At 43.7% G+C, this 64295-nt stretch overlaps 1 protein-coding gene across 2 annotated transcripts; it reads right to left on the bottom strand.

Moving 5' to 3' along the window:
- Nucleotides 1-1137: 1137 nt before the first annotated feature.
- Nucleotides 1138-54458, bottom strand: TMC7 (transmembrane channel like 7). Of its 2 annotated transcripts, XM_065920308.1 has the most exons (16): nt 54201-54458; nt 37619-37862; nt 36625-36773; nt 33532-33699; nt 30062-30144; nt 23987-24132; nt 20531-20678; nt 19115-19288; nt 17565-17722; nt 15248-15365; nt 14845-14942; nt 12994-13180; nt 10743-10873; nt 6637-6792; nt 3999-4077; nt 1138-3173 (listed from the first exon to the last, which is right to left on the bottom strand). In XM_065920308.1, exons 1-16 carry the CDS (start codon nt 54265-54267, stop codon nt 3099-3101), a joined length of 2181 nt encoding a protein of 726 aa, XP_065776380.1. In that variant the 5' UTR covers nt 54268-54458; the 3' UTR covers nt 1138-3098. The 2 variants fall into 2 exon arrangements, with proteins under 2 accessions (XP_065776380.1, XP_065776379.1); XM_065920307.1 differs by lacking the exon at nt 1138-3173 and having other exon boundaries at nt 3776-4077.
- Between the last annotated feature and the right edge of the window lie 9837 nt (nt 54459-64295).

Below are 64295 nucleotides of genomic sequence, written 5' to 3' on the forward strand. Positions count from 1 at the left end.
GGGATCTTCCCAACCCAGGTATCGAACCCTGGTCTACCGCACTGCAAATAGATTCTTTACTGACTGGGCCACCAGGGAAGCCCTCTCCAATCCTTACTCAAGTGAGTATCTGCAATCAGACATGTAGCTGCAGAAATTTACTTTGCTAACTTAAAGAGTTAATACAAATTAAAGACTTGTGTAACTGGATTCTTCTCTGCTGGGATGAGAATATTTTGTGATTGCAAGGAATTGCAAGGCTGTCTTGATAAAGAACAAGAACCTGAAGCCGGGGTGGGGGGTTGGAAGGGAGGTTTTAAGGTGGGGGGATATATGTATACTTATGGCTGATTCATGTTGTTGTGAATGTTTTAAAATGTTTTAAAAGGTGGATTCACCTGCACAACAGTGTAAAGCAACTATCCTCCAATTAAAAATTTTAAAAGAAAATAATAATATCAAACTCTTAATAAATAAATACATTATATGTAAAAAAAAAAAGAACCTGAAGCCGAATGGGGTAGAACAGAGAAAAGAGAAATGTTTGCATGGACTTTCAAAATTCCAACTCCCAGTGTTTATAATGAGGTGCTGTGGGGTCAGGGAGGGGGCAGTGAATGAGAACTAAGTATCCAGCACTGGTAAATGACTGTGAAAGTATACACTGACATAATGGAAGAATGCGATATACTCATAAAAAAGAATGGGCAGCTACTCTTCAAGATATTATTAAGGAGGAATAAAGGAGAAGCTCAGAAATAAATAAATATCACGCATACAACTACAGATACATATCTGCTTGAATATATATTATTTAATTTTCTGGGAGAATAAAATTCCTCTGGGAGGTGGGATAGGGAATGCTTGAAATAACTATGTCTTTTAAGTTTAAAACACATCCACACACATCCCTTGTTGGCTTAAAAGAGAGTCTTAAAAGCACACATTTGATGACTTTCTAAAATTAAATATTTCTTTCTTCTCTCTGATTCTAGGCAAAGGCAAAGAGTAACCTTACAAACTGTTAGAGTTTTCTATGGTCACTAGATTGCTGACAAGACCCCTCCAAGAATTCAAATACACACAATCACATTTTAAAACCTTCAAGATACAGTTTAATCAGTAGTTTTAATGCACATTTGTTAGAGAGAGCTGCACTTTAACAATTATACAGACATCTCCTGCAGTTATTAAAATTTTCAAAATATATAAAAACATTCAAGTAAGAAGTATGCAAATTAGCAGCATTTATCTAAGATGAATATATTAGCATGTTTCAGTATAATAACAGGAAAAGAAAACAGAGCTTCCAACACACACACACACACACACACACACACACACAAACAATACTTGACTGTTCTCAGAAGCATGCTGAAGGCACGAATGAGCTACATATAAATTCTTTAGGCAAAAATGCCAACAATTTAGAATTTTTTAAGTGAGGATGGAATGAACTTTCATTTGTTCAAAATTGCATACTAGTTATTAGACTTAAATATTCATACACCTTAAAAAGGTATGAAAAGCTTGAAAAGCTCATCAGTTTCATAGTTTTTAAAAATACCCTGTGTTAATACTAACTATAGAAGAGCAAAAAAAAAAAAGTCTGGCAAAGGGACAAGTAGATAGACCTGTGTTAACTATGGTGAGCTTGCTTTATTTCTAAGAGCAAGGAGTCAATCATTTGGAGTAAGAGGAGAGTCCTGGGGGTGGGAAATAGTCTTCATAGCAGCAGCTTTTTAAAAGCTGCACCCACCTTTAAATGCCAGGCTCTCCCAAGGAAAGGTTTAACGAGCCAGTGAAAGGAAGGAAAACAAGAGAAGGAGGGCACAGACAGTCCATTACAAAACGACAGTACTTTGGAAAAGATTCTGAAGGTATTACAATGAAAACTGATTAAACTATAATCAAGGCTTATGTGAAAAGGTTTAAAGCTATCAATTTCAGGTAAGATTATGCTGAGGTATTTATTGCATAAGGTTTTTATGGTAACAGGAGTCTTAAGAGATATCTACACGTTTTGTAAAATGAAATTAAAATTTTTAAGCATGAGAAAAACTAGAGCCCTTAAAACTATGTATACGTACATTTAGAAGCTCCAGCATTCGGTCCAGTTGGGTGCACCGCCAAAGGCTGGCCTGATGCGGCAGCCCACATGCCTGCAAACACTCAGACACTCAACAGCCCCTTCCAGCCTGGCTCTGAACCATGAAGTGCCCTTCAGAGACTTCAGTGCTGGAAGGGACGTGGCCTTTGGAAGAGTGAGACACATTCTGCCTCTTAATCTTGATGGCACAGGGCCCTCTGCCAAGTCTCCAAACCCAGGACTAGAAGGGGATGGAAGGTTGTGAATATCCAGGCCCTTAAAGCAACTTCCCCTGAGTAACAAAGCTGTAGCTACATGCCCAGGAAGCTATGAAATCCAGGCTGCCAAGCTGCGACTGCTCCCCCCATCACGGGCTCAATCCAAGGCCCTCGGGGCCTGCCTTATTCACACGGCAGGAAGGGCTTTTCTCTGCCATACAGGATTACTCATATTACATACTACCATGTAGCTGAAATTACATAACTCTCCTCCATCTATTTCAAACATCCAGATTGCAGGGTTTCTGCATTTTAAGTCTACAGAACCATTCACAAGAGTCACTGCTTCTTAAGGGAACAGCTCTCAGCCTAAATCTCCAGAACATGGTTCAAAAGAACGAACCCAGGCTCATGGACAGATGACCTCCACAGTTAACTTTAAAAGACGATACAAGTAAGCTTGTAAAAACATGAGTGGTCTCTCCTCACTTTTGGTTGGAAAGCTTCAGTGGCTCTCCTCAGTTTTGGTTGCAAAGCCTCAAAGTCAGTGTTTTGGTCAAGTCGCCCCTGAGCTGCTGGGTTACAGGCAAAAGACGTGGTTTTCAACCCACTTTTCTAAGCTTCTAATGCCCTAAACAGGGACCTGGTAATGTAAACACCGCCACTGGAGCTGCACATATGGAGCCACTTTCAGGAAAGGCCCAAACTCCAGAAAAATATATTTTAAAATTTCTGCTAAAATCCCCGACGGATATTGTAGGCTGGCAGGTCACCAGGCCAGCCTGTGAGCCACAGGCGGCAGCATCTCCCCGTCAGTCTAGTCGGTTCCTCAGATCCCTCTGGGCTTCTGTGAGTTTCTGGATTAGATAACGCTTGTCACGACTTTCCTAAAAACAGAGACAGGTTCAACAGCACAGTCAATATATTTGGGAACAAATATTATTTCAACCCAAGAAATTACCTATCAGATTCGAGGCCGAGGATCCAAACTACTGGACCTCCAATGACCTCCAAACTGTCTCTTTCACTCTTGTCCCCCGGACCCCCAGCAGCCCCCGGTCCACAAAGCAGCCTTGTAAAAATGTTCTTCTAAAAATGAACATCAGTCTTGGACAACACCCTCCAGTGGCTTCTTATCACACTCGGAATTAAACCCAGACTTCTCACTAGCGCCCTCAGGCGGTGCTGTGACTCAAGCTCGCCTTGCCTTTCCCATCATCTTGCACCCTCCGTGCAGCCTGCCCTTCCTCCTGGGCCAGACCTCGCTGTTGTCTCTGCCTGTTACTCTCATCCCAAGACCTCCCATAACTGGCTCCTTCTCATCATTCAAGTCTCGGCTCTACCATCACTTCCGGCTGAGATGGCTGCTATCTCAGCAGCCGATGGTCCACCAGGCCCCTCTAACTAGCTCGTCTGTACCATCTTTAGAGCAGTTATTGCAGTCGGAATGTATCTTTTTCCTTTAGCCACTGAGCAGTCCTGTCTCCCTTCTTCCCCTCTGCATCCCAGCACAGTATGAGGATGCACATGCTGAAGGCACAGATGACTCAGGACCTAAATGGAGCTGCAGGAGGCTGGGCCTGAAGGCAGAGTTCTGGGGTAGTGGTGATGGAAGTGTCCCGCTCTCTCTTCCTGGGAGAAGCTCCCCATTCCTTTCCGTGTCCTGCCATAGATGTCCCCAGCCCTGACCCCCGGGACCGGAGCTTTCTTACCAGGTTCAGCTGCTCTCGGAGCTGGACGACCACCCGCTTGTGCGCTCCGGCTAGGGCGATGAAGTAAAACATAATCAGGCTGCAATGTAAGACGAGAGGTCACTAGGGAATTTGTACCATCTAAAGACCACTGGAAAACGACCCAATACACTTGGCCTGGAACAGTTTTACTTTTGTTCAAACAGAAGAAAAAAAGAAAACCCTCATCTCTCCCAAGCAGAGAGCATCAGAAATGGCCAGAAAGGTTTTATTTGGCAGTGGCAGCAAAGACTGATTCCTGCCTTGCTTTCTAAGTTAATACTAACGCTCTTGAATCTCCGCTGGCACACACGTGAGAGGGGAGAGAGGAGGAGATGGGACAGAAGCTCAGCTCAACACAGAATAAAGTGACTGTGGACGATCACTGTGGAGCCTCTCTGGCCTCAGCCCCCTCATCTGTAAAATGGGGGTAACAGAGTAAAACCCAGTGATAACAAGCCTAACATAATACAATTCTGAATCAAAGCAACCGGCAATTGCTCCTATTTTCTGTGCAGCCCCAGACCTCAGTTGTGGGTGGTTGAAGTTATTATCTTTGAGAAGATGGACAAGTGAAGTGAAGGGCAAGTGCCCAGGAAAACAGCAGGCATCCACGAAGAGGAGGTGGCTGCCTGTTCAATCTCCCCAGAGAAGGCTGAGGAAATGAGGGCCACTGGAATCAGGGATGTCAGTCTTCTCTTCTGCAAATCTCCAGGGCCAAGGTCAAGAGTGACGCCCAAAGATGTGGAAGCCAGGTCAGGTAACCACCACACAGCTGGAGTGAACCAACAACGATGGAGCCGCTGAGTCCAGGATCCACGGAATTCCAGACTAATGGGCTACAACTCCCACATCATCTTATTAATATCAAAGATATCTTACCTTTAACAAGTAAATTTTTTTAACCTTTTTCTTGCATCATGGTGGGATTTTACTGTAGTAATATCTACATCATAGGATAACTGATGACTGCAGGAGTTAGTACAGGTAAGCTACAATCAACTCAGTGATTTGTGGTAGTTTTATAGTTTCCAGGAACACTAAACCAGTGAATTCTGAAACAATGGTCCCAAAGGAAATACAGAGTAGGTTCCTTTGCGCCTCTGGTCACAACATTTTTGTCAGCTGATCAATACTTTCTTTTATGTTTCTTGAAAAATAAAGTTATTAATACATAATAACTGTTTCTATTTAAATACACTTTATTTAATATCACTGAACTCACAGCCAACAGCCCATGATGTGTGCCCAAATGAAGCTTAGCTAACAAGCACAGTATCTGCATAAAACACATCCCAGCCTTAGTGCACTTAGAAAACCCTAGACAACACTTCATGTCTGCATGAACAGCGAAATCACCCACCACCAAAAGCACAAAATGCCAGAAACATGGCACTATAAACAGATCATAAAAATTTAGGATACTTAGTTACAGTCTGAGCTATGGTTTGAATACTGTGCTCTCCCAAGTTCATATAAGTCCTACTCCCAAGGTGATGGTATTAGAAAGTAGGTCTGTGGGAGGTGATTAGATCATGAGGATGTAGCCTTCACAAATGGGATTAGTGCCCCTATTAAAGAGATGTCAGAGAGTTCCCTAGCCCCTTCTGCCATTACAGAATATAAGAAGTCTGTGAGCTGGAAGAGGATCTTCACCTGACCATGTTGGCATCTTGATCCCAGACTTCCAGGCTCCAGAACCATGAGAAATAATATTTAGTGACCCAGACTGTGATATTCCACTACAGCAGTGGAATAATAAATGCACTGAGACACTGTATGTCAAAGCAACTCATTTTTTGTTACTCAACACATGTCCAAAAATAACCACAAAAAAGCATCACTAGTATTGATTTTTTGGTTACAAAAATATTTTCGCTAGTAAGCATATTTACAATACAGAAAAAATATGGCATTTATGAATAATGAGAACAGACAGTAATTAGAACAAAGGCCTAGTACAAAGTAAGCCCTCAACACACATTTGTGATTAGAATTACTTCAACATGCAAAATGAATCACTGCACAAAAGCCCTCATCACCTCTGCACCCAACCCTTGTCATTTACTGAGCCTTCTTCACTAAAGGCCAGGTCCTCTGCTAAACACTTCACACGTGTAACCATGTGTCCTTCTTCTCACAGCCCTACAAGGTATGTGCCATTTTTATTCCCATTTTCCAGGGGAGGAAATCAAGACTCAGAGAGGATATGTGATGACCTGAGGCCACACGGCTTGTAAATGGTAGAGCCAGGGTTCAAGGGCATGCTCCCACACTGGTACTCTTCTCTCAGACCAGTTATCAATTCCTTTTCTGAAAAGCAACTAATTTTGTGATACTAATAATATGCAGTATAGCTAATATTATGCAGTGTTTACTGGGTTATATTTTATAAGTCAGCCATCTGGCTAAGTGCCTTATATTTGGGATCTCCCTGAACCTGTTCAACAATATTCTGAAAGAATTACTATTATTACAGCATTTTAGAGATTAGGTAAAGTACAGCTCAGAGAGGTTCAGTATCATACCAAGTGTCTCAGGTGAGCTCCATTTCCCAGCGGAGAGCAGCCCACCAGTCTCAGTGGAAAATACTCGCGGAGCCGAGGTGGTTCTCACTTACCAGATAATCATGAAAAAAGGCACCGCGAAGGCTTCCGAAGTGATGCCATAAACCAGCGTCTGCAGCGAGTTGGGGAAGGTGCTCACTGTCTTGGGGACCACCTCCCAGGTGGTGTTGAAGTTGGTGAACGGCCCACAGGCTTTGGAGGAAGGGATGCTGCCAGGACACAAAGCATGGGGCTCAGGGCCAGGCCTGCAGCACAGGCCGAGCACCCCTCCTCTGCACACCCACAAAGCTTCACCAACAGTGACCCACGAGGAACTGCCTGACCTCATGGGCCTTCTGGAATATTCCAGTCAAAAATGCTTACCCTGAAGTCTTAAGTCCCAAGACTTGCTTTCCAGTTTACAAGAAATTGAGGACAGAAGGTCGAATTAAAAAATAGAGTTACCATATATGATTCTCCAATCTTACTCTTGGGCATATATCCAGAGAAAACTCTAATTTGAAGAGATACATGCACCCCAATGTTCATTGCATGGAAGCAAATTAAGTATCCATCAATAGATGAACAAATAGGAAGATGTGGTACACACACACACTGCAATATTACTCAGCCAGAAAAAAGAATGAAATAATACCATTTGCTGCAAATGGATGGACCTAAAGATTATCACATTAAGTGAAGAAAGCCAGACAGAGAAATGGTATTTGTAATCTAAAAAAAAAAGAATGAAATGAACTTTTTTACAAAACAGAAATAGATCCAGAGACATAGAAAACAAATTTACGGTTACCAAAGAAGATGACGAGTGGGTAGGGATAAATTAGAAGTTTGGGATTAACATATACATACTGCTGCTGCTGCTACGTCACTTCTGTCGTGTCTGACTCCGTGTGACCCCATAGACGGCAGCCCACCAGGCTCCGCCGTCCCTGGGATTCTCCAGGCAAGAACACTGGAGTGGGTTGCCATTTCCTTCTGCAGTGCATGAAAGTGAAAAGTGAAAGTGAAGTCGCTCAGTCGTGTCCGACTCTTCTCGACCCCAAGGACTGCAGCCCACCAGGCTCCTCTGCCCATGGGATTTTCCAGGCAAGAGTACGGGAGTGGGGTGCCATCGCCTGCTCCGATATACATACCACTTACATATAAAACAGATAATCAACAAGGACCTACTGCACAGCACAGAGAACTATACTCAGTATTTTATAATAACCTATAAAGGAAAAGAATCTGAAAAAATATATATTTATATAACAAAATCACTTTGCTATACACCTGAAACTAACACAACACCTAAAATCAACTATACTTCAGTTAAAAAAAAAAGAACCTATTACTCGAAGATAGATACTCTGGTGATATTGTAGAACAGCAATACATTGAGCACCAGAAGTTAAAAAAAAAACACGAAAGATCAAGTTAAATGACACTGTGAGAAAACAGCTCTAGAATGTGGGGAGACCACTCTTCAGCCTATTAATTTAGAGGTGAGGAGACTGGCCTCGACTTTTTGAAGAATTAAAGGTTAAGAAAGACTAAGGAAACATGGTAAGCAAAAGTAATGAGTGAAACCTGAAAAAGATCCTCATTTAAAAAATAAAGCTCTAAGAGACTATTTGGGGACAAGTGGAGAAAGCTGGGAAAGGCAGGAATATGGTATTGGCATTCATTTTCTTAGGTGTGATGATGCTATTGTGGATATATAGGAAGAATGTCCTTACTTTTAGGAAGTGAAGGTTTAGGTATTTAGGAATGAAATGTTATGATGCCTACAACCATGGTGTGATTCATCATCACACACATAAAAGGTATGCAGAGAGAGAGAAGACAAATATAGTAGGATGCAACAACTGGGACATCCAGGTAAAGGGTATATAAGTTGTCATTGTTGCTATTTTTTTCAACTTTTCTATAGATTTGAAAATTTTAAAAATAAAATTACAATGGGAAAAAATTAAGACTTACAAGAATTGCCTATAGTCACACCACGAAGTTCTGTGTAGGAAATTTTCTACTGCAGCCCTATTTTAGGGAAAAAAATAAATTCCTGGAAACAACCTAAATGTTGTTTAAGAAAATGGATGAGCAATTTATGATCCAGTCATACAATGGAATAAAGAACCACTGAGAGGGACACACACATGTGTAGATATGACTGTCTTAGACAGAAACTAAGTAGTAGGAAACAGAACTGGAGGATGAATTTCTACCACACACTCGTCTATACTTTTCCAATTCTGTGCCATGGGAATGCATTTCTTATTTTAAAAATTCAAAGTAAATATTTTAAAAGAACAAGAGTTCTGCCTGTGCTGACCTGGAAAAGGACATAATATAAAAGTGAAAAAAATTAAGTTGCCAAAACAGTATTACTCCATATGCATTAAAAAATAGCTTTTTCATAATAAATCTCTTTAATTTATACTCTTTTCTGTACTACTTGAATTTTTCAATGTATAACATACTACCATTACAATAAACATACATAGACTTTGGTCACCTGATGCAAAGAACTAACTCATTAGAAAAGACCCTGATGCTGGGAAAGACTGAAGACAGGAGGAGAAGGGGATGACAGAGGATGAGATGGTTGGGTGGCATCACCAACTCAATGGACATGAGTCTGAGCAAGCTCCAGGAGTTGGTGATGGACAGGGAGGCTTGGGGTGTTGCAGTCCATGGGGTCACAAAGAGTTGGAAATGACTGAGTGACTGAACTGAACTGAACTGACACAGACTCAAATTAGTTTAAAAAATAATAAAACCTGAGAGAGGAATTCAAAGTTCTAGGCTTTTCAGTTAAAGATGAAGAAATGTGGCGCAGTGGTAAAGAATCCACCTGCCAATGCAGGAGGTGCAAGAGACATGGGTTCGATCCCTGGGTTGGGAAGATCCCCTGGAGTAGGAAATGGCAACCCGCTCCAGTATAAGAAAAAAAGAAATGAAGAAATGGAACAAAATAAGATAAATAAAATAAAGAAATGGAATTCCATGAGACTAAGTCAAGGGGTGGTAAACTACAGCCCACAGACCAAATCTGGTCTACAGTCTATTTTTTATAAAGTTTTACTGGATCATAGTCTTGCCTGCTGGCTTATATACATAGATGAAACATAGGCTGCATAGGTTGCAACATCAGTTCAGTTCAGTTCAGTCGCTCAGTCATGTCCGACTCTTTGTGACCCCATGAATTGCAGCACGCCAGGCCTCCCTGTCCATCACCAGCTCCCGGAGTTGACTCAAACTCATGCCCATTGAGTCGGTGATGTCACCCAGCCATCTCATCCTCTGTCGTCCCCTCCTCCTCCTGCCCCCAATCTCTCTCAGCATCAGGGTCTTTTCCAATGAGTCGACTCTTCGCATGAGGTGGCCAAAGTACTGGAGTTTCAGCTTCAGCATCAGTCCTTCCAGTGAATGTTTAGGACTGATTTCTTTAGCATTGACTGGTTGGATCTCTCTACAGTCCAAGGGACTCTCGAGAGTCTTCTCCAACACCACAGTTCAAAAGCATCAATTTTTCGGTGCTCAGCTTTCTTCACAGTCCAACTCTCACATCCACATAGATGATATATAATCACTTGAACTGAACAAGTGCTATCGAAACCATATAGCTTGTAAAGGCTAAGTTGTTTACTCTCTTTCCAGCATCTGGTATAAATGGTTATAACAGAAGAAGTGGCATCACTGGGTCTGGAACCCTCAATTTCTCATCCTCAGGTTTGAGCATTTCCCCTCTTTCCAAATTCCACACTAGATGACACACTCCCTTATTCCATGTCCGAGTTGTCTTTATACCCCCAGCACCTAGCACAGTGCCTGGAACATAGAAGACACTCCAAGTCTTCTCAGTGACCATGCATTATCTTTACAATCAGAAGCAAACAATCCCAAAGGCGACCAGAAGAGGGGTCCTAGGAAAAGGGACTGGGTGGAACAGACCCAAACAACACTCTCAAAACCAATGGGAAACCTGCAAGTCCAAGTTCAGAAGTGAACCAAGACATTTCAGCATCCAGAGGGTGATGCCAAAACAAAGGTGGACCTGACAGCCACGAGCGACTTACTGACCTCTGCTGGTGCCAATAAAGAATGCAAAGAAGGCTTTAACACAAAAGACGGACAAGTCAAGCAGGGAATGTTCTAGAAAGAAAGTCATATTTACCGTGCCATGCTGATTGTCAGAGGTATAATTGCCAAGCACAGTCCAATCAGCAACACCAACAGGAAGAAGAAATTAGAATTGGATGCTCTGAACTGCCTCGGAGAGGGTCTGCAGGTATAAAGAAGACTTATCTAAGGAGAGAAAGGAAGAAAGAGGAAAAATAAAGAGCACTGCTTCTCTGAGGATAAATGAGCACGGCCATGCATTACAGTGGGAATATAAATTGGTTATAACCTTTCTAGAGGGTAGTCAGCAATATAGACCAAAATGAAAAAAATGGCCAAAACACATGTATACGGTATTTACTGCTACAGTTGTTGATAACAGGGAATACCTGAAAACAACCAAAGCAGCTATCAATGTAGTTCCTTAAAGGTTAAAGTGATCCATACGATGGAAAACCACCTAGCCCTTAGAAAAAACAAGAGCTTTACATCGTATATGGCACTGTCAAATGAAAAACCAGGATGTCAAAACTTTGTACTGTGTGATCTCAATTTTTTAAAATGTATTTTTAAACATTTTACTGTAAATTTCTTTTTTCAGCTTTACTGAGGTATAATTGACAAATAAAATTGTAAGGTAGAGTATACAACGTGATATATTTACAGTATACAACATGAAGATTTGAAAGGATTCAAAAAGTATTCTCCTTAGAGGATTAAATATATATATACCAGAATAGGACATACTTTGCTTGCATTTTTACATGCACACGGATTTTTCCTATATATTAAGCTTTACTGAATTTGTTCCAATACTGTTCCTGTTTTTATGGTTTTGGTTTTTTTGGCCATGAGGTATGTGGGATTTCAGGCTCTCTGACCAGGGACTGAAACAGCACCCTCTGCACTGGACCCCCAGGGCTTAAGTTCCTTTCCTATATATTAAAAATAAATATTTCCAATGAGGGAAAGACTTGAAGGGGAGATCAGGTGGGGAGGGGGAGAGAAAGAGGCATATACTTCCTCCTGAGTATTGCAGAAAGCTACAGTCTCAGGTGCATCGAGCTCCTGTGACCGCAGCAGTCAGACCATCTTGTGAGCCGAGGGACCCTGGCGTCTGGTCAGGGTGTCTGGGGGCAGCTGGCTAGTCAAGCTGGGGTATCAGAACTCAGTCCAGTGCCTGCGACCCATTCTATTACCCACATGCTGTCTTTATTGAGCTACACGCTGGGAAGCCACTGCCTAACTGATATTTTCTGGAAGAAGAAAAAGTTCCCACGAGCTTTCTGGCATCCATTTCTCCTGTGGTGACTTCAGCCAACTGAAGTTTTCAAATGAAAGCACTGGAACATTCTTCAAAGGCCAAAATGGCCGGGAAGAAAGTATGACCCAATGAAAAAGGCCCTGCCTACTGGATTAAGAGCATAGGCTCTGGAGTGAGGTAAACTTGGGTTCACATCTCAGGAGTCACTGATAAGCTAGGTGATTTTGGATCAGTTACTTAACCTCTCTGAACTTCAGCTTCCTAATTTATAAAATATGGATTACTAGCAGTACCTAAAGTATTACATGATCATCTATATAGTGTTCAGCAGAGTGGGAGGACACAGTATTATTATCACCTGTTAGTACTGTTGTTCTTATTAATAATACTATTATTACTTCCATTTTTTAATCCCCAGGGCCTGGTATATTAGGTGCTCAATTATGTTGGGCTTATTAACAGAGGGTAACTCTAGAAGAAGGGATAGAATACATACCTTCACTGTTTAAATGTTTAACAGTGAGCATATATTGCATCTATAATTTTTAAAAGTTTGATTAAAAAGCTAAAATAAATTAGTCATCTGTAGGGCTATTTCACCCACTGAGCCCTTAGTTCAGGTACAACGTCTACGATCTGTGAACTGTTTGAGGAGCTACACAAATAATTGAGAACTGAAAATAAATGCACCAGCTCCAAAAGCCAAGCAGAAAATTACAAAATTTTAATTAATAAACCTTTTCTTAAATATCATCAAAATGAACCACTGTCAACTTACTGATCAGTTGCAACTCAACTCTTAGCTACATACAAAAAACATTTAAACCAGAGAAGCAATGCCATTCTTCAACTCTCAAAATGATAAAAATGTGAAAATCCATTCAAAGTTTTTTTCCAGAATAAAAAAATATATATCAAATAAGGGATGTGATTTTGATACATCTGATGGGATCTGGGTGGGTTCCAGTTATGCGTGTGCTGAATGACCTGCAAGATCAAGAATGGTCCAGGTTATCGACCCCTCAACCCCACCTCTCCTTACCTCTTTCACGTAAAAGATGATAATGAACTTCAATGTTGCAATTGCAGGAAGAAGGGGTGAGAAAAAGGCTCCAATCCAACAAATGGTTTGCCCGTAAACGATCCCCAGAACATTATCAGGGATGGCAAACTCCTGCTCTCCCCAGCACTGAAAAAGCTTCCAGGAGGAACAGTAGGTCACCAGGATCCTGCAAATGAACAGGACAGCTTACCGCCTGGACTACCAGCGTCCGCCAAGGCAGAGAATCACACCCACACAATTAGGGCTGTCTCCATGCATACTTCTCATGCAAAGTGTGAGTCATATGTCTAGAAGATGCAAAGTACAGTGAACTCTGGAGTCATTAAGACTAGGGTCCAAGTCTCAGATCTATAGTCTACCAGTCAAGTAACATTAGACAAGGCTCATTTTTCTCATCTCAAATGTAGGGGGATTATAACACAGCCTACTGCGCTGCCCTGTACTGACAGTAAATGACCAGGGCAATCTCTGTGTGCTGGCGGTCCACTCAATTCAAGAAGTACAGCGCTACTGATCATCCACACAGATAATGGCTTATGAGGGACCTATCACCCTGCATGCCACTCCTGGAATTCTGGAAGCTTCCTACAGAAATCCTAGGACCAGAGGCCTGAGATACGTACACACAGCTATTCACTGTAGCATTACCACATATTAGCAAAAATGCTGGGTAACCACCTAAGCGCCCATCAGCAGGGACTTCATCATCAAATGAGAAGCCACGTGTGCAGGGAACTATCACACAGTCTTTAAAACATACGTGTCCTGACATGTAGTCATGGTGTCTTGCTTGTGTGGGGGAAAAAGCAAGCTGTGGACCCATGTAGACGTAACATGATCCCATTTGTGGGCAAGAAGAGGACACTTCCAGCAAGACTGTGTGTTTATTTACATATGTATTTATGCAAATATGCTCTTTTCTTTTTAAGGATGGCTGGATCTACCCCCAGGTGTTAACAACACCTCCGAGAAGTGGGGTGGGTCTGGGGAATTAGGGGTAAGGTTACAAGAGGGCGTTCACTACTCTCAGAATTTCTGTATTTATTTAAATACTAAAAAATTGTAATATAAACATTCACATCATATTTGTGTACGTTTTTTAAAAGGACAGTTTCTTTTTTAATGTTTACTTTTACAGGTTTATTGAACTTCTGGCATAAGCCAGGAGACTTTGTACATGTGAGTAAAAAAGAATTTGTACATGTGATTAAGTGAACAGTTTCACTTAAGGCTCAAAAAGATGCTGAGAAAAAAAAATGTTTTTTAATGACAGCATGGTAATGATAATCCTGATGGTGATAGTTAATGTTTTGTTGAGTTTTGTGGCACGGAGTGTTCTTAGTACTTTTATCTGCATTTTGTCATTTACTCTTCACCAAAGGGGTATGAGGGGGGTACTGCCACTATTCCCATTTCACAGGTAGGAAAACAGGCACAGAGCTTCAGTAACTTGCCCAAGGTCACGTGATGAGGAAACGGGCAGTGCTGGGCTTGAACACAGATTAGGAAATGCACTGTCCTCTGCAGCCTGGAGGGCCTCCACAACAGGGCCCGTGGCTGTGACCTGGCAAGAAGTCACCCGAGGGCATCCCCCGGAAAGCAGCATCATTTCTGCTCTTTGTGCTGCCTTTCAACGGGGTGCATAATGGACCCGGGGGTGATGGCCTGGAGCTGTCTCAAAGGCACCAGTGGGTGTCAAGTGGTTTCCAGGATGTGGTTTCCAGGATGTGGAATCATCCAGCACTCTGTGAAGAGCAGCTGTGATGGGAGCCTGTTGGGGGGGGGGGGTGATGGGTGGGGGGAGATAAGAGGGGTGCCCCTCACACTTACTTTCTAGGAAAATCCACAAAAAGTGTCACAGCCAGGATGATGATGAGGTCAAAGATCATCAGCTTGTACATTTCCTGCCCAACCTGGGTCTCCCAGCACTGAAACCAAGAGAGAAATGAGCCTGACTTGGAGCAGAAAAAGCCAGGTTCTACCAAGGTCACTTCCAGCCCCCCGATCCTGTGCCTCTGAAGGCCACCAGCCAACACTCCTCTGAGCTCCAGCACAGACTTGGGTTTTCAAGCCCTTAGGAGTTCCTGGTGTGACAGACTCAGCTACAGAGCAAGAAAGAGGATCATCTGGGATTCACACCCTTGGCTCCATGGGCTGTTCTCTCGATCTTAATGCTACTGCCCCCCCCCCCCAAATGACCCACCTCGTAGGACGCCCTTCCCCCCAGCCTCACCGGGTAGAGTTTCTGGTTGTAGCCACAGAGCTCACACAAGTAGTTGTCACAGGATGTAATCTTGGAGCCCAGGGTGAACACCAGCACACAGATGGTAGCCAGCCGCATGAACACACACCTGCAGGGAAGAGGGGAGGCGGGGAGCACGGGATGAGAAGGGCTCGGGCCGAGCTGGCCCCTCGGAACAGAGCTGGGTGCAGGGAAGTTGCCTTTCTTAATAGCAAACCCACAAATGGGCACTGAGTTTCAGTTTCGGATGATGAGCAAGTTCTGGAAATGACAGTAGTGATGGTGGCACAATGCTGAGTATGTACTTTGCGCCAGTGAATTGCACACTCAAAAGTGGCTAAATTTCATGTTATATATATTTTATCATGTTAAATATATTTTCATGTTTATATATTTTGTATACATTTTTTTTTAAATGCAAAAAAAAACCAGGTCAGAAAGCTGGGAAGTCCTGAGTCCATGGTGATGTAGCCAAGCTCAGAACAACTCCTGAAAAGAATTAATTGAAGTTTCTAAGTATCAGCTTTGAGAGATGGCTTAGGATATATTGAGAAGTGGGAAAAAAAATACATTGCAGAGTCTCAGGTAGAAACAATCCTATTTTTTTTTTTAAACAATCCTATTTTTAAAAGAAAACCAAATGTGTGAATGTTGGCATGAACAACAGGAACCGTGTAGATAAGGGCTGCTGGGGGCAAGTGGATTCAAGACAGGAGGCAGAAGGCTTGTTTTCTTTAAAGATGGTTGATCTACTGTTTGGTTTGTACTTTTTAAAAATTAAATGAATTAGAAATATTAAAAAGTGTGTTGGTTGGGGAGCAAACCTATACTATCCACCTGATATTCTGTCCTCCTGGGAGATGTGAGTACCCAGCATTGCCAGGGAGGCTTCCATAACTCAAAACTGACTTGAAATCTAATTAATAAGTCTGAATCCACAGTCATTATGACGAGTGGATATAGAAAAACAAAAGACACACACAGCAACAATGATCTAAACCCAAAATAAAGAACATTATATAAGACAAATGCCCCAGCTTCTCTGACAAACCAATGGCATAACACAAGGGGAGGAGGACTTTTGAAAGGACAAAACAGATTTATGAAACATTAACAATCCAACACAGCAGGTGGCTTTTCTCTGGATCTTGATTTGAACAAACCAAGACAAGCCAATCATAGAAAGCCCTCTGCAGCTCCATCAGCGACCTGACAACTCTATGAGGCATGATGATGGCTACGTTTAAAAAGAAAAGGCCTTGTCACTTTAGAGATACACTGAAGCTTTTACAGGTGAAACATGTTGCCTGAGATTTGCTTAAAATATTCCAGCCGAGTGGGGGAACCGCATGAAAGAACAGCAAAATGTTGGTAAATAGTTGAAACTAAGTGATGGACACATGTAGGGGGTCATGATACTGTCCTATTTGAAAATTTCCAAAATAAAACTTTTTTTAAAGATGCAAAAACTATCTGAGGCACTTGAGAAGCAGAAAGAAAATGTTCCTGTTTCACACAGTCCCCACCTGGCCCTCCTTAACTCATGTGTGTCAACTCCCTGGGTCCAGCTTTACCCTTGGCATTTATTTATTTATCTTTTAATGAAACTGAATATTTTTTAGTATGAGAAGAGATATTACAACAAATTATAAAAAGGCAACAGTAGCACACACAGTTGGTGTCTGGGCCACATTTTTCTCAGCATTCACTCCAGCAAAGGTCTCAGGTTCCTACTCGAAGTTTCTAGTGTAACTCTCTTCCCAAGGCCCAAGCGATGGGGCTGTGGGATGGAACTTGTGGGGGAGTTAATGCCCTTGGGACTCAGCCACCCTTAGGCAGGGGAGAGTGAACATTTGTTGAAGAACAAACACTCTCCTAAGTAGGAAAACTCTAAGATATTTTCCATGCAAACTTCCTGAGCTATCCCGCAGAAGGGAGCCCCTGTTACAACTTCCCAAACAGCATACCCTTTATTAGCTGTCTTCCCTTCTATCTCTCACTTCCTCACTCTCCTGCTGGTATACACGTCTTTCTAACATCTTCAGAGCGAAATTCCTCCAAGGGCCCACCCTATGCCCTCAGCTGTCATTGTGCTAATGCATGAACCAAAAATACACTGCAGCTGAGTAGATGCTTAAGCCAAAGAGATTTCTCTGCATGTGAAAACTCAGATTCACTTGTGGAGACTATCTGAAGGCTGAAGAGGATTTTTGACCCAGCAGGGAAAGGTACCACAAATGATTAGCAATGTCTGCTGTGGGCAGGGGAGGTGACAAGTGGTGACCTGTTTGGCATGCCTAGGCATTACCTAAGGATTGTCAGCCGGATCTCAAAGCCTGGGGAATAATCCTCATAGTGGATGATCTTGGCAAAGATTATTGGGGTGATAAAATTGGCCAGTGTGATCACAATAGAAGGCAGGTACAGAATCAAGAGGTTCTCTCCAAAAACCATCTTGTCAATTTCCTATGAAGATAACAAAACTGGTCAGGAGTATAATAAATTGCATCACAAATGAATTGACCTTAAGAGAACACAACTATAGATGTGTCAAATCATTATGCTCAACACCTTAAACTTACACAGTGTTGAATGTTAATTAGATCTCATTAAACTGTAAGGGGGAAAATCACCCAAACACATTTAGCAAATGAAACAAAACATTTTTTCATTCAACATGGCACCTAAAACTAAGCCATCTTCTTCCTTGGGTGTTCAAACAAAGGAACAGACATCTAGTACCATACTGAATGAAAAACAAGTCTACTGGATTTATTAAGGTGAAAAATTTAAAAACCCATGCATTCTAGATCAATGGGTAATTTATAGCATTTTCAAGGCTGTAATTTTATTTTTATCCCAGATACCCACACATGTCACCAAAATTCTATTATTATGAAAGGAGAGAGTGGCTGCTGCTGCATCGCTTCAGTCGTGTCTGACTCTGCGCGACCCCATAGATGCCAGCCCACCAGGCTCCCCCGTCCCTGGGATTCTCCAGGCAAGAACACTGGAGTGGGTTGCCATTTCCTTCTCCAATGCATGAAAGTGAAAAGTGAAAGTGAAGTTGCTCAGTCGTGTCCGACTCTTCGCGACCCCATGGACTGCAGCCTACCAGGCTCCTCCATCCATGGGATTTTCCAGGCAAGAGGACTGGAGTGGGGTGCCACTGCCTTCTCCCGGAGAGAGTGGCTATGCCAGGTCAATTAATACTACAGCCTTGAAAATGCTGTAAATTACCCATTGATGCAGAATCTATCTCCCTAGGTAAATGGCTATCTATCTGACTAAATTTTGGCCAAAGGGACATAAGTAGAAGTTTTAAGTGCAACCTCCACGTGCTGCCCCCCACCTCCTTCACTTCCTCCCCACTGGCTGGAATGTGAACATGGTGGGTTACCGTATGCCATATGGGAGAAGGCCACATCCTAAGGAAGGCAGAGCTACAAGATGGAAGGAACCCGGGCCCCTGATGGCTGATTTCATGAAGCAGAGTCACTAGACCAACTAGGATTTTCAAAACCACTGTTATTTTAGGTAAACTGAGGCCCCTTTACCTACTTACTAAAGTAGTACAGTTGGGGCTTAAATCAGGGCAGTCCAGCCTAGACTTGAATACTGTTAATTCCAGGAGGAGTAGGTACCCCAAACACTCTATTTTGGATGCTTTTTTTCCCTACTGAAAATAAAAAAGTTGGTCAGTCTGATTTTAGGTTTTTTGTCATATCAGCCATATCAGTTTATTCCCATATGTAAAACAGAATGATGATAGTATCTCCCTTGCAGGTTTGCAATACACTTAGCATACGTAAGGCCCAACCGGAGTAAAAGCTAAACTGACTTTCATGAAGCACTTACTTTTTTCATGTGTTCTTGAGAGAATATAGTCGCTTTGTAGATTGCATAAAAGCATGCTGCTAAAACAGCCAGCACAATACAGTTCAAAAATAGTCTCAAAGAGTAAATTCGTATCGTTTCTTCCGAGGTCCTTTCTGCTATTTTTTGCCGTATTCTTTCCTCCTCCAGATCTGCCTGAGAACCAAAGAAAACCCATTTGTGAGCACTGGGATGAAGGGATATTTAGGGGTGGAAATTGTGACTCATCATCATACCCTCCCTCTCGATCCTTACAGTTTCCTTAAATACTCATCTCCCCCAGGATACCCTCTCAGACCAAGCCCAACCAGTTTCCAAGTCTACTAATAGCCTAAGTGAAGGCAGAACCTCCTATTTAAGACTGCAGTTAGACTTTGCAATATATGTGAAAACTGAACTATAACCCATTCAGGACATTAGCTAATGTAGTAATTATGTAGTAAGCATTGTGGGGCTTCTCTGGTAGCTCAGATGTTAAAGAATTCACCTGCAATGCAGGAGACCTCGGTTCAACTCCTGGGTCAGGAGGATCCCCTAGAGGAGCGCGTGGCAACTCACTCCAGTATTCTTGTCTGGAATATCCCCATGGACAGAGAAGCCTGGCGGGCTACAGGTCATGGGGTCACAAAGAATCAGACACAACTGAACGACTAAACAGCACAGCAGGCTTTATTTCTTTAAACAAACAATACACCTGATTTGATTCCTTCTATCTCATGTTGTAAATCTTTTGATATCACCTATCTCTCCTCCTTTTTGGGCAGGTTTGATAAAGATGGTATCTGTTACTCCTTTTATCCTGATTAATTTGGAAATTCTGCATTTTCATATTCTCCACATTCATCTTATCATCATAGCATTCTTAGTTCTATTTGTCCTGTTTTATGTTCTATTTCTCCTGGTTTATGACAGGTTGTCATCAAGCAGAAAAATAACAGTACAAACCAACGAGGACCTACTGTATAACACATGGAACACTACTCAGTATTCTGTGATCATCTATATTAGAAAAGAATCTAAAAGAGAATGAACATATATACATGTAATAACTGAATCACATTGCTGTACATCTGAAACTAACACAACTTTGTAAAGCAACTATACTCCCACAACATTTAAAAAAAAAAGAATCAGTTTTCTTCAACTAGGATTAAAATAAGTTTCCTAAAAAAAAAAAAAACAGTTCAAGGTGGTAGATGAGAAGGGAAGATACCATCTCTTTTCCCAGCTCCAGTTCACCAGTTTTAAGCTTGGAGCTAAAGTGATCAACCTCAGGAAGTGGTTCTTCAAAAAGCTCTTGAAAACTACCCAGGGGAAGGTAGGACAGCCTGGCCCCCACTAGCTCCTCTGCAGGCTGCAGCCTCAGCTCCCACTGAGAGAAACCCAAGCAGCACTCACCCGGAGCTCATAGCGCAGGCTGCTGTGCTTCAGGTCCGCCATGCTGCAGTTGGTGATACAGAAGTCCCAGCCTGCAAAGATCTTGTTGCAGTAACTCTGGAAATGCTCCTCACTCCGGATCAGGTTGATTTTGAACCCTTCCACTGACCTGACCCCAAAACATGATTATCCATTTTATAAGAACAACAAGACACAGGCCTGTGGATTGGCTTCGTCTCAAATTAAAAGGATATACACTTGACTGCATCTTCCACTGATTTTGACATGCATGGCCCAGCTTTGGACCATTCTAAATATGTAGCAGACAACCAGGTATCTCATTGTTGAAAATTGGTCCCTTTATCCATTCAATGACCTTTTTCCACAGCTGGAATGTAATCCGAACTCAACACACCCTAGAGTCCTACATCATCCTGCATGGTACCATCTTTCCTCCCAGAGAGCCACTCTGCTGTAATGACAATAGCTTTTTTTCTTTTCCATAAACACCCAAACCTCTCCTGCAGCCTCAGGGCCTTTGCACTTGCAGTTCTCTCTGCCCTCCCCTCTTCCCATGGCTGCCTTCTTCTTATCCCCTGGGGTTTCACTCAAGTATCCCTTCCTTCCATAGATTCCCCTGCTATGCCATCTAAAGCTGTGGTTTCCTACTTCAAGTCAGTCTCTTTACTTTCCCTGACAGCAATAACCTAATCTACAATCATGTTATTTAATGTGTTCACTGTTTGTAAGTCCTTATCCTGACTAAAATTTAAATTCCTTGATGACAAGTATCCTGGCTGTCTTGCTACCTCTATATCCAGAAGACCTGGATATAAATATAGCCACTATCCATCTGATGAATAAATACATGAGTAAATGACTTAAACAGTAAAATAACCAAATATTTAGTGAGCACCTGCTTAAGTCAGACACAACTCTGTTGCATAAGTTCATAATCAATACTCATTCAAATGCTTTTCTGGAAAACATACTCTGGCACTTGAATAGCAATAAAAACATCAAACACCACACACTCTGTAGACACACACTCTGTAGACAAACCAGGGTATTTTTAGGATTTGCTACTGAACTGTGAACATAAATAGAAATGGAAGGAATTATAGCAATCAGTCATTCTGCCAAAGGTTCATAGCAAGGCATCTATGTCAGAACCAGCTGGGCTACTTTTCCAAAATGTAGACTCCCAGGTGATTCCATATCCTGAGATTTTTAATTTAGTAGGTCTCATGAGGGAGGGGGGTGCGTCCAGAAATATGCTATTTATAAAGCTCCATGGTGATCCTGAGGTCCCACTCCAACTGAATGGTCTGATTTAGACCAAACCTACATTTTACAGATGAGAAAACTAAGATCTAGAGAAGGGAAAAGTTATTTCCTAGGTCCAGAGGGCTAGAGGCAGAACTGGGGCTAGTTCAGTGGTAATGATGATGGTGATAATGATTTTAAGGCCCAGTGCTAAGTCCTTTACCTGCCCTGTTTCAGTTAATCCTCCCAACAACCGTTCTAGGTGTGTACATTTCACAGATGAAGAAAATGAGGTCCAAAAAAAATAAATAAATAAATAAAATAAAAATAAATAAAAAAAAAAAAAGAAAAGAAAATGAGGTCCAAAGAGGTGGAGTGACATTTGAACCTTGGTCTCTGGACCCCCAAATCCACCCTCTTTGCTACCCTATAGCACTTCCTCCTCCTTGGGGAGGCCGCTCCCCCTTACATCACAGGCACCCTCTCTGCAGGCTTTACCATGAAACAATCAAGGCCGTTAGGTGAAAGAGCTCAATCAAGACCCGCAGGTGGATTCACTGTTCAGCTAATAAAGCTTCTTCTTCAGGGCCCCTTCCAAGGCCCTGGAAGTGCCTCAAGCAATGTGTTCATGAGGTCTTGTTTTTATTTTTTATAATATGCAAAAGATATTTCCATGCCCTTTGTCTTACAGAGGTCCCCTCCATACTGTCTACACAGAAGGTCCATAAAACTTGGATCTGCCCCTACCATGAGCACAAACAGCCAAGTCAGAGTCCCAGTCAACCAACATCTCTTTACCAGGCATCTTTCTGCCCTCAAGATGAGCAGAATGACTGCTCCTTCTCGTCAATACGCTATCTGTCTGGTGGGGAATAGACACACATCACTTCACTTTCATCTCATAGATTCTGACTCAAGACACAAGTGCCTAGCTGGGCTCTGGCGTTCTCCCTGTGGTGGTGAACCCTGGTCTCCATGGAGGACAAACTAAGCCTATAACACCCTGGTCTCTTTTACATCTATAATAAGGAGCTTCACGGCCCCATGGCTTATAGCACTGCCTGGCTCTTATAGGGACAATGAAGTGGGTAAGAGAGGTGTTCATCCAAGCTTCCCACTTGGGTGGGAGACAGTAAGCTGTCCCATCAGGAATGTGTGGTTCTCCTTCCACTCATAGTACAAGTGCTGGGAAGTGGCTGCCAGCCAAGAACAACATTTCTCAGCCTCCCCTGCAGTGAGCTGTGGTCATGTGACTAAGCTATACTGATGGAGTGTGAGTGAAGTCCATCACTCTCAGGCTGAGCCCAGAAACACCTTCCGTGTAATTCTCCTCCAAGGTCGTTTTCCCTTCCAGCCCTCAAGAGGAACAGCAAAGCCACACATGCAGATGATGGCTAAGCTTCAGCCTGAGCTCTGGCAGGACTGAGAAGGAGTCTTCTACACTAACCTGTGCCCACTAAGAACTTTATGTGAAGAAGTTCACATATAACTTTCATCGTGTTGGGCCACTGTACTTTTGGGGACAGTTGTTTGTTAAAGTAACTTAAAATAATTAATAGTCCTCATTTTTTCTTGGAATTGACATCTCCCACTAAAATATCTGTCCACCATGGGAAATGCCACATTCTCATATGACCCTAACCCACTGGCCACAACTGAAGGGTCAGGATTGGGTTCCTGAATGAAGCAGAGCCATTGAGTTCCTTCAAAGGATTTCTGAGCTTGTGACCCTGGGACTCCATACAAGGAAGCTGCCACCAGCAGAATCAGAGATGCAGGAGCCCGTGCTTTGGGTTGTTTTGAATCCATTCTTACATCCTTGTCCTTCCTGTAATCTGGAGTTTCCTCTCTTCCTTGGTTCTCTCAGCCACTCAATTCCCCTATATCCCAGTTAGTCAGAGTTGGGATTCTGCCACTTGCAACCCAATAGAGACCTGTTAGCATACACACCAGATCAAAGATAATGCTGGGGGAATGTGTTCAATAGTGATTGACTGAAAACTCCAAGCCGCTACTCCAGGTCCCAAATGCTGCCTCCATTTCCTCCAGGTCTCCATAGTCTCCAGCACACTCACAAATCTTTTTTCCATAAAGCCCACCCTTGGATTCTTCTCATCCTTTGGGCAATGGCTCCCAGAGTCCACAGACCCCCAAGAGACTCCAACCATCAAGAGTAATTCAAAGAGAACACAATGACAAGATAAACTGTACCTTTTCACTATCCAAACAAGGCTCAGAGCCAGGTAGGCAATTGTGCTTAACAGATAAGCCAGGGGCAGATCATAGATGAAATTCTGGAATTTCACCCCATCAATGGTGTAATGTCCATAAAAGAGGTAGGTATCCTCCAGGAAACCCTGAAATAAAGCCAAGGGCAGGAGGTCAGACTGGCGAACCGACTGCAGGAAGCCAGGAAACCGGTCTCCACCTCAAGGAATTCACATTCCAGTGTCATGGTTCATCCCTGAATTCCCAGAGACTGGAAAAATTCCAGATCTGCAGCAACACGGATACAACTAGAGATTATCAAACTAAGTGAAGTCAGAAAGTCAAATACTATATGATATCACTTATATGTGGGAGTCTAAAATATGACACAAATAGAAACAGAATCATGAATACAGAGAACAAATTGGTAGTCAAAGATGAGGATACTGGGAGTCAGCATATGTAAGCTTTTATATAAATAATGGATAAACAAGCTCTGTGCTGTACAGTAGGAGTATATTGTAAAAAAAAAATAATGTACTGGACTTCCCTGGTGGTCCAGTTCTTAAGACTCCACACTTTCAACACAGGAGGCATGGGTTCAATCCCTGGTCAGGGAACTAAGATCTCACAAGCCATACAATGTGATAAAAAAGATATATATACACATATAAACAAATATACATATACCTGAATCACTTTGCTGCACAGCAGTAATTAACAACATTGTAAATCAACTAATATTTCAATTTTTAAAAGTTAATTAAAAAATTTAGACCAATTAAAAAAAATTCCAGAGATATATAGATGCTCAATTAGGGTTTGGGAAATAAAGCACAGATAAAGTCTGAGGTTTAAAAATACATAGGGGTACAATCTAAAAATGAAATTAAGGAAACAATCCCATATGCAATAACAGCAAAAATAACAACATACTTAGGAACAGATTTAACAAATCAAGTATAAATCTTATATTCTTTTTTTTCAAATCTTATATTCTTAAAACCATAAAATATTGTTTTTAAAAATTAAACAAGAACTAAGTAAATGGGAAAACATCCCCTGTTCACGGATCATGAGATCCATGGCAACACTCCCCAAACTGGTCTACAGAATCAACACATCGCTATCAGAATCCCAGCTGGCTTCTATGAGAAACTGCTAAGATAATCCTAAAATTCATATAGAATTGCAAGGGTCTCAGAATAGCCAAAATACTCTTGAATAAGAAGAAGTTTTAAGACTAACATATCCCAATTTCAAAACTTACAAGAAAACAACACTAACCAAAACAACGTGATACTAGAGTAAGAATAGATGTATAGGTAAATGGAATAGAATTGAGTCCAAAAATGAAACCCATACACCCATGGTCAACTGATTTTTGAAAAGGGGAGAAAAGAAACAGTGCTGAGACAACTGGACGTGCACGCATGCTCGGTTGCTCGGTCGTGTCCAACTCTTTGTGATCTACCAGGTTCCTCTCTGGATAGCCACAGGCAAAAAATAAAATAAAGCTGAGCCCCTACCTTACCCTATATATAAATTTTAACCTGAAATAGACCAAAGGCCGAAATGTAAAACTAAAGCTATAAAACTCTTAGAAGAGGATAGAGAGTTAAATCCACATGACTTTGAATCTGGCAATGGATTATTAGATTTGACACCAAAAGCACAAGCAATAACAGAAAAAAGAAACTGGACTTCATAAAAAATAAAACTTTTATGCTTCTAAGGACACTCTCAAGAAAGTGAGAAGACAATCCAGAGAAGGGGAGAAAATATTTATAAATCATATACATGATAAAGAATTTGTATCTGTAATATTTGGAGAAGGAAATGGCAACCTACTCCAGTATTCTTGCCTGGAAAATTCTATGGACAGAGGAGCCTGGAGGGCTACAGTCCATGGGGTCGCAAAGAATCGGCCATGATTGAGGGAGCATAGCACATCTAGAATATTGAAAAAAACCTCTTATAACTCAACAATAAAAACAGAGATAATCCAACTAAAACTAAAAAGAGAATCCCAACAGACATTTAGTCTAAGAAGATACACAAAAGACCAATCAGCACAGGAAAAGATGATCAACATTATTCATTAGAGAAATGCAAATCAAACCACAAAGAAATTCCACCGCACACAAACTAGGGTGACGATAATCAAAAGGCCAGGTAACAGCGAGTGCTGGCAAGGATGTCGTAGACACATCAGAAGACTTATTCAGTGCTAGTGAGGATGTAAAGCATATAGCCACTGTGGAAAAGTTTGGCAGTCCCTCAAAAAGTTAAACATCTGAGCCAGTGATTTCCACTCCTCAAAGAAGTGAAAAGATATGTCCACACAAAATCTCAAACATGGATATTTTTAGCATCATTATTCATAATAGACAAAAGGTGAAAACCACCCAAATGTCCATCATGACCGTATAAACAAAATGTAGTATTTCCACACAACGTAATCTTACTTGGCCACAGCAAGGAATCACAGACTGACAGATGCTCCAACATGCATGAACCTTAAAAATTTGCTAAGAAGCTAGAGACAAAAGATCTTGTGTTATATGATTCCACTTATAGGAAATGTCATGACTAAGCATTTCATACAGACAGAAAGTAGATTAACGGTTGCTTAGCATTGATTAGCAGAATTGGTAGGTGATAACGGGTACAGGTTTCTTTCTGAGGTGATAAAAATATTCTAAAACTGATTGTGGTAATTGCTGCGTAACTCTATGAATATACTAAAACTACTGAATTGTATGCTTTAAATGGGTGAATTGTATGATATGTGACTTGTACCTCAATAAAGCTATTATCAGAGAAAAATAAAACATAACAACGCCCCCCTCCAAGCCCAAAGGAACCCTATGTGAAAATACAGCAGAGAAAAGTCCATGACTCTTACGGTGGGAATAAATGAGCTCACCTCAGACTCCTCCTTGAATAGCAAGGACAGAACATTCTAGGCGAGTGAAGAAGGCAACATACAGAGAACAGAAATAGTATACGTAGCAACTAGATGTTCACTGCAGTATTGTTTAGAAAGGGGACAATGGAAATAATCAACGTTCATCGAGTTTGGGGACTGGCTAGATCATGAAAAATCCATATTGTAGAATATTAAGAAGCTCATAAAAGTGCCTAAGAAAGGTCAAGAAAGCGATGAACCATGATGTGAAGGGATTGGTAGTCTCTGGGAAGAAGTGATTTTATTTTTCACTCATTAAGTCTTATATTTCTCATGAAAACCATGTATTTTTATATTGAATAGCTAAGTAAATTTTTAATAGGAAAATAAAAGATGTAGAAACACAAGACTCCATCTTTTCTTTTAACTCTGGGGCACAAAGGCCATAAAAACTTGCCCAACTACACAAACCCTGTCTTTATTGCCCCGGGTCATTATCAGGGCTGTCATCAATCAAGTAACATAACAGGACAAAGGTCCACTGGGCCCGGAAAAGAACTTCTCTGGTGTGATCACGAGCTTGGCTCAACTGTTTTCAGCAAAGACAAGCCACTTCTTAATCTCTGTGGCCAGCTCCCTCCTGGGCCTATTTAAATTTAAATTTACATGTGACATGATAAAGGTTATTAGCTAAAACTACTGTAGTCATCATATTATAATATATAAGTGTATCATGAGGTTGTACATCCTCAAATGTATACACTATATGTCAATCAGATCTCAATTAAAAAAAAACACACACACAAAAGATAGAAGAATGCTACTTACTAGCTATGTTGAAAACTGTGTTTTTTTAGTGACTAAATGTGACATGCATACTCTACATTAGTGAAGATTTTAAAAACACAGGACAAAAGATGGTTGTCAAAGTGCTACATGCTCAATATGTTCAGAATACTTTTAGTTTAGTCAATGCATGGGAGGTCCATTCTGTAATGTGTGCAGAAAAGTTTTTAAAAGCCAGTGTAAGAGAAGTTTGTAAGACTGCTACAGCCTTGCAACACACATGAAGAAATGAATCCTGGTATCTCCATGAGTGGACGTGACAGTCATTTTGTAATACATACAGAAATGTTCAAAAACACGTGTAAGAAATATGTTAAAGTAGCATTTGTTTACTACATAGAAAATCCTGTAGTGTGAGTGCATGGTCTGCTCATTCCATAAACATGAACAGAAGTGTTTAAAAACATAGGAAAACTACGTGTAAGTCTGCTACTTGCTTGCATAGATGAGAACAGTGACATTACAGGGAATGTGCATGATGGCCATTCTGTAATGTGTGCAGAATGCTTTTTAAAACACCTATTGAAAACAAATAAATTGAAATTGAAACAAACAATAAAATTAAATTAAAATTCAATTTCTTGGTCACAGTAGCCACGAAACTCAAGTACTTAAGAGTTCGTGGCTCTCGAATTTCACAGCACAGATTCAGAACATTCTCATCACTACAGAAACCTCATTCTTTGGAGCAGGGCTATTTTTTTTATCATGTGCAATTTACTGAACATTTATGATCAAGTGCATCTAAGTCTCCTATAAAATCTTTTCTGTAATGAAGATGATCATGGTGCGTGGAGCTCCACAAGGAGAAACGTCTTGTGGGATATGACCAAATGAGATGGGGCTAACCGCAGTTCTGGGATGTGACCTCACCAGCATTTATCTCAGGTGAGTCACTGACTTGCCTCTCTCTTTGTAGAGTTTGTGAGCTTCAGTTTTCCAATTTGCATGGTGGACATTTTAACACCCACCTGACAATTCCTCTCAGTTGTTTTAAGGAGAACATGAAAGCAGAGATGTAAGAACCACTTTTTCGAAACAACGCAGTGGGCAAATTCGAAGCTTTCTATTTGTCAATTCGGAAATGTTTGATGACATGGCATTTTAATCTCAGTAACTTTCCTAAAGATATTTTAACATAGTTGTGTTTTCCATGGGGTCACAAAATGAGTCAGACACGACTTAGTGACTAAACAACAATTTTTAAAAACAGGTAAAGGAGTGGTTCTCAATCTGGGGCAATTCTGTCCCCCAGGAAATATCTGGCAACGTCTGGAGACATGCTTGGTTGTCACAGTTGTGGGGCTGCTACTGGCACGAGTGGAGGGAAGGCAGGATGCTATAAATGTCCCAGAGGGCATAGGACAGGCCTGTGATACAGGAGTATCAGGTCCAAGGTGGAGAAACCCTAATATAGAAGGCAGAGACAGCCACTTTTCATGGGCACTCTTACCTGCTGAAAAAAGTGGGATTAAAAAAATGAAAGCACACACAAAAAATCATTTTTTGGAGTAAAGAATAAAAAAAAAAGAAAACCTTTGGAAATATCATAGGAAGGATGACATTAATTCCATTTCAGAGCATCAGAGTTAACATGGGATTAATAGCCTTTCAGGGCTTCCCTAGTAGTTCAGATGGTAAAGAATCTGCCTGCTATGCAGGAGACCTGGATTTGATCCCCGGATTGGGAAGATTCCCTGGAGGAGGGCATGGCAACCCACTCCAGGATTCTTGCCTGGAGAATCCCATGGACAGAGGAGCCTGGTGGGCTACAGTGCATGGGGTCACAAAGAGTCAGACACAACTGAGTGACTAAGCACACAGCACAATAGTCTTTTAAGAGATTTCATGGAACATAGGTGTGTGCACAGTTGTGTGTGTGTGTGCATGTATGGGTGTTGTGTATGTGTGCACCACACATGCTTGTGTGTCTAATTTCTGGGGAGAAGAGTCATAGCTTTCATCCAGGTCATCTAGGACTACAAAATGTTAAGGTTTTTCAATGTTAGAGAAGTTAAATAGCTTCTATCTGGGTTTATATTCACTGAAGCTTCTGTCTATGGGGGACCTCAGATTTTGTCACAGGTCAATAAGAAGGTGGCAGGCATTAGGCAAAAGGCAAGGGCTGAAAGTGACAAGGCACTTTTCCTGTGTATCTAAGCAGGGGTGGATGAACATCATCCTTGCCGACAAGGTCACTGCAAATACTGTTTTTATAACCAGTACTTGTGTCAACACTCATGTTTGACTCTCAACTGCAGACATTCAGGAACCTATTTCAGTACTGCGGATCCAAATCCAGAATTATGTTAAATACTTACAGTGCCAGAAAGTAAGTCTATGATATAACTGTAAAAGTAAATGAGTCCAGAACTACTTATTGGATACACCGTGCATTGAATATCTGTAAAAAACAAAAACAAGAACATCAGTGGAAACAGCTTCAGTCTGTAGAGCCTCATCGTAATTTGTGTATCTATGCATGTATATGTACTCATGTACAGTTATGTATGGCTGTGCTTATGAATCTATTTGCAACCCAAACCCCAGTGCACCACGTACAGTACCATTTTCCCCTTTCACTATTCTAAGTTATCTAGGGATACACATTTTTCTATACATTTTGTATAAGGGTCTACTACAGTACAAGTTTTCTGACTATATTGGTATTTTGTTTTGGAGTTCATGTTTGCACATGTTTTAGAAGATGTGGCTGATGTAATTATTATTGCATTTTAAGCATATCCAATTTTAAAAGATCTCTGCATGTGTGTAAATTAACAAGCAGTTTCACTCTTAAAAAACACATATTTACCTATGCAAAACTGATCAAGAAATTTTTTGAACACCAATTTCAGTGACGTTATGTTGTGCTTGATCAACTAATTCACTTGCTTTGTCTCAGTCAGCTATTGCTGTGTAATAAGTAGCCCCAAGTCTCAATGACTTAACCTCCAAACATTTATTTTCTCCTTCATAGTCTGCAGTTGGAGAACATGCAGCTCATTCAGGATAAGCCAGAAGGGATACCAGGCTCCCAGTTAGGCAGAGGTCTTCTCTGTATGACTCCACTCAGGGGACAGACTGGAGATGCAAAGGCTCTCTGGGGGATGCTCTCCTCATGACCCTTCTTATAAGGCAGGTCAACCACATAAAGCCATTTCAAGCTAAAATTCCACTGGACAAAACAAGTCACATAGCCAAGTGCAATATCAACGGGGTCAGAAAGTATTCTCAGCCCACAGTGGGAGGCTCTGCAAGTCACAATTACAGGGAAATGACAAACTGGGGGAAATAATCCAATCTACTACCCCTTCTCTGGGCCTCAGTTTCCCCTTTGTTAAAATAAGAGAATTGAACCAGTTTCTCCAAGGCCAGTCCCAGCTTTTCTATTTTATAATTCTAACGTGAATGTTTACTTATTCATTCAACAAACGTTTCTTAGTCACCAGGCATCAGGCAGATGTTGGAGATAAACTGATAAGTAAGTAGTATGTTACTGCCTTTGAAAAGCTTACCATCTAGTGGTAGAAAAGACAAGGTGGAGTCAGGTATATGTAAGGTGCTCAAATGGTTTATGAACACAGCGCTAGAGGTAAAGAGGAGGGAGATAGTCACTCTGTCTGGGAGCAGAGTCAGGAAGGTGGAATGAGATGGCTGCTTCTCTGCTCGTCACCCTGTCCTCAAGCCTAGACATCAGCAAACTATGGCCCTAGGGCCAAATTTGGCCAGCTGCCTCTTTTCGTCAGTAGCGCATTATCAGAACACAGTCAAGCTCAATCAGGACATGCGTCCATGCTCACTTTTGTACCATCACGGCAGCACTGAATAGTTAACAGAGACCGTATGGCCTACCAAGCCTAAAATCCTGACTATCTGGCCCTTCCCAGAAGTGTGCCCACCAGTCACGCCAGGCTTCTCATGTCTCCAATACGCTGAGTTATCCTCATCTCTGAACCTTTGCAGATGCTGTTCATCTGCATGAAGATGCTTCCCCAAGTTCTCCAATGGCAGCCTTCTCCTTGTCCTGCTGGGCTCACCTGTCTTCACAGAGGGCTCAGGGGACCGCTGAGCACCAGTGTCCTGGTGTCCGACCTCTCAGCACCTTCCCCTCCCCACAGGCAAATTCGTCCTTCATACACCTCTTCATGCGATCCCTTCCTAACCCCCATCCTTTGCTAGAGGACACTACCATGGACTCAGGTGTGGTAGCTGCTGCCAGGACCTGACTCAGAGGCTGGCACACAGCAGGTACTCAATAAACACTTGCTGAAAGCATGAAAAAGGGAAGGAAGGTAAGGAAAGGAAGAGAGGGACTTCTGATCCTTTCCTGAAGGGACAAAGTCTAGTAGGTAAGTTAAGGAAAAAAAAAAGCATGCATGGGAGGAGGATGTAGTCAAAGGAGATAATGAGAAAGCAGAGACTCATGGCGTCCACGCTCAGAGTCCAGCTCCATTTCCTCCAAGAGGGTGGCCTCCCTCTGCCCAAGGCTCTGCTCACAGCTAACGGGACCATTGAACAGGCAGTGGTGCCCAGTGAGACAGAATGGTCTTCAGTTCTTCTAGAAAGAAATAATACCAAAAAAAAAAAAAAAAGGCTGCCATTTATTGAGCACTTTCCATGGACAAAGCACTGTATTATCTTACTTAATACTCATTTAAAAATTATGAGTATTGCTTAAATAATTACTTATACTTAAAAATTTTTCCATATTAAATAATATACTTTATATTATTGTTTTTAATTATTTACAATCTAAATAGTAAACATTTTTTAATGACCCAAGTATTAAATAGTGTAGTATTATCTGAATAATGAAACAACTGCCTCACTATTTATATTATCACTTTCTACAAATAAGGAAAATGAGGCTCAGACAGTCTAACCAACTAGCGGAGCTGGCCCTTGAAACTGAACCCAGGGTCTTCCCACAGCAGCAGGTGATATTTATCTGTGAAATGCACATATAGGAAATGAGAATTCAGCATCAGCATCGGGTATACAGTAGGCACTCAAAGAGTCAAGATTTCCATGTTATTCTCGTTTGATTTTTTAAGTGTAATAGAATTAAAACAAAAACAAATGTGATGAAGAGGACTGCTGAGGGCCACAGAAGTGACTATAGAGGGAGTTCTTCTGGGGAAGGAGTCATGTGATAGAAGCAAAAAATGTTGAGCATTCAGTAAGAAAACACAGGCCCGTCACTGCCAAAGAGTCTGGCAAATCACTAGTGTTTAATGAATGCCAGCCTGAGCATCACCATTATGGGAAATAAAAGCCTTGATATAAAAGCCTGAAATAAAGTCACTGGAGTAGATTGTATTCTGTTTACAATCTACTGTTTATTCCACTTTCTACCCCTCACTGCTTCTCCCAAACGCCCTGCTGAATCCAGGAGTGGCGAGTGACTGGCACTGGCTAATAAGATGCGGTAAAAAGGACGCGTGTCATCTCCAGCAGAAGCATTAGGAGCCAGCACATGATTGCCACAGCTCTTTTTTCTCTGGACATCGTGACTGTCAGTGGTCCAAAGAGAGGCTGCTCCATCAGCTTGGGCTCCAGAGAGAAGATGTGGAACAAAGGCACCACCAAACAATGGTGGACACATAGTGTGAATAAGAAAGAAACTTTGTGGTTATTAGACACTGTGCTATGGGGTCATCTGTTTCTGCAAACAGCCTAGTCGATCCTAATACAGTCACCCAAGACTTAGATTATAAAGACCGCTAGAGCAAGAAGGTACACGATGAAAAGAACACTCGTCATGGCAAGCCAGGCCTCTTCCACTCACCCACGTCTTTAGATGGAATGAGAATAAAGCTGCTGTTGGTGATCTTGTATCTGGTGAGCAAGACTGGGAGCAAAACCACCATAAAGATGATCAGAAATATCACCAAATTCAGCAACACCAGAAATCGTAAGAAGGAGAAGTAGGACTGAATCCCAGTGCCGAATTTCCCTGGAAAAAAGAAATTCAGAAATCACTGACCAGGAGTATTGACCCAGTAACCACTGCAGGTTCACTTAGCCACGGAGGACTGAACTGAGATTGGAGGATCTTGGTGGGGGAAGGAAGAATCACTCTATTTTCTCCATTGTTGGCTTCAAAGCTCTATTTTCTAGTGATTTAAACTTTCACATGTAAATCTGCAATTAATTATAAATTAATAATTTGAAATGGTGTGAAGGAGGGGTCAATATTTACATTTTCTCATAGGAATATCTAACTCAGCATCATTTATTGAAAAGGTGACCTTTTCCTTAGTGAACTGCAAGAGTACGTTTGTAATTGACTATATACTTATGAAGGCTTCCCAAGTGTCTCAGTGATAAAGAATCCACCTGTCAAGCAGATGACATGGGTTTGATCCCTGGGTCAGGAAGATCCCCTGGAGAAGGAAATAGCAACCCACTCCAGTATTCCTGCCTGGGAAATCCATTGACAGAGGAGCCTGGTGGGTTACAGTAATGCGGTTGCTAAAGAGTCAGACATGAATTAATGACTAAACAACAACAAATATATTCATGGACCTATTTCTAAATTCTCTCTTCTGTTCAGTTGGTCTGTTTGTCTATCCTAGGGCCAACACCAGACTGCCTCATCACTGCAGACTTAAAATAATATTTGATATATGGTGCTCTAAGTCTTAAAGCTCTCTTCTTCCTCAGGCATCCTTGGTTCTCTGCATTTCTATATAAATATTAAAATCAGCATATTTGTTTTCACACATACACACATACATATGTGTGCAAAATGTGCTGGGATTCTGACTGAGATTACATGGAATATATAGGTCAGTTTGAGAACAAGTGACATCTTTATAATATTGAACCTTTGAGCCATGAACCTATATATATATGGGTTAATTTCTCTCAACAACATTTTATAGTTTTCTGTGCACAATCATTTCACACAGTTCTTTAGATGTATTCCTAGGTATAATGATACTATTGTGTAACTTATTTTTTAAATGTGTGTTGCTGGTATATAGGGAAGTCCTGGTGGCCCAGTGGTAAAGAATCCACCTGTAATGCAGGAGATGCAGGTTCTATCCTTGGGTTGGGAAGATCCTCTGGAGGAGGAGACAGCAACCCACTCCAGTATTCTTGCCTGGAGAATCCCATGGACAGAGGAGCCTGGTGGGCTACAGTCCATGGGGTCACGAAGAGTGGGACATGACTCAGTGACCAAGCACACATGCTGGTATATAGAAATACAATTAGTTTTATATACGCTGTTACAACTAGCAACGTTGCTAAATTCACATCAGTGCTAATAATGTGTCTTTAGTTTTCTACAAATAAATTATGTCATCTGGAAAAAAAAAAAAGACACCTTAATTCTCCCTTTCTGGTCATTGTGCCTTTTTTCTTTTTTCCCCAATCATTGTACACTGGCTAGGACTTCCGAGATGATGATGAATAGAATCTGTGATAATTAGCAGCCTGTTCCTCATTCTCAATCTTAAGAGAAAAGCTTTCAATATTTCACCATTCATAGTTCAGCTGGTAAAGAATCCACCCGCAATGTAGGAGACCCTGGTTCAATTCCTGGGTCAGGAAGATCCTCTGGCAAACGGATAGGCTACCCATTCCAGTATTCTTGGACTTTCCTTGTGGCTCAGCTGGTAAAGAATCCACCTGCAGTGCGGGAGACCTGGGTTCGATCCCTGGATTGGGAAGATCCCCTGGAGAAGGGAAAGGCTACCCACTCCAGTATTCTGGCCTGAAGAATTCTATGGACTGTATAGTCCATGGGGTTGCAAAGAGTCGGACATGACTGAGCAACTTTCATGTTCACTTCATTTCACCATTATATATGATGAACATCTCCTGAAAGGTGGCCTCTTAACAGGACAGGAAGCTGGGCATGGTGGCTAAAATCTTGGGCTCTGAAGCTTCATTGCCTGGGCTCAAATTCTGGGTTTGCTTTATCTTAGAGAATGAACTAGGGCAAGTATTTTAACCTGAGACATACAAATGATAAATGCCAACAGTACTTTTTAATTAAGGTATATACATTATTTTTTAGATACAGTGCTATTGTACCATAACAGACTACAGTATAGTGTAGTCACAACTTTTCTATGCACTGGGAAACCGACAAATTGTGTGACTCACTTTATCATGACATTCACTTTATCGAGGTCGTCTGGAACCAAACCCACAGTATCTCCTAGGTCTGCTCAGTCGTGTCCGATTCTTTGTGACCCCATGGACTGGAGCCCACCAGGTTTCTCTGTCCATGGGATTCTCCAGGCAAGAATGCTGGAGTGTGTTGCCATTTCCTTCTCCAGGGATCTTCCTGACCCAGGGATCAAACCTGGGTCTCCTGCACTGCAGGCAGATTCTTCACCAACTTAGTTACTGGCAAAGCCTGGTCTGTCTGTACCTCATCCCAATTCTCACCATTATGTGGAAGTAAGGGGGTTCAGGGCCATGGCTGCCTCTGCAGTCGGATAAGTCCTATTGAACCCCGCTTGCAGTAATACTCTTAAATGCACAAAATACAAACGGTTATTTGTCCATATGATATCACAATATTACAAACTAAATTGGGGACAGATTAATACATGAATATCTTCATTAGTATTCAAAAACGAGACCTAGCGGCAGATGCAATCACTGCTGTAATTTCAAAGTCATGATGAGCACACGTGCTATTCCGGGACAACTACAACATGTGGAAGGGACGGGAAGACAACTTGTGATTTTCCCGGTGATGAAGACACAGGCTCTATTAACCCTAACTGTGGTGCGCTGCTCGCATACACCATGGAAGGAAAGACGTCATTTCAGCTGGAGGTGGGTGAGAACAAAGCTGTACTTTCTCCCAGGGCAGGAGACTTCTGCAGAGGAGCATGGGCAGCGTGGGGTGCGGTACCTTCTATGCTGCGAATGTCCTCCCGCCACAGCTCCAGGTGGGTCGTCATCTCTCGAGCCTTCTCTATGAACCTCTTCCAAGACTTGCTGCTATACCGTTTCCACTGGTCCCATTCAGACAGGTACTTCATTTGGGTTTCCTGAATGTCCCTGCATTAATAAACAAGCATGACAGTGGCAGGGTCCCCAACCTCATCACCAGATAAAGCCCCAGCCGAGAGGATGTGGAAAACCTGGAGCCCTCATACACTGCTGGTGGGAATGCAGAACAGTGTGACCAGAAGGCAAAAGTTTGGCAGTTCCTCAAAAAGTTAAACAAAGAATTGCCATATGACCCAGCAATTCCACTTCCAGGTAGATAACCCAGAAAAACTGAAAACAGGTCTCAAACAAAAACTTGTACATAAATACTCAGTGCAGCACTAATCACAGTAGCCAAAAGATGCTAACAACCCACATCTCTATGAAAGGAAAAATGAACAAACAAACTGATATAGCCACACAATAGAATATTATTCAGCCATAAAAAGGAAGTACCGATACATGCTACAACTTCGATGAACCTTAAAAGCATGCAGCTAAGTGAAAGAAGTCAGACACAAAAGGTCATGTATTCCACTTACATGAAATATCCAGAATGGCAAATCTACAGAGATAGAGAGTAGAATAATGGTTGGCAGGGGCCAGGGGTTAGGGGGAACAGAGTGACTGCAGAAAGCAATGCGGCTTTGGAGGTTGTAGAGCCATAAGACAGAAAGAGCCCGGGTCTCTGAGTGACTGCAAAGTCCCTCCCTTGACCTCAGCCCAGGACTTTCATGTGAGCAAGAAATACATTTCTAATACACTGAGATTTTATGTGTGTGTCACAGCAGCTTAGCTTATCCCAAGTAATAAACTTAATTATGTGAACTCATCAGGAAATGCATCCTATGCCTAAAAAGCCCCTTTCTTCCAAAACATACATCATATGCCCTTCAGATGGCTACTGGACAAACCTTAGTCTCCGCTTCTCAGAAATGTTCAGTGCATATTTTCGAATGGATTGGTTATCAAGGTCTTCAGTGATTTCTCCGTCCAACTGGAAATTGTAAGAGTCTGTTGGCCTCAGCAAAGTGCCATTTTGCTTGTCCCAGGAAAGGATGGTTGTCCTCTTACGAGCAATGGACCGGTAACTTGGCAATTCTTGAAGGAAATTCACAGGTGGAGAAGAAAAGCAACTGGAGTCCAAAGAGAGGCTCTCTGGGTAAGAAAGAAGAAAACCATCATTCACCCCAGTGAACCTGGGAGCCAAAAACCAAAACTTACATAGGACACTCGGATCTCATAGACCCTAACTAAACCTCACAGACAGTCAGGAGCACTGACCAAAGGACTTCTTAATTATTTTATTTACCAGGATGGTACTCAAGCTCAGGACAATAAGATCATCTGCAAAAGGGTTCACTTTAAGCAAACGTGATTGCAAACACGCTTTACGTTACATGATATTTGCATTCTAGTGTTTGGTTGCAGCCACTTGCTAAGTGTGAGGTTTGGAGTAATCCAACCTGCTTTTCATTTGTCAAATGGGATGCATAGTGATAACAACATCATCGTCAACAGCAACAACAATAATAATAGGGTGTATGGAGCATTTCCTATGCACCAGGCATTGTGTTAAAGAGATTCACGCACACTCAGGGGATGTGGGCTAGCCTTATGATCTGCCTGGACCAACAGAACGCAACAGAAGTGATGCTGTGCCAGTTCCAAGTCCAGCCTCAGGAGGCTGCTCTCTGGACCAGCTGCTGCTTTGTGAACAAGCCAGAGCTAACCTGCTGGAGGAGGAGACCAGGCAGAGAGGGGATGATTGCCTCAGGCCAGCCTACAGCCTACAGTTGCTCAACTGACCAAGGATCCCTCACACGTAGGGAGGCAGGTACTATTATCATCCCCATCTTACAGATGAGAAAATAAAGTCACTCATGCTTCCCCCAACCCCTTGCTTAAGCCCTCAAAGCCCTGCACGATCTGACTCCTGCCTGCCTGTCCAGCTCCTTAGGCCCTCTGCCCTCCAAACTATATTTCTTAGGATCCTGCATATACTAAAATGGGCCTGATCCCTCCTCCTCAGGCCCTTTTCACAATGCTGTTCCCTCTGCCTGGATGGAATCTGCTCCACCTCTTAGCTCCTACTTGAAAGTCTCTTCCTCGAGGAAACCACCCCTGCCTCACTGTACTACTACTGTTACATATTTTCCCATACACAGTAAGCCCTTGACAGCACTTACCACAATCTATAACCTTATATTTCTATGGCTATGTGAGCACGTCCATCTTGCCCCATGGACTCTTAAGTTCTTGGAGGGCAGGGACTGTGAGGATTTCCTCACCATTGCAACCCAGGACCCAGCATAGTAGTTCAATAAAATACTTGGCTCAGAGTAGTTCACAAACACTCACTGATGGATGGATGAGAGGATGACATCTGTGCTTTGTCTGTGCTTAGAAAGCGTGTTGGTGGGGAGGGGGGCTGCAAACAGAGCCAGGTCTGCCTACTCAAGACTCTCTGTTCACGCCGCTCCATCAAGCCACGGCTGGAGGCCAAGATTCGCTGCGCCCTGTATAGCAGTCCACGGAGTGAGAGCTTTCCTTTTGGAGGTGAGGAAGGAATGCCACCATCAGGGTGGATTTCATGCCTGATCTGATCCTAACTGGGGAAGACCATCCTGCATGGAGACAGGACACAGAAAGAGGAGGTAGGAGGATGCTGTAAGAATAAGCAATTCCCCCGACAGGCAGCAAAGCTTCCTTGGATTTGAATCCAGGCTCTGTCAATTACCAGCTGCGTCTCTGGGAAAGTTACTTAAAACTCTCTGAGCTTCAGATGCCTCACCTCAAAAATGAACTCATTCACCAAGTATACCTATCATGCATCAGATGTGGAGCCAGGGATACCGAAGTGAACACGGTAAACATCTGACTCACACAGCACTTATGTCCTAAGGAGGGGGCAGAGCAAGATCAGACAACACACATGCAATAAATGAGCCAGCTCACTCACTCAGTCGTGTCTGACTCTTTGCAACCCCGTGGACTGTAGCCCGCCAGGCCCCTCTGTCCATGGGATTTCCCAGGCAAGAATACTGGAGTGGGTAGTCATTTCCTCCTCCAGGGGATCTTCCTGACTCAGGGATGGAACCCGCATCTCTTGTGCTTCCTACATTGGCAGGCGGGTTCTTTACCACTAGTGCCAGCTGGGAAGCCCATGCCAGGAAGTAATGAGTGTTAAAAAAAAAAAAAAAAAAAGAGGCAGGTAAGGGCACAGAGGTAACAGGCAGGGTACATTGTTTTTGATAAGATGGAGTCAGGTACGGCTTCTCTACTAAGGCAGCATTTAAGCTGAGGCTAAATGGAGGGGTGGTATGTGTACCCTGTGGATACTGGGTGAAGGGAATTCTGAGAGAGGGAATCAAGTGCAAAGGCCCTGCGGCAAGGGTGTGCGCGGTGTGTTTGAAGAAGAGGACAGAGGCCTGGGTGGCTGGGGAAGAGTGAATGAATGGGAGCGTCACAGGATCTCTTGTTGGTGGCCCCCAAAGAGCCACACCAGCCCTCTGGGGTCCCCTCCCCTTGAACCTGGGCTGGATCTGTGACTTGCTTTCACCAAAAGCTACAACAGAGGTGACACTCTGTCAGTTCCAGACTCAAGCCTGAAAAGACCTGGAAGCTTCTACCTTTCCCTGCTGGCTCAGATGGTAAAGAATCTGCCTGCAATGCAGGAGACTCTGTTCGATCCTTGGATCAGGAAGATCCCCTGGAGAAGGGGATGGCTCCCCACTCCAGTGTTCTTGCCTGGAGAATCCCAAGGACAGAGGAGCCTGGTGGGCTATAGACCATGGGGTCACAAAGAGCTGGCCGTGACTGAGCGGCTAACATTTTCACGTGTGCTGTTGGGAGCCTGGGGCTGCTGAGTGAGAAGTTCACCTGTGCTGCGGTCACAACCACGTGGAGAGAAAGAAGCCACAAGCCTCCAAGGAGGACGACCAAGGCACTGGGTGACAGCAAGAACCAAGGTCCTGGCTTATGAACCCCGTGAGCCGGGGTCCCCAGCCCTCCGGGTCATCCCCGCCATGGGCAGGAAAAGGCCACTGGATGCTCAGACCCAGCAGACATGACACACAGCTGAGCAAACTGTCTCCTCTGTAGCCTGTTCAGTTCCGGATGCACAGGATCAGCAGAAACATTACAGTGGCTTAAGCTATCACGTGTGGAGCAATCTATTAAGCAACAATAGCGAGGCTGGGACAGAAAGAGTAGAAAGCAGGGGTCAGAGGTGGCCGGGCCAGACTAGGTCAGACTCCGTGGGCTGAGCTATGACCTTTCGATGTGGCAGATGGGCAGTCACCCAGGGTTCTGGGCCAAAGCATGTTGTGATCTGACCACATTTCAAAGGGGCACTCTGTAGGCTTCGGGGCTAAGGACGAGACCCATCACAGGCGCGCCAGGCTATGAGAATCAAAGGCGATAGATAGACAGATAGAATCACTGAGCACAGTCCAGCACGCAGCAGGCTCCGTAAATGTACTTATAGATAACAGGGCCCTGGGAGGGGGGGACCGGCCAAGGCCTTGATCCAAGCTGGAGTCTGATGGGGCAGAGCTGCAGTCGTCACCTCTCTGATGGGCATGTTCACACAGTAGAGCCGCTGACTCACTGATGACGACACACAGACACGTGTCTGGAGCCCTGCCAGCCGCCAAGGATAAGCCTGCGCATCCCACTCAACCTTTCACTCCCAGGCCCCCGCACTCCCTGAGGGTATGACAGACTTCCATAAACTTCCATTGGTAATGTGATCCCTAAGCAAACATGAGGGGCGGGGTGGGAGTGGGCTGAAGGCTATGGAGTCCAAGCCCAGCTGGAGGCTGCCTCTCCCTCTGGCCAGCAACAAAGGGCCGTTATTAACCAGAACAGAGGCCTTTGCATCTGGAGGGGCATATTCACTGAATATTCAGTGATCACGAGGTCAGGGACCCAGGGCTGGAGCTGGAAGCTGGCACCCCAGGGGAGACAAAGACCATCTCTAGATCACTTGTTTCTCCACTCAGGAACGGGGGATATAATACCATGATCTCATCAACGTGATCATGAGGACAAATTGGCCAGCAGTGTAAATAATACTGGCTCGGAATATTTGCACTATTTGAAGTATACAATATGCATCACCACACTCAATTCTCTGAGCTACTCTTTGAACAGAACGGTCCCATTTTACAGATGAAGAAACTGAGGCTCAGAAGGCTCAGTGTTTTGCCACACACACAGCTAGAAGTGCTGAAACTAGGAACCTATCGCGTGGCAAAGCTATAGGGTTTACTACAATTTGAAAATACTTCATAGACACTACAATGTCATACAAATTAACTATTGGATTATTCTTGCATCCACACCGCAGGAAGGATACGTCCTGTCCACATTTCCCAACAACAGTCTCTTGTGGAAAATTCTATTTTCAAAACAGCCAGCGGTTCCCTGGTGGTCCTCAGAGTAGGACTCCAAGCTTCTACTGCAGGGGCACAGGTTTGACCCCTGGATAGGGAACTAAGATCCCACATGCCACAATGTGACCCTCCCCTTCAAAAAAGTCCAAAATGGCCATCATTGACGAGGAATGCTTTTTTCTTTTCAGACATCCCTGGAAGTTCTCCATCTTCAAGTGAAAAAAAAAATTTCACAATCTTTGGACACAGGCATCATTTTTATAGCTGATCTACCCCCAATCCTGTGCATCTAGGACCACACACCTTCTACAGCATGATGTCACTGAATTTCTCATGCTAGCCTGGGGGAGGTACCCTGGCTTTCAACAGGGAACCTGAGGCCCAGAGAGATGGCAGCTTGCCCAAGGCTCTGATGCCAAGACAGACTCCTGGTCCTACCGCTTCTTAGAAAGGCAGGTGGCATCACCTCTCCAAGCCTTGGTTTTCTCATCCTGGGAGGACAAGAATGTCTCATTAATGTCAGATGTTCTCTTGAGCTGATCGTTTAAGCCTGTGCTGTGTGGGCTCCTTGATGACCATTTGCCTGGGAGGCGGGGGCATGTCTCAGATACTGGGGTGCTCCCATCTAGGAAGGTCTAGAATCTGTTGGCCACTGGAGCCAGATTTCAGCATGTAGGTGGGTTACTTAGGTGAAAGGATGGCCAGATAATTACAGGAGATACGGAGGCAGGGGCAGGTATAACAATGCTGTCCTTCCAGGTTAAGAACGAAGTTAGTCTCTCTGAAGCTTAGAGCAGTGTCGTACTCACAGAAAGCCCTGCATCTGAAGAATGAATGAGTGGGCAGAGGCAGGCACATCTAGAGAGCATCTTAAGGTCCCAACTTCCCTGCCAGCTCTTTCCACAGGACACCAACTCCTACCAAAGGGCACCAACCTTCCCAGAACGTGGGCACAGGCCAAATGGCACTAGTCCACCACCACCTCCCTCACGAGCTCGCCAAAAACCTAGCCCGACTGGATGGGCGCCGGCTTCCCTTCAGGGTTTTTCTCCCCTCCCACGGAATCATGGGAACTCTGGGGGAGAAGGGACCTTCTGGGTTACCTGGTCCAGGCAACCCGTCAGTTGCCATGGGAATCAGTTCTGTTTGATACCTTGTATGGGGACCCTCTCTGGGTGGGACCCTGGGATGGGGCCCGGGGCTCTGGAGACAATGAAGATTTGCAGACTTGCTTCCTGCCTTGAAGAGCGTTCCCTCCCTCCTCCAACCAGCACGTGTCTCCTCAGTGCCCAGCCTACTGCATCCCTGTCATTATCCCATCCTCCTCCCGAAGGGTTTACCTGCATACTCTCTGACCCTTTCCCTCCACCATTAGACTGTGACCTCCACGAGGAAAGGGACCTCATCTCTCTCCTTCACCACTGAGTCCACAGGTTCTAGCACAAAGCCTGCCTCATAGCAGATGCTTAATAAAAATCTGCTAAATTAATGAACGCAAGCATCAATTGTGAATAAATGAATTTGGTGCTGAGGATACACGCAACACTGGCTGACCCACAGGCAGATCAAAGTAAATATTTAGCACACCACCAACACAGGGGCACCAAAATTGAGAAAAAGATCTAAGGAATTTAAGCATTTAATATTATTTTCTTTAGAGATGATTTTTTTTTCACAACTGAAAAAGCTAGCAAAAAGTATTGAGATGTTGACCACACACCACCGGCTGCTGCTGTTTAGTCACTAAGTTGTGTCTGACTCTGCAATGCCGTGGACTGTGTAACCCGCCCGGCTCCTCTGTCCATGAGATTTCCCAGGCAAGAATACTGGAGTGGGTTACCCAGTGATCGAAACTGCGTCTCCTGTATTGGCAGGCAGATTCTTTACCACTGAGCCTCCTGGGGAGCCCCTGACCATATGTTACATCCTTTTCTATTTCAGGTACTTTACATAAGCCAGCCCTATTAGGCACGTGCGTATACACTCAGTTTGATGTTACCAATAAGACAATGCAGACAATAATTTCAGGGTTTCTTAGACTTATTTCCACTCTTGTCTATGTGTGTGATATTGCTTTTATTTTGGATGCTAACTGGAGCTAGGCATCTGGGTAATCTGCCCAATAACTGGCCAGCTGCCAAAGGTTCTTAACACAGGGGCTCACAGTCCAGGGGGTCTGGTTGAAGCTGCTATGATATCTTCACCAAGTGCTCAAAATCCTCCGAGACCAGAGACTCATCATGGCCCTACTTCTGGCAAGGCCACCCACCCACCCATCCACCCATCCATTCACTCACTCACTCAAAAAGTTTTACTGAGCAATTGCTATGTGCCATGCACTGTTCGAGGACTAGGATGCAGCCTTGAAGATGACTTTAAAAACTCCCTGCCTCTGGAGGAAACCAACAATACAATTTATTAAATACATTTCAAATGGTGATAGATGCAAGGAGAAAAATAAAGATGAGCAAGGTAGAGACAGACAGAGAAGAGCAAGTACAAAGGCCCTGGGACTCCCCTGGCGGTTGAGTGGTTAAGACTCTGCCTTTCAAAGCAAGTGGACACAGGTTCGATCCTGGTCGGGGAACTAAGATCTCACATGCCATTGGGCAACCAAGTCTGCGTGCTGCAATGAAAGATCTTGCGTGATGCAATGAAGATCCTGCATGCTGCAACTAAGACCCAGCACAGTCAAATAAATATACAAATGTTTAAAAAAAAAAAAGTTTACAAAGGCCCTGGGGTAGGACCGTGGCTAGCAATTTCAAGGAACAAGAAAGGAGGCCAGAGTAGCTAAAGGAGAGTCAGCAAGGAATAGAGGAATGGGGTGGGAGGTTGGGGGAAAACAAGCTTGGCCACATGGGGCCTGTGGGGAATGGTGTTACCATACTTGGGTTAAGGTGGGAACTGAGGGGGATTCTGAGCAGAAGAATGACATCATCTGACTCAGATTTAACAGGATCTCTCTGGGCAGCCCTGTAGCTATTTTTGTCCTTGAGCTACACAGGTCAGTCTGGCTGTATCCCATGGCAGAACATCATGTATCAGGTCACACTGTCCTGCAGTAATGGAAATGTTCTATAATTGTACTGTTTGATATGGTAACCATGAGTGGCCACTGCGTAACTGAAATGTGGCTGGAGAGACTAAAGAAATGAATTTTTAATTTTATCAGACCTTATTCAACTTACACTTTACAGCCACATATAGCTAGTATCTGGGCTTCCCTTATGACTCAGCTGGTAAAGAATCCGCTCTCAATGCAGGAGACCTGGGTTGGATCCCTGGGTTGGGAAGATCCCCTGGAGAAGGGAACAGCTACCCACTCCAGTATTCTGGCCTGGAGAATTTCATGGATTGTATAGTCCATGGGGTTGCAAAGAGTCAGACCCGACTGAGTGACTTTCACAACACTTTACTTCACAGCTAGTAGCTACCGTATTGGGTAACACAGAAGGGCCTCATTCATAGAAGACCGGAGTCTAGCCTGAGAGGCGAGGAGCCAGGGCCTTGAGAGCTTCCTCCGTCTGCCAGACTTGAGAACTGCAGGGCAGGGAGGACCTGCATGAGTCACACCACTGGGCACCTGGGTGGGGCACCTGGGCAATCACTGGGTGCAAGGCTTTATGACCAGACAAGCAAAACAGCCTCCAGGAGCAGTGACTAAGTGCTCAGGGCAGTCAGAGTCATGCAGGCCCCAGAACCCAGGTCTCCTGGTTTCCAAACCGGCAGAGCATCCCGTGGGCTATCCACAGGAGCAGATCCTGTCTAAGGAGGCGACAAGACCACTCGGTGGCTAAGAGCACTGGCTCCACAGCCTGCTGCCTGGATTCTAACCCCAGCTCCACCTGCCACCTGTGTGACCTTGCAAGTTTCCTGACCATTCCGTGCCTCAGTTTTCCCACCTGTAAAACAGGGGCAGCAGCTCCCACCTCACATAGCCATCTTAAGGATTAGATGGCTATTGTATGTCAAGTGCTTAGAAAAGAGGACAGCACACCTTCTCTGTAAAGAACCAGATAGTAAGTACTATTTACTACACAGTCCCTGTCGCAACTATTCTACCTGCCACTGCAGAAGCAAACCAGCCACAATCCATAAATGAATGTGCATGGCTGTTTTCTAATGAAACTTCACAAAAACAGGTGGTGGTTCAGAGGCCCATGGGTGGAAGGATACTCAGGTTCAATTCCTGGGTCGGGAAGATCCTCTGGAGATGGAAATGGCAACCCACTTCAGTGTTCTTGCCTGGGAAATCCCATGGGCAGAGGACATCAACGGGTACAGTCCATGGGGTCACAGAGAGAAAGGACTTAGCGACTAAACAACACAACAGTGTTTGCAGACCCCAAGCTGAAAGCAGTACCCAGCACACAGTGCTATGTACTAGCAGCCAGGACTCTGGCTATTTACTGATGAATTTAATGTAATCTGCAGTCGGGGGAGGAGGTCTTCTTGCTAAGGATTCCCTATGTGGAATTTATCTTCCTTGGCTAAGACCTCTCCAAAAATGATTTCCAACATTCCTGGAAATGACAATAACCACATTCGCCTTTACTGAGCATTTACCATGTGCCATGATTATGTCAAACCCTTTACATAGTTCTCTCCTGTGACCCTCAGGATGGGCTTTTCTTACATTTTACTCTCATTTTGCAATACAGAAAGTTCAGAGAAGACAGGAGCTTTGTCTAAGGCTGACTTAAGGTCTGAACCATGAGGGCAAAGACCTCAGTATGTCTTACTCACCCTTAGACCCCTGGGGACTAGCATGGGGTTGGCACATAACAGTTGCTCAGAAAACATGTCACAGATAGACAGACACAGATCCAGTAGCTCTAGATTCACATTAACATCCTTCTGCTTCAGTAGCTTGCTAAGTAACTTCTCAGGGTCTCAGCTTCTAGGGAGGTAAAATGGGCAAGTAATAGCAACTACTCGATGGCATCACCAACTTGATGGTATCATGAGTTTGAGCAAGCTCCGGGAGTTGGTGATGGACAGGGAAGCCTGGCATGCTGCAGTCCATGGGGTTGCCAAGAGTCAGACACGACTGAGCGACTCAACTGAAATTGAATACCACCTACATTGAGCAGCTGTAAGGAATTCCAGAAAGTTACACATGCGAGTCCCAAATCCAACTGCTAAGGGAGTCTGCCAGACCTTTAGGAACTGGCTCCGGCTTGCTGCCTTCATTCCGTCTCCTCTCCAAGCTCCAGCCCGAGGCCTCCTCGGATGCACGCAGGTGCTCCCCACGTCTGCCCTCTGCGCTCCTCACCGCCCCTCTGAACACTCTTCCCATCTGTTCCTCCCACTCACCTGCACTGGCTCCTCCTCACCCTGGGCCTCAGCTCAGTGGTCCCTCCTGGAGACCCAGCAGGCAGGCGCTCTCCTTTCTATACCATCACCTGCTTATCTCCTTCACAGCAGCTACGCTTAGCTCTCCCTGACCCTATTTCCCTCTGTTTAGGGTCTCCTCTCTTAGATTAGAAGCTTCATGAAAGCACATCCCTCACCCGCCTCTTTCATCATTGGGCCCACGCCTGGGACACGCTTTTGGCTCAGAGTCAGTTTCTGGCCTCCTCCTGGGAGGAGGGTGGGGGCAGCCCCACAGAAGGACTGGGTGGTCCCACAGCCAAACAATGCTCCTTTTAAAAGCAGCCAGACTGCAACAAAGTTTACAGCACTGAAAAGTCATTTCTCCCTTTTATCCCTTAAATTCTTTACTTCCTGAAAAAAAAAAACAAAAAAAACCACTGAAGGCCTTTGGGCCTAATCTGGGCCTGGGCTGCTAGGCAGATGGAGCTCCGCCTCTTCTAGACAGAGAGGGGGAAAAATCACTCAGGTCAGATGGCTGGCTCACCAGAGAACCACTGCGGTCTGTGCCAGACCTGATCAAGAGTCCTCCCACCCAGGACACCTTTGAGGAGTAACCTGGATGAACGACCTAGCAGATAAAGTAAAAACATAACACCAGAAAAACCACTACAGGTCAAATGGTTACTTGTCTTCAAATTTCATACAATCTGTCAGACTAAAATAGCCCACAAACAGCTGTTTAACTACATAAGTATCTATCAGGTAACGCTAGAGCAGAACACATGTAGTCATCAAACCTTATAATACTAGGCTGGAAAAGGCCCTAGTAAGTATAATGATAATATGCTAATAATCATACCAAGAGCTACCATTCAACCCCATTTGACATGATTATCTCATTAAATCCTTTTAGTGACACTAGCAGACCAGGGTATGAAGATATTCTGGAATTAGAGGTGATGGTTGTTTCATATTTTAAATACACAAGGGGCTGAATTGCACACTTCAAAATGGGTGATTTTGTTATGTGAATTATCTCTTGCTGCTGCTGCCGCTAAGTCACTTCAGTCGTGTCCAACTCTGTGTGACCCCATAGACGGCAGCCCACCAGGCTCCCCGTCCCTGGGATTCTCCAGGCAAGAACACTGGAGTGGGTTGCCATTTCCCTCTCCAATGCATGAAAGTGAAAAGTGAAAGAGCAATCGCTCAGTCGTGTCCGACTCTTCCTAACCCCATGGACTGCAGCCTACCAGGCTCCTCCGTCCATGGGATTTTCCAGGCAAGAGTGGATTGCCATTGCCTTCTCCGGAATTATACCTTGATCCTCCCCTAAAAAAGGCACTGCATGCATGCTAGCTGAAGGACTCCTGACTGGAACAAGCATGTCATTATACTACACATACTGCACACATCATTTACTGACTGGTATGAAGTCCTGATGGACTGGAACAGTCTCTCTGGGCACATGTAGTTAGAGTAATTCTGAGTCATGAGAGGGAAAGCCTTTATGGGTTATTGTAATTTGAGAGGGTCTAAAATATTTGGGAAAAGCTTTTGAGAAAGACTTTATGGGACACTGTCTAAACTTCACAGAACAGAGGGAATTTCATAACATTGCCTAAGACTCTCCAGGCCAACCATTCTTTTTCGTTTCGATTATCCCAGAATCATAGTGTCCACTAAAATAAGGGACTCCCAAAAAACCACTATACATAAAACTGACTCCCAACAAGGATGAAAAGTGTGAAGACTCTGTGGACATTTGTCATCTTGTAGGAACACAAAGGGATGTCCCAGGTGACCCCAGTGGTAAAGAATCCACCTGAAATGCAGGAGATGGGGGTTTGATCCCTGGGTTGGGAAGATCCCCTGGAGGAGGAAATGGCAACCCACTCCAGTATTCTTGCCTGGGAAATCCCATAGACAGAGGAGCCTGGCGGGCTACAGTCCATGGGGTTGCAAAGAGTCAGACACAACTGAGCAACTGAACACAGGGGAACAGAGACATCATAACAACAGTTAATGCTTACATGGTCCACAGCAGTCAGTCCTCAAGATGCACTCCCTCCCCCCAGGAAGAGTGCAATATTCTCCTCCCAATACTCATGCCTTTAAACAGGCCCCACTCATACTGAACAGGGCTGACCCAAGGGAACAAAACAAGTAACAAGAGTGATTTCTAAGATCAGTTCATATAAGACACCACAGCTTCCGCCTTGCTCTCTCTTGGACCATCTGCCCTGGAAGAAGCCGGCCACTGTGTCTCAAGGACACTTAAGACAGCCCTCTGTGAGGTCCACAGGGAGAGGAACTGAGGCCTGCTGTCAACAGGCAGCGTCAGCCCATCCATGTGAGCAAGTCATCTCGGAAGGGATCCGCCAGCCCCAGGCAAGCATTCGGATGACTGCATGGCTACGCTGGCTGACTCCACAACTGCAACTTCACAAGAGACTCTGGGCCAGGAAAGCTGAGACAGGTCATTTCCCAATTCCTGATCCACAGAAACTGGGAGATATGTGATTATTATTGTTCTAAGCTTCTAAACGTGGGGATAATTTGTTACACAGCGTAGATAACTGATATGAGCACTTGTTTACGTAAATTATCTGAATCCTTGCAATCACCCCGAAGTAGGTTTTATCATTAATCCATAAGGAAACTGAGGCACCAAACACTTAGGTGACTTTCTCAAGGACGAAACCAGAAAATGGGGAAAAGAGGATGGGCATCTGGCAGTCCAGAGTCTAGACTCGAAACCAACTGCACTACAGTTCCCAGTGTGGCTGCAGGTATGAGGCAGGAGATGGGCCCGAGGCTAGCCATTTACAACTGGCCTCCTGTTCAACCTCCTGGAGTGAGAAGAGGAGCTCCAGTCCTCAGTTTATATCTCCTGAAGCAAGAGACAGTCAGGCTCCGGGACTACCTATTTATGACTGGGCCCCTGTCTATATTTCGAGATCTACACCTTGATATAGAAAGCAGCAACTGGAATAGCGTTAATAAACAGACATTAGTCACTTTGATGGCAGGGACAGAGTGGGACTAAACCCTTTAAAGGGTTAAATGTTTCCCATCCCTGGGGCAAGGGAAATATTGGGAGTCAAAAAGGAGGCATCACCCCATAATATGTGATGTTAAGGGTGTTACATAGGCCTCTGGGCTGAAATCCATCTTGGAAAAAAGTTGCACACCTCTGCAGGGGAGGTCTATATAAATGACTTCGCCACCTCTTTTCTGCATTCCTCCTCACTAGGGGGAATGGCCAAACCCTTTCTCTATGGGTGTGCATCTCTGCTTTTCTTCCATCTTAACTAAACCATTTCTCTCTGTTCTCTCCCTCTTGTGGTTGTACTATATCTCTAATATTAAACATTGTACCTGCATTTACAGTTTTTGCTTCTGTGAGAAAAGAATTTCCCCTGGGGGCAAAGATCCAGGGAAAAACAACTTTTAGCCTCCAGCCCTTGTAGGTCTGGTGGCGGCTAGGATTCCTGGTGTTCATCCAGGCTACCCAGGTTCAATTCCTGGGCAGAGAATTAAGATCTTGCTTCATGCTACCACTCACAGCTGCCTCAGAGAAATCAGGTACAGTTCATCATTCATTTATTCAATGAATGTTTAGCAGGCACGATGTGCTGGACGTTATTCTACATCCCAGAGGAACAAGAAAAAGCCTCTGCTTTTCATGGCACCCACAGTCTAGAAGGGAAAAGAGCTAAATAATGAAGAAATGTTCAAACCAGATGACTTCAGATGGTACTAAGTGCTTTTGAAGGAATAAGCAAGGTAACTGGTCTGCTTAAGAGAGATGGGGCCACTTCTGCAGACAAGACTCCAGAGGTCTGTCTCTCTGATGTGACAAGTGAGCAGAGACCCAACAGGAGCAGAAAGAGGCGCCATATGAAGACCAAAGAGAAATGTACTCCAGGCAAAGAGCAGCAGAAGTAAAGGTCCTGAGGCAGAAATGACAGATATGCTGGAGGAATGACAAGGCAGTCAGTGTAACTGCAGCGAGATGGGCTAAGATAAGGCTGGAGGTGATGAGCGCCTGCAGAGGTGGGCTGGGGTCCTTGTTGGAGGCCATAAGTTTATTCTCAGAGCAGTGGGAAGCCCCTGTAAAGGTTTAATTAAGAAAGGAAGTATTGCTGTTTAGTCACTAAGTCAAAGTGCTAGTTGCTCAGTCATGTCTGACTCTGAGGCCCCATGGACAGGAGCCCATCAGGCTCCTCTGTCCATGGAATTCTCCAGACAAGAATACTGGAGTGGGTTGCCATTCCCTTCTCCAGGGGATCTTCCGGACCCAGGGATCAAAACTGGGTCTCTAGCACTGCAGGCAGATTCTTTACTGTCCGAGCCACTAGGGAAACCCTATTTAGCCATCAAGTCGTATCCAGCTCTTTTGCGACCCCATGGACTGTAGCCCAACAGGCTCCTCCGTCCATGAGATTTCCCAGGCAGAAATACTGGAGTGAGTTGCCATTCCTTTCTCCAGGGGATCTTCGAGACCCAGGGATCAAACCCTGGTCTTGTGCATTGGCAGGCAAATTCTTTACCACTGAGGCAACCAAGTATATTGTTTATTCAACTATAAGAAAGAAAGAAATAATGCCATTTGCAGCAACACATATGGACCTAGAGATTATCATACTAAGTGAGGTAAGTCAGAAAAAGAAAGACAAATACCATACGATATAACTTATATGTAGAATCTAAAACATGACACAAATGAACTTATCTACGAAACAGAAATAGATTCACAGACATTGAGAACAGACTTGGGGCTGCCAAAGGGAAAGAGATTGGGGGAAGGATTGGGAGTTTGGTATTAGCAGATGCAAACTATTATATATAGAAAAGATAAACAACAGGATCCTACTGTATAGTGCAGGAAACTATATTCAGTGTAATAAACCATCATGAGGAAAGAAGTAAGGCAAGCATTGTGATCTGTTTTATCATTCAGAAGGATACACATTTCCCATTTCTATGAACCAGATGCCCCTTTGTCCCCTGCCTCCCTCCAGCTGTCCTCCCATGGTGCTCATAAGTGCATCATGGTTTACAAAGTGCAACAAAGTTATAAACACAGTCCCTGCTGAGTCCCCCACTCATGCTGGTGGGTACAAGGTCATAAAATATCATCTGTCCAAGCAAAGGGAAAGTGAAAGTCGCTCAGTTGTGTCCGACTCTTTGCGACCCCATGGACTATACAGTCAGTGGAATTCTCCAGGCCAGAATACTGGAGTGGTTAGCTGTTCCCCTCTCCAGGGGATCTACTCAACCCAGGAATCGAACCCAGGTCTCCCGCACCGCAGGCGGAGGAAGGAACCTTTTAATTTAAGGTGCTAGTTATAATACTCATGAAAAGATGCTTAGAGATCCCCGTGAACACCCAGCAAACATCTAAAAAAGATGAATCTCACACTTTCTGTATGGGAAACCAGTGTTGGCATCTTAAATGTGATGAATTGTGACAAAATAAGAGAAATAAAAAATCAAGTGGAAACTACTTGAGTAGCTATTACTGAAAGGCTGAAATTGAGCTGATGGCAACACTATTAATAATGCATTATGTTATATATATATGCCTCAGTCACGTCCGACTCTTTGCGACCCCATGCACTGTAGCCCACCAGGCTTCTCTGTCCATGATATTCTCCAGGCAAGAATACTGGAGTGGACTGCTGTTCTCTTCTTTAGAGGATCTTCCTGACGCAGGGATAGAGCCCTGATCTCCTTCATTTCAGGCAGATTCTTAACCTTCTGAGCTACAGCGAGGTCCTTATAATGCATTAGATAATTATTAACATCAAACCCAGGCTGACTTCTTTATTCTGATTCCTGAGCAAGTTCCCAGAGTTTGGGTCTCTCCGGGTGTTTTTTTCTTTTTTTTCTTCTAAATGTTGAGATCAATCCAATTAGAAGGGTCCAATACCCAAATCTACAAGTATATTTTACTGTAAATCCTTGTAACAGAATCTCTATTCTCAAACTAAGAGAGAAAAAACGCTGTAGATAAAGCTTCACAGTGGGGTCTTGCATTTTGTTAAGGGCCAATAGAAAATATAAATGCTGGAAGGAAGCCTGCTGGGTGCTGAAAACTTCACTATCTTGACTGAGTAGCAGTTCTACACATTTATGTAAAAATTCACAGAGCTATACACGTCTTTCTTAACGTTTACTCAAAAAAAGGGGAGGGGGGAAGCATATAATACTTGGCTGACTACCACTGATAGTGTCTTTCTTGTATCAAGCACAGCGCAAAGCACTTCACACATTTTTCTCTCAACTAATCCTACCAACAGCTTATTCCCTTTTTACTGAAGAAGCTGAGGTTCAGAGAGGGTAAGTCACTTACCAAAGATCACACAGCGATCAACAGCCCAGGCAGAATTCAGTTCTGAGTCCATCTAATGGTAAAGCCTCATGTGTTTGGGAGGCAGTCACCTCATATTAGAGTGTGAGGACTAGCTGGGCTCTCATAATCTTTTCATTTAACTTATAGGATGATTTTGAGGCTAGCCGGGGACTCCTCGACCAGCTCTAGGAAGACAAACTCACCGCGATCGGGACTCCCACTCCAGTGCTCCTTTTGGTAGAGAGGTCTCTAAATGGGGTGAGGATGGGCTGGAGGAGCGAGAGCAGGAATAAGAAAGATCCTCTTTCCCCCAAGCCGGGAGGTGGGAAGGGGGCCCGGCCCGCGCGGAGCTCCCAGCACCGCGCGCCCGGGTGCCCGCGTGCCCGCCAGCCGCCTGGAGCCCGGTCGCCGCCGCCCTACCTTGGTGGATGAAGGGCTGCCTGCTGGGCCTGCCGGGCGGGAGCGTACTGATACTGGACTCGCTCATGACTGCGCCCCGCGCCCCCGAGAGGCCGCCAGAGACCCGCTCCGGCAGCCGCCGCCGCCGCCTCCCGGCCTTCCCTCCAGGAGCCGGGATTCCAGGTTCCGGCGCCGACGTCACAGAGGCGGGGGCGGGGCGCCGGCGCCCTTCCCACGCCCGCCGCGCGGGACCCCCGAGCAGCGCCGGGTACCGGCACGGACGCGAGGCACCGGCCGGAGTCCGACGGAGGGTGCAGCTCCGCGGCGTCCGGGACCTGGGATGGGAGATGCGGGTGGAGAGCCAGAGGGACCGGGAACGGGCTCCATCCAGCGGCCGCGATAAGGGGCCACCTCCCGGATTTTAAAAAGTGTAATAAAAATAACCAGGACGCAGAACAAGTGTATCTAGTAAGTTACTGTTTGGGTACAAAAAAGAAGAAGAAGAAGAAGGAATATCTTTGTACATAGTTATAAACACATTAAGATGACTGTCGAGTGGGGAGCTGGGAGGCTGGTTGAGAACGGTTCAAGGAAGGATTTTTCAGTTTTTCTCGTTTATCTTTGAACCTTATCCACGTTTCCTCTCTGCCTCTATCCGTGTACAGTTTAAAAGAATGAAAACGAATTACCAAATATAAATGCCAAGTAAAGAAATGTAATCGTATATGCAGAGTTCCAAAGAATAGCAAGGAGAGATAAGAAAGCCTTCCTCAGTGATCAATGCAAAGAAATAGAGGAAAACAATAGAATGGGAAAGACTAAAGATCTCTTCAAGAAAATTAGAGATACCAAGAGAATATTTCATGCAAAGATGCGCACAATAAAGGACAGAAGTGATATGGACCTAACAGAAGTAGAAGATATTAAGAAGAGGTGGCAAGAATACACATAAGAACTATACCGAAAAGATCTTCATGACCCAGACGACCACGATGGTGTGATCACTCATCTAGAGCCAGACATCCTGGAATGTGAAGTCAAATGGACCTTAGGCAGCATCATTACGAACATAGCTAGTGGAGGTGATGGAATTCCAGTTGAGCTATTTCAAATCCTAAAAGATGATGCTGTGAAAGTGCTGCACTCAATATGCCAGGAAATTTGGAACATTCAGCAGTGGCCACAGGACTGGAAAATGTCAGTTTTCATTCCAATTTCAGAGAAAGGCAATGCCAAAGAATATTCAAACTACCGCACAGTTGCAGTCATCTCACATGCTAGCAAAGTAATGTTCAAAATTCTCCAAGCCAGGCTTCAACTGCCTGTGAACTGAAAACTTCCAGATGTTCAAGCTGGATTTAGAAAAGGCAAAGGAACCAGAGATCAAATTGCAAACTTCTGTCGGATCACAGATAAAGCAAGAGAGTTGCAGAAAAACATCTACTTCTGCTTTATTGACTACGCCAAAGCCTTTGACTGTGGATCACAACAAACTGTGGAAAATTCTTCAAGAGATGGGAATACCAGACCACCTGACCTGCCTCCTGAGAAATCTGTATGCAGGTCAAGTAGCAACAATTAGAACTGGACATGGAACAACAGACTGGTTCCATATTGGGAAAGGAGTATATCAAGGCTATATATTGTCACTCTGCTTCTTTAACTTATATGCAGAGTACATCATGTGAAATGCCAGGATGGATGAAGCATAAGCTGGACTCAAGATTGCCAGGAGCAATATCAATAACTTCAAATAGGCAGATGACACCACCCTTATGGCAGAAAGTGAAGAAGAACTAAAGAGCCTCTTGATGAAAGTGAAAGAGGAGAGTGAAAAAATTGGCTTAAAACTCAACATTCAGAAAACAAAGTTCATGGCATCTGGTCCCATCACTTCATGGCAAATAGACGGGGAAACAATGGAAACGGTGACAGAGTTTGTTTTCTTGGTCTCCAAAATCACTGCAAGTGGTGACTGCAGCCATGAAATTAAAAGACACCTGCTCCTTGAAAGAAAAGCTATGATTAACCTAGACAGCATATTAAAAGGCAGACACATTACCGGCCAACAAAGGTCCGTCTAGTCAAAGCTATGGTTTTTCCAGTAGTCATGTATGGATGTGAGAGTTGGACCTAATAAAGAAAGCTGAGCACTGAAGAATTGATGCTTTTGAACTGTGGTGTTGGAGAAGACTCTTGAGAGTCCCTTGGACTGCAAGGAGATCCAACAAGTCCATCCCAAAGGAAATTAGTCATGAATATTCTTTGGAAAGACTGATGCTGAAGCTGAAACTCCAATACTTTGGCCACGTGATGTGAAGAACTGACTCCTCGGAAAAGACCCTGATGCTGGGAAAGATTGAAGGCAGGAAGAGAAGGGGATGACAGAGGATGAGATGGTTGGATAGCATCACCAACTCGATGGACACGAGTTTGAGCAAGCTCTGGGAGTTGGTGATGGACAGGGAAGCCTGGTGTGCGGCAGTCCATGGGGTCACAGAGTCAGACACGACTGAGTGACTGAACTGAACTGAATCGTATATACATTTGTATGGGGCTTCCCTGGTGGCGCTAGTGGTAAATAACCTACCTGCCAATGCAGGAGACATGAGACGAGTTGGATCCGCTTAGCACATAGCACATATGTTTCTGTATAATACAGGTAACTGCCAAATTAAATAAATGGGAAAGTGAAAGTGAAGGTCCCTTAGTCGTGTCCGACTCTTTGTGACTCCTTGGACTATACAGTCCATGGACTTCTCTAGGCCAGAATACTGGAGTGGGTAGCCTTTCCCTTCTCCAGGGGAATCTTCCCGACCAAGAGATCAAACCCTGACCTTCTGCATTGCGGGTATATTCTTTACCAGCTGAGCCACAAGGGAAGCCCAAGAATACTGGAGTGGGTAGCCTATCCATTCTCCAGCGGATCTTCCCGACCCAGGAGTCAAACCAGGGTCTCCTGCATTGCAGGCAGATTCTTTATCAACTGAGCTATGAGGGAAGCCTAAATGGAAAGTGTAGGTAAACTGCCTATGCAGAAGACTTCTAATAAATTATGCAGATCCATCAAGGAGGTGGGTGTGACTACCCAGTCTTTAAGTGTGGACTACACACAGGGGCTCCCTTCCAAGGAGGATTATGGAAAGGGAGGGCGGGTTACAGCAAGTAACTACCTGCATAATACCTGATAAACACTTTCTCAGAGAGATGATCAACATCAACAGTTGACATCTTCCCTTCCTCCCCAGAGTCCACTTCTCAATCCCTGATCCCAGCCCACAGATTTAGAAGTAGATGGATGGAGGCTCCCAACTCCAGGCACTGTCTTCCTCCTATGTCTCACCTGGCACGTGGTCCTGGCTTGGTCTGCATCCTAAGCCAGGAGAGGCCCTGGGTTCTCTCTGGGGCAGGCAGTGAGCCCCGTATCCTGAAGGAGTGTGCAACTGATTAGTGTCTGACTTATTAGAAAAGACCCTGATGCTGGGAAAGATTGAAGGCAGGAGGAGAAGAGGATGGCAGAGGATGAGCTGGTTGGATGGCATCACCAACTCAATGGACATGAGTTTGAGCAATCTCGGGGAGATGGTGAAGGACAGGGAAGCCTGGTGTGCTGCAGTCCATTGGGTCTCAAAGAGTCGGACATGACTGAGCAACTGACCAACGACAACAAAATTCCTGAAGAAGACTCATTCCTTTCAGGCGATCACTGATTTTACAGGAACCGAAATAGGGTAGTTCACTGGGAAAAGGTCACAGAAATCTCCTGTTGGAATGAAGTAGAAGGGGGAGAAAGGCTGGTAGCCAGAAAAATAGAAATGCAGACGGAAGGATGGCAAGTAGGACAGAAAGGAGAATCAGACATGGAATTCTTTATTCCCTTTCAGTTCAGTTCGGTCACTCAGTCGTGTCCAACGCTTGTGACCCCATGGACTACAAGCGCACCAGGCTTCCCTGTCCATCACCAACTCCTGGAGATTGCTCAAACTCATGTCCATCAAGTCCAAATCGTGAGTCATCCATACGTGACTACTGGAAAAACCAGAGCTTTGACTAGACAGACCTTTGTCGGCAAAGTAATGTCTCTGCTTTTTAATATGCTGTCTAGGTTGGTTATACCTTTTCTTCCAAGGAGCAAGCATCTTTTAATCCCTCTTAACCTATTGCTTTATTTCAAGGAGAGGCACACATCTTTCCACAGCTCCCCCTATGGGCTTTATCAGTCCTAGCACTTTATTTTTACTACTTATTTTGTTTCCCACACTGGAAAACGAAGTGAGGAAAACTACGGTGAGGTCTCTCTTTTATTATTAAAATAATAGTAATAAGTGCTGCTTATCAGGGACTTACTCTGTATCAAACTCTTATCATGCATTACCTCATTTAACTTTCATCTTTCCTAAGAAGACGGGAGGAACCTTCAGTCTCCCTTTTTAGAAAAAAGAACCATGGTGTAGAGAGCCAGTGTGGAATCAGCCCCCTGCCCTCCTTCCCCGCAGTGATCACCTAACGCAAAGCACCACCACCTCCACCAAGTCAAGGACCTCCTCCCGAATGTCTCGCTGTCTTGTCCAAGGCTTGGCCGCCCAGCAGTCCGAGCCAAATTCTCAGAAAGGAACTTGATCTTGTAATTTTCCTGCTTAAACATCCCCTCCTCCTCCTCGGGTTTCCTCTTGCCTCTTAGAACCCTCACTCTGCTTATCATGTGTGGAGCAGGCTTTGCAGGACCTGTCCAGACCCACCTCCTACCATCATCGCTGTGGCTGACTTCTGTTCTACTCCTGTCTGTTCCTGCCTCCAAGTTTATTTGCTGTTTCCCTCTTCCAGGAGACTGCACCTCACACTTGCCCCTGATTTTGTCTGATTCTGCCTCCACATGGCAAAAGATGGCCACATTGCAGCCCCAGGTTGACATAAACTCTGAAAAGATTGGTTAGAGGACTCTTGAGTCCCCAGATTCAGGGAAGGACAGTCTGATGTATTTGACTTAAATAAAGAGTAAATTCCTGGCCTCGTTGACCATGTTCTTAGTGTAGGCTGTCTTAGTGCATCCTATTGCCTTTCCCCTTCTTTCCATCCCCAGTGACTGTCCTTCCACAAATGATCTAGTAATACAACAGAACTGCTTTGTAAACTGCAAATCTCTAAATAAATGTTAATATGGTAACTGTGGCTGTGTAAGACCTAACTGTGGAGTAGCAAAAATGGGACCAAAAGGAGGGCATTTTGTATATCATAGATGCAATGGACATGGGTTCGGGTGGACTCCAGGAGTTGGTGATGGACAGGGAGGCCTGGCGTACTGCGGTTCATGGGGTCACAAAGAGTCAGACACGACTGAGCGACTGAACTGAACTGAACTGAGATGCATGCAGATAAAGCTTTTTAGTTCATTGATAGCAAAAAAATCAGCCAATACCTTTGCTACTCTGAATTTTCATGGAGAATTTGAGTGTGCTGTTGGTTTGTTTGCTTTTTTTTTTTTTTTACTCATTTGGATGATTTGTCTAAACAAAGCCTTTAGCAAAATATTTTCCTCATCTTCTAATATGTCCCGTGTCTTGCACCAAAGTTCTGGCACATGCTGATTAGTGAAAGGTTATTGTAAGGATCACAGCTCCTGTATTTATTTGCCAGTGATGATAACCCAGTCTGTTCTGTTAAGGGATAATGAGAATTTACTAGAAGAATACTGAGCAGGATGTGATTGAACCTCAGAAGAGGATAGGAACCAAGGACTGAAGGGAACCCAGAGGACAATTCTCTCTCCTCTTTTCTCATTTTAGCTCCTCTCTGAGGCTGCTTGTTTCTGCTCATACTATGTCCCAGCTTTCCACCAGCAGAGGTGGCAGAAGATGACTCGCAGTAGCTGTTGGAGCCAGCAGATCTTCAGTGTTGCTCTGTCTCTGTCTACTTTTCTGATTAATTTCCAAAACAGGAATTAAATGTGACACCAGCCTCGTTCTAAATCTAGTTTGGAAGATAGTTTCATGGAGGACTGTAGAATTTTCCCACATGTATCACCGCATGAGGAGAAGACAGCTGTGGGTGCAGGTGTCCATTACTGTGGACAGAAGAGGGAAGCATTTGTTGTAAGCTTGTAGAGCTTGCTAAGCCTATAAGCTTGTTGTTGTTGCTAAGCCTTGCTTCTACCAGGGATCTTCCCCTGAGAGAGGCTGGAACAGAGCAGTAAGTATTGAAGTGTTGTGGCATAGATTTGAGCCCAGGATTTGTTTTTTCTTCTTTGTAAGAAGAGTGTTCAGTGATTGCAAAACATATAAAAATAAAAATAACAGAAATAGGTATAAATTATTCTAAGGAGCCTGTATTAAGAATGCTTTCATTTGCAAGTAACAGAATGCCCATCTTAACCTTTAAGGGTATTTTTACTTATTTAATAAGATATCTCAAGATGAGTTTGGTAGATCATCAATGCCATCAGAACTTAGCTTCTATTTTTCTGCTTTGCCATCCGTAGCATATTTGCTTTTTGTCTTCATGGTTGCAAGATGGCTGCCACAACTCCAAACATCACATCAATGCTGAAGGTGGTAAGGAGGGATAAAAGACAAAGTCAGCATAGTTTGGCATTATGACCACCGTTAGTTGCTAGGAGGATTGGGGAAGTGAGGATCTGGTTTTTTAGCTTCTAGAATGGGGTTAGGAATGACTATTGGGTGGTGCATCCAACATTGTCTTCTCTAGCTCTTTTTTTAATAACAAGTACTACAAATGTTCATAAGATGGGGTGATTGCATTAAACCAGCTCCGCCCTGACTCCCCTTTTTAATCCCCTCCCTTCCTGCTCCTAGAGGAGATGGGAAATCTTGGCATGAAGCAGTTTAAAAAGTTTCCTGGGCTGCAGGCCCTCTCACACTGACTGTGTTTTCTCTGAGGTCACTCTTTCTGGGATGTGCTAGGAACAGCGCTTCCACAATCCCACACCACTTGCATTGCTCCTTCTTTTCCTTCCTGTGGGATCTTGATGACGTTCTAGGGTGGTGAATGTAGAATTTCAGAGTGAAACAACCTTGGTACCGTTCATGAACAACCGTGTCTAGTAGAACAAAAGCCAAGCTAATGTGGAAGAACATGAGCTCAAAAATACATCTCCAGAACACAAAGATCACTCACAGGGGTCCTGGCAGGAAAAATCAACTCTCCAGCTTGTAATAATTACAATAAACCTCAATCGCTGATCATATTACCAGAGAATATAAAAAGTCCTGTTGGCCTGTTCACTTTGTTTTTAGAAATTTACCTTAGGAAAACATAATGCATGTTCACAAAGAGTTACAAGGAGGAGGATGATAGTGGCAATGACAGCAATGAAGCCACATTGAGTGACTCCGTTCTGAAGGCCAGACATCATTGTATGTACTTTTGTGACTAATCCATTTAATCCTGACAATAGTCCAGTGAGGTAGGGACTTCCATAATGCCATTTCCAGATGAGAAAAAGGAGCTCCCGGAAGTTAAATATCCTCTCCAAATTTCTGTAAGGAAGTGATAGAATTGAGCTTGGATCACAGGAAGTCTGAACCCAGAGTTCACATAGTCAACCACTGTGTTTTTATGATGATCCCATTTAAAACAGATAATTCTCTGGAAGTCCAGTGGCTAGGACTCTGTGCTTTCACTGCTGAGGGTCCAGATTCAATCCTTTGTTGGAGAACTAAGATCCCAAAGCCACAAGATTCAGCCAGTGTCAGTTCAGTTCTGTCACTCAGTCGTGTCCAGCTTTTTGCAACCCCATGGACTGCAGCACACCAGGCTTCCCTGTCCATCACCAACTCCAAGAGCTTGTTCAAACTCATGTCCATTGAGTCAGTGATGCTATCCAACCATCTCATACTCTGTCATCCCCTTCTCCTTCTGCCTTCAGTCTTTCCCAGCATCAGGGTCTTTTCCAATGAGTCAGTTCTTTGCCTCAGGTGGCCAAAGTACTGGAGCTTTAACATCAATCCTTTCAATGAATATTCAGGACTGATTTCCTTTAGAATTGACTGGTTGGATCTCCTTGCAGTCCAAGGGACTCTCAAGAGTCATCTCCAACACCACAGTTCAAAACCATCAATTCTTCAGCACTTAGCTTTCTTTGTGGTCCAACTCTCACGTCCATACATGACTACTGGAAAAAACATAGCTTTGACTAGACAGACCTTTGTCAGCAAAGTAACATCTCTGCTTTTTATTATGCTGTCTAGGTTTATCATGGCTTTTCTTCCAAGGAGCAAGCTTCTTTTGATTTCATGGCTGCAGTCACCATCTGCAGTGATTTTGGATGGAGCCCAAGAAAATTAAGTCTGTCACGGTTTCCATTGTTTCCCCATCTAAGACTTCCCAGGTGGCATTAGAACCTGCCTGTCAATGCAAGAGACGTAAGAGACATGGGTTCAATCCCTGGGTTGGCAAGATCCCCTGGAGGAGGGCATGGCAACCCACTCCAGTATTTATGCCTGGGGAATCCCATGGACAAAGGATCATGGCAGGTTACTGTACACAGGGTCACAAAGAGTCAGGACTGAAGCAACTTAGTATGCATACATGCACATACCTACATGTATAACAAAAAAAAATGTCCAACAGTAAGAGATCAGTTGGATCAATTATCCTTTGAAAGGGATACTAACCAATCCTTAACAATGACATTTTAAAAGAATTCACATAATGAGGTGAAAAAAATTTCATGGTATTTAAGTGAAAAAAGGGAAAACAAATATAAAAAGAAATAAAGAATATAAAAGATATAATCTTATTTTAGTAAAAATGTGTGTGTGCACATGTTTGTATATAAATTAGAACAACCACACCAATACATTAACAGTTATTTTAGTAGAAGTCATTTTTTTCTTATTGTTTTTCTGTATTTTCTAACTTTCCTACAAAACTGCATTGATAGTCAAAAAATGAAAGTTATTTTGAAACATATTATTGGACACCTGTGCTTTAGCTCGATGTTTCATCTTGGGTCAAACTCATAATAGAAAAACATGAAAATACTGAACATATCATTTTTTTCTCCCAGTTTTATTGAGATAAATTGACATACAGCACTGTATAAGTTTAAAGTGTACTCATAAGGGTTTGACTTATATACATCATAAAATGATTACAATAGGTTTAGGGCACATCCATTATCTCATGTAGATACAAAATTTTAAAAAGAGGACAAAAAATTTTCCTTCTGATGGGAACACTTAGAACTTACTCTCTTAACAGCTAGGATTTACGGTATGTAATTGTGTGCTTGCTAAGTCGCTTCAGTCGTGTCAGACTCTGCGCCTCTATGCACGTTAGCCAGCTAGGTTCCTCTGTCCATGGGATTCTCCAGGCAAGAATACTGGAGTGGGTAGCCTCTCCCTTCTCCAGAGGATCTTCCCAACCCAGGGATAGAACCTAGGTCTCCCACATTGTGGGCAGATTCTTTGCCAGCTGAGCTACAAGGGAAGCCCCATACTGACTAAATTATTATTGTTTTGTCCTGTTTTGTCCTCCTTTTCTTTGTTTTTGCATTTCTTACTTCTCTGATTAAACTTATTCTTTGGTTAAAGTTTTTCCACAGACAAAATGTGGGCTGAGAACATAGGGGCAAGAACCATAAGGTCCTGTTTCTTTTCATTGCTATTTGTAAGATAATAATCTTCCAATCTTTAACCTAGGATGCCCCTCAGAATCATCTGGATTTTCAGCTTAATACTGCCTTTTAAAATAAAACTGTCTTTTGAATTTATAAAAATAATAATGCTTGTTCATGGACTTCCCTGGTGGTCCAGTGGTTAAGACTCTGTACTTTCAATGCAGAGGACATGGGTTCAATCTCTGGTTGGGGAACTAAGATCCCAGATGCAGTGTGGAGCAGCCAAAAAAAAAAAGAGAAAATAATGCTTGTTCAACTATTCAGAAATATGTTTAAACATACTTGTTTCCAATGATACAGAAACAAGAATAAAAACTAACATCCCTCTTCATACTCTATCCTGTTTCCCTCTCCAGAAGTAACCACTTTTAAGCTTCTGTTCTTCTGACCACTGTATCTTAACTTACAGACATGCTATTGTTGTTGCTGTTTAGTTGCTAAATCCTGTCCAACTCTTTTGCAACCCCATGGGCTGTAGC

The sequence above is a fragment of the Muntiacus reevesi genome, chromosome 2 (assembly GCF_963930625.1).
Source record: "Muntiacus reevesi chromosome 2, mMunRee1.1, whole genome shotgun sequence".
Taxonomy (NCBI): Eukaryota; Metazoa; Chordata; class Mammalia; order Artiodactyla; family Cervidae; genus Muntiacus; species Muntiacus reevesi.

What these genes read in the sequence shown, in the direction of transcription:
- TMC7 (XM_065920307.1), bottom strand. Translation starts at nt 54,267, where the DNA reads ATGAGCGAGTCCAGTATCAGTACGCTCCCGCCCGGCAGGCCCAGCAGG. An exon ending in CTTGTTTGGATAGTGAAAAG is followed by an intron (nt 20,679 to 23,986) that starts GTACAGTTTATC and finishes TTTTGGGGTCAG; the next exon opens with GTCAGTGGAAGGGTTCAAAA. An exon ending in GCCTGCGCTATGAGCTCCGG is followed by an intron (nt 19,289 to 20,530) that starts GTGAGTGCTGCT and finishes TTTGGTTCTCAG; the next exon opens with GCAGATCTGGAGGAGGAAAG.